General features: G+C 38.5%; 3 protein-coding genes across 4 annotated transcripts; 1 reads left to right on the top strand and 2 right to left on the bottom strand.

Moving 5' to 3' along the window:
• Positions 1 to 27,891: 27,891 nt before the first annotated feature.
• LOC130048574 (uncharacterized) lies at positions 27,892 to 28,683 on the top strand. The gene has a single exon (XM_056145488.1). It carries the CDS (start codon positions 27,892 to 27,894, stop codon positions 28,681 to 28,683), a length of 792 nt encoding a protein of 263 aa, XP_056001463.1.
• A 2,244-nt stretch (positions 28,684 to 30,927) lies between these two features.
• On the bottom strand, positions 30,928 to 32,331 carry LOC130048572 (uncharacterized protein F54H12.2-like). Its single transcript, XM_056145486.1, has 2 exons — positions 31,297 to 32,331; positions 30,928 to 31,167 (listed from the first exon to the last, which is right to left on the bottom strand). The coding sequence occupies exons 1-2, from the start codon at positions 32,329 to 32,331 to the stop codon at positions 30,928 to 30,930; spliced, it is 1,275 nt and encodes a 424-aa protein (XP_056001461.1).
• Positions 32,332 to 45,615: 13,284 nt separating this feature from the next.
• LOC125668003 (dopamine receptor 2-like) lies at positions 45,616 to 63,540 on the bottom strand. 2 transcript variants are annotated; one of them, XM_048901731.2, is made up of 3 exons: positions 63,391 to 63,540; positions 59,018 to 59,090; positions 45,616 to 47,223 (listed from the first exon to the last, which is right to left on the bottom strand). In XM_048901731.2, the coding sequence occupies exon 3, from the start codon at positions 47,146 to 47,148 to the stop codon at positions 46,024 to 46,026; it is 1,125 nt and encodes a 374-aa protein (XP_048757688.1). In that variant the 5' UTR covers positions 47,149 to 47,223; positions 59,018 to 59,090; positions 63,391 to 63,540; the 3' UTR covers positions 45,616 to 46,023. The 2 variants fall into 2 exon arrangements, with proteins under 2 accessions (XP_048757688.1, XP_048757695.1); XM_048901738.2 differs by lacking the exon at positions 59,018 to 59,090.
• Between the last annotated feature and the right edge of the window lie 8,549 nt (positions 63,541 to 72,089).

Below are 72,089 nucleotides of genomic sequence, written 5' to 3'. Positions count from 1 at the left end.
TGAATGATTGCCAAGGAAACTGGTTTTTACTGACATTAAGAACACATGTATTGTCAAAAAATGGACAGAAAGAAGAAGACATCGATGACGCGGAAAGGTCTTGTTAACGTTCTTCGAATGTAATACCCAAAAGACAGGCGTGAGCTAGCCAAAGCTAATCATTCAAAGTAAATAACTTGTAAGGACACACACAAATTGTCTGTTGAAAGCCTCTTATTTTCTTCGTGTAGTTATAAACCTCTGAGAAGAGAAAAAGACCTGAGATTCATCGTGCACACGGACGATTTTTACGTGAGATTGGGGAGGTAAAATAAGTTATTGAATGTTTTTAAAGTTGGTCGTTTCGTTTACGTCCCGTCGAGAATTTTTCACTCATACTGAGACGTCACCAGTCGTAGGTGAAACAACACAAATTTATTCCTATGATTAGCGCTCATACAGTAGCAGTGAGGGTTCTTTAACTTACCAACACCTACCGTGACACGGGACCTCCGTCTTTAAAGTCGTATCAGAAAGACCGTGATTATCACTTCTAAATGTTGAGCGTTCAGAAAGACCGTGATTATCACTTCTAAATGTCGAGCGTTCAGAAAGACCGTGATTATCACTTCTAAATGTCGAGCGTTTGGCAAGGAGCCGTCATGACTTATACCCCCATCACACTAGGCCACGTTCGCACTACGACCATGTAAAAATTGATGATCGTAGTGCGATCGGGTACGTCGTAGTAAGGTCGTAGTAAGAACGTAGTAAGGTCTTTATGGTCGTGATGGTCATGGAGCAACTTTGAACATGCTCAAAACAAAGTGCGGTCGTGGTCAAATTTGATCGTAGTGGAAGCGTAGTAAGGTCGTACTAAGGTCGTATTTAGATCGGCATGGTCGTAGTAGCATCGTAATGGGATCGTGATGCAGAAGAAAACGACTGCACTGCGATTCCACCACGGTCTCTATACGACCAACCCGTTTTCACTACGTTCTCATTACGACCATCCCGTTTTCACTACGTTCTCATTACGATCATCCCGTTTGCACTACGTTTTCTTCACGCTTCCGCTACGATCACGGCACGTCCATACTATGTTGTTGAAGACTGTAGCTGTAGTAAGTTTCTACCAAGCTCATCCCGTCCTTAATACGTCCTCACTACGATTTCACTGCGCGCAAGCCACGACCGAATCACGTTCTGTTCTCCCCCACACACTGGTATAAAAACTGAACAAAGGTTGCATATGACCATTGCTTCTTTGGAATCATGGAAAGGCCAGACCAAGAAATATTGATGGAGATGTTGATGCATATTCAGTATATGGCACTTAACGACCAAGCTGCTATATTGTTACTTAGGCGAAGGAGGAGGAGAATCGTAAGGCAGCGTAGATCTTGCTGGATGACAAGAAGGTTCTGAGCTGTATTTATACTGAATCTGGATCTGATTCAGTTGCTGCAAAGCGTGGCGACATCGGCGCGGAAACATGGTAGAACCATAGTAAGATCGTGGTAGAATCGTTGTAAGATCGTGGTACAATCGTGGCAGAAGCGTAGGAAACTCGTGTTGCAGTCGTGGGAGTCGTGTTGAGAGCGTAGTTAGAACGTGATGGAATGTGGTGAAGTCGTAACAAGGCCGTAGTTTAATTGTAGTGGGGTCGTGATAAGAGCGCATTGAGGACGCAGTAACATCGTGAAGACAGACAAAATTACAAATTCATGCCGTTCGCACTACGATCTCACCACGATTTAAAAAAAAATGATATAACGTAGTGAGGTCGTGATGTAGTGTGACAGGGCCATAATTTATATTTGACATGATACGAGCGGGGCTCGAACTCATTACCTACTTGTTACGAATTAAACGCTAGAACCACTGAGCTAACGCAAGTAATGAATGTTTTAAGAGGGCGACTGACAAATGAAAGCAAGAAGGCTATTACTAATTACGAGGAAGAATGACCATTCTTTCCACTTACTTTAAGCATCACGGATATTACGCTCCATTTCATATAAATGTTCAAAGTTTAAACGATTGAATTACGTCAGGAGTGGAGCCTGGAAACTTTACAAAATGAAAGTTATTGTTGGATGAAAACATGGAACGTTTTCAACATCGAGAGAAATCGAAAGATTCTGTTGAATTTTTATGTTCGAAATACATATGAGCAACAAATTTTGGTTTTTCCTGATCCATCCGTAAAACCCCAAAGTCTTCGATACCCTTTAGCATTTTACATAACACCTGGCAGAAATTGAGTCAGACATGTGATACTGCAAATATTGGAAGTATCATATGGATACAAAGGTGCTGTGGCAGAAAGGGATACCATTCCAGACTCAAAAGAGCTATCTTAGATAGTGTCTTTATCATGTACAATGCTGTACTAAATTCTTGTGATTTTACGTCAGGAGTGTGAGAATTACGAGTGATAGTGGAGTTCTCGTGGTTGAGAATTACGAGTGATAACATTCAAAATGATAACCAGTAAACGTGTGTCTCTGTGCATGACACAGAAGTGTGGCCGGCTAGCGCACAGGATATAGGCACTAAACTTTAATTGTCAAATGCGAGAGAACAGAAATCACACTGTGGAAAACAATTCAACCAAACTCAGATGATCAAGTAAACTTAATTCGTTTTCATACAACATAAAACAATATGGTCAGCAATGTCACTGATAGATACCTTGTACTTGTACAACAATGTTGGTAAATCCCACTTGCATATTGCTACATTAGAGGAGGCGTTACTGTGACTCAGTAGTGACTCTGTAGGTGTAGAACGTGGGGGGTGGGTAAACTCAGGTGTTACTGTGACTCAGTAGTGACTCTGTAGGTGTAGAACGTGGGGGATGGGTAAACTCAGGTGACCTATTGCAATATTGGTTTGCGTCCGGCGACGTCTGTTGTCCGTTAACAATTGAACATTTTTAACTTCTTGATATCTTCTCAAGTTTGGTATGAAACATCTTTGGGACGAAGAGGACATTAATTGTAATTGTCAGGACTCGAGCACCCGTGGGTCCATACGGTTTTTTTTTGGTAATGTTTAATCAATGAAAGAACTTTTTACAAATATTGATAATCATTAGATTACACAATATTTACAGGAATGCGATTTTTACAGAAAACTTTGATACTTTTATAATACAACTGTTCATATACACGAAATGATCTTATTTTAAAAATCTGTTTATGTATTTTTAACTCATATGTCCGTCGAATGGGACGTTAAAGGGTGTCCCGTGTCAAGGATCACAACCCCTTGACACACAAAAGACTGTTTCCCTGATTTTCGAAAGAGTAGGATCCCTGGGAGCCCTCAGGGAAACTCAAACACTCACAACCAAACAAATTTCAATTAGCCAACCGCCGTAAAATGGCTGAAATATTGCCAAAAACAGCGTAAAACCGCAACCAATCAATCAATCTTTGAAACAAGGGTGAAACAAATTGTAAATTTGAGGACTCTAGCACCCCCGGAGCTTTAGGAGCTGAGCAAAAATTGACCAATTTTCAAAAATTTTCTTCTCTAAAACAGCATATATTTAAGAAAACCTAAATGCATAGTGATATAGTGCAAGAAGACCTCTACCAAAATTGTAAATTTCATGATCCCGGGGTAGAGGCTTGGACTCAGGGCGGGCCCAAACTTTATATATATATAGTGTGTATTTAAGGTGTTTCCACCCTCCTGTGACGTCATAAGACTTTTTGAAAAGTCAATGATAGAACAAGATTTACGCATGACAGGAACGTAAATTTTGTTGGAATCTGTTTCAATGGTTATTGTAAAAAATCTTGTTAACCATAAAATATTTCAAAAGTCTAAAGTTACATATAAATAATCAATAATATGTTTCAAAATATTGAATCCAAGAGCAATAACTCTGTTTTCATTAACTTATCTATCAAGTCCATTATGCGATAGATTTCCTTAATTTTTCACCAAAAAATTGTATAATTCTTAAAGAAACAGTTTCATGAAATTGTTATGAATACTATCACATCGTTACAACAAGTTTTTGTGAGATTTTAATAATGCTGTTTAATGAAAACTGCAATTTTCTGACGCTGATAACAGGTATATTATGCTAATTGATAATTTTTTTTATTAAAACCGCAACATACTTATTTTATCACTTTTATATGTTACTAAGATATATTATTTGAAGAATCAACAATCAAATATAAGATTGTACCTGCAATTCTAAAAGGGTGGAATTACCTTAAACTAAATGGATATTTAGAAGGAATGGATAGTCCTTTACCGAAATTGTAAATCATGATCCTAAGGGGTAAGGGTTTGGTTCCAGGATGAAGCCAAAATAATGATAGTGATATCATTTGAAAGACTCTTTTAAGGTTACTGATGAAAAGCAGAAAAAGATGTACTAAAATTGTGAATTTCGCAGCCCCAGGCTTTCGACTCTGGGACAGGTCCAAATTAGTCATATTGTGTTAATTTTACATGTAATATATTATGTAAAGCCTTTCATCAGTATAGGCATGTTCAAGGGCATTTAAGTTTTAAGAACACTTTTGCTGAATACCGATGTAAGAATTTAACTTAGATAGTCAAAACAGGAAACATTTTCTCGATTTTGAAGCCCTTTGGACTAGTGATACTTTTAATTAATACTCAGGTCACCGATAAGGCCTGTGGGCCTTTTATTACAAAAAAATATTTCTATTTATAATACTTTCATGTAAAATACTCGTATCTGATTGGTCGAGAAGCATTTGAAAAAACATTGTTACCCTCTGAGAACAGAAAGCACACACTCCTGGGTGATAGTATCTAGCAACGGGTAACAGTACTTGACAACGGGTGATATTATAAAAAAAAATATCACTTGCGTCAAATTTATGCGCTTACGGTTCGCCGTAGATTGTTAGACGACGTCGTTTGAGCGTTTGTAATAACCACGAATACCTGCATCGATATACCAAATATCACATGACAGTGATTGATCAAATGTCAACAGACGTACGTCTTTCTGCTTTGTTGTTTATATAACATTCAGTATAATCAAACAAATATTGCATACGCCGAGGTTGACAATGGTTTCTCGAAGGGTGAAAATGTTCAATGTTACCCTCAACTACATGCAATATTTATATAACATCGCCACAATACGTAACATTATTCTAATTATCACATATCGAGCATTTAAAAATTCTAAACTGCAGATTTAGGATTCATGACACCTGTTCAACAAATTCCATAAACCAAATGAGTCCCCCCAATGGTTTGGAGGACTTAACAAAAAAAGGCAACGGCCACACCTCCACTCTTCTCTAGGATGGGGTAAATCTAGAAGCATGTTTACAAGTATGTCCCTCCCAAAAATATCATCAATAAGAGAAAAGGTGAAGATGACAAACAGTGGTCAATCTGAAAACTAAAAAAAATAAGAGTAAGGCAATCATGGACCCCTGGACATACCAGAGTATCTAGGAGGAGTAAGCATTCCCTGTCGACCGGTCACACCTACCGTAAGCCCTATATCCTAATCAGGTAAACGGATTAATCGTAGTTAAATCAGTGTGTAAAGAACGGCCTCGTGCCAGACAGAGGTTTACCCAATGGCGACAGGTACCCGCCTAATCACCTCCCCACTATCTCATGTTGACGACAGGTACCCGCCTATATTAGCTTTCCGTTATCTCATGTTGGCGACAGGTACACTGTACCCGCCTAATTATCTCCCCACTATCTCGTGTTGACGACAGGTACCCGCCTTATTACCTCCCCACTATTTCGTACTGACGATAGGTACATGTACCCGCCTGTATGTATAAATCCAAAATTACATCAATCACCTCCCCGCTTATCTTCCCGTGGGGATCCGGGTAAGAATAGGTCCTCAGTCTTCCTTGTTTGTCGTAAGAGGCGACTAAATGGGGCGGTCCTTCGGATGAGACAGCAAAAACCAAGGCCCCGTGTCACGATAAAGAACCCTCCCTGCTCAAAGACCGTGTGTGCCGAGCATAGGCCTAAATTTTATAGCCCTTCACCGGCAGTGGTGACGTCTCTATATGAGTGAAAAATTCTGAAGAGGGACGTTAAACAATATACAATCAATCAATCAACCTTCCCGCTACCTCGTGTTGACCACAGGTACCTGTCTAGTCAGCTTCCCGCTATCTCGTGTGGACGACAGTTATCCGCCTTCGTGTATAATTCTACAATTACATAAATCCCCCACCCCCACCTCGTGCTGATGACCGGTGCCCGCCTTCGCGTATAATTCTACAATTACATAAATCCCCCACCCCACCTCGTGCTGATGACCGGTGCCCGCCTTCGCGTGTAATTCTACAATTACATAAATCCCCCACCCCCATCTCGTGCTGATGACCGGTGCCCGCCTTCGTGTATAATTCCACAATTACATAAATCCCCCACCCCCATCTCGTGCTGATGACAGGTGCCCGCCTTCGTGTATATAACAAAAATCACACTTTGATTTCATATTTTAAAAGATAAAATACCTTTGTTTTTTGAGGCTTTTGGTTGTTGCTTTTTTCAACATTTAAAATGTTAGAATGCACTGTAATATATGATTTTATACTACGTATCACACCTTTAGACATCTTATCAATATTTTCTAATCTACGATACATTTTATATTGATAGATTTTCAGAGCATTGTCATAATCTTTTTTATGGAATTCCAAAACCATCACATCACATCATATTGATTTCGTCTTGAAAGTTAGAACTAGTTTATGTGGCCAGTCATTGTGTAGGAAGAGCTAGGTTCACTGTTTTAATTTGTTGACCCGGCATTAATTATACATGTATATATAAAACTCTCGTGTGATTAATTAACTAAATATCTCGTTGATCAATACCAATCAAACCATATGACCAGTCGCTTATGAAGTACTCAGCTGGTCATCCAATCAGGGCTAAACAGTTCCCTTGAGGATATTACGATATAACGATAACATTGCACCTAGCAGCCGGTGAACGGTGCAGTATGGAAATGCTGTAGATTGTATGGCCAGTATTACGAATTTCTGTTAGATTAAGGTAAGCTATTATAGAATTAAGAATGCGTAATATCACAATTAAGGTCATGCGACTTGTTTTTAGATTTTCATCATTAAGCTCTTGTTTTATTCAGATGTTGAAAACTTTACTACATTACAGGTGTTACAAATGTATTTGGAAGAAATTGAATGACAGAATGTTATGCGTATTCCAAAGGAAAATTAGTGTTATTTCTAAAACTCCTTTATTCTGAAAGATGTTTTGTAACTATAGATAACAGCGGGAGATTGATTAATTGTTTATTGAAAAGAAATATCGACGGCAAACTAACAACTCAACTTTATGACAAATGGGATGATTTCAGTTTCTCCATCGCCAACTTCCCATATCTATGTTGCAATATTTCATTATCTCCTGCATAAGGTGTTTATATCTCTCAACTGATTCGATACACAAGAGCTTGTTCTGCATATGATCAATTTTTAAATTGAGGCAGATTACTGACAAACAAGTTGATGTTACAGGGATTCAACAGTCTCGTTTAAAGTCATTATTTCGCAAATTCTATGTTTGTTATAATGTTCTAGTTTGCCAATACAACTAATTATTGGGTCAAATGCTGACTGACGTGTTTCATACCGATTGTTAGGTCATTCTTGGCACATTGATTTTGACTACGAATTACTCCGTTTACCTGATGAAGATACAGGGTTCACTTCGGATGTAACCGGTCGACATAGGATGCTTACTCCTTCTAGGCACCTGATTCCACCTCTGGTATGTCCAGGGGTCCGTCTTTGCCCAACTCTCTATTTTGTATTCTTTATAGAGTTTATGAGATTGATCTCTGTTCATTAGCTTCACCTTTCATCTGCCTATGATTGGTTGGTTTATTCTAGTGACCTCGATTCTAACTTTTATGAAGGAGCATTTATTGGTAAGATAATGGAGAGACCTCACAGGAAATTTTATTCCGACATTTGATTATTGACATGATCAAGATGATACACAATTAGTAACTGTAGGGTACATGTTCACGAACAGATTGAAACTGATATATTAACCTATGTTGTACTGTGATTTCACAAACATGCATGTACTTTAGAAAAGGTAAAATGTTTGCAATGCACATATAAGAAACTCCGGGTCTCAATTCACAAAAAATGTTTGTACAAGAGCTCTTTATCTGAAGAGACAGGTCCAGAATTGCATTGCTTATGTCGCACCTCGTGTCAAAGAGGCAGTGCCCATTCTCTGAAATACCTCAGCCACCCCGATTACATGATCTTTTGTTTGCAAACGAAATACAATAATTCTGACTACAGTTTCTTTATCCAATCCCCGAAAAGTGGTATTTAGAAAACAGAACAAATTTCACTTTTCATACTAAAACTAAATTGATACTACTGTTTTTCTCTCTTAAATTGCTTTTGCTAAGTTCTGTGGTTCTGGTAAATGTAAAATATCGAATTATATCTTACAGCGAAAGAGTTTACGATGGAAGAGAGAAGTAGCAATTCGACTTTTAATTTAACCCAAGTTTCCACAACACCGCTTCTAAATGAATCGGTATATAACGAGGAAGAACAGGTGCGTGGTGGACGTCTTTTTGTCATCTGGATATCAAGCCTCATTGTGATTGTGGCTATTTTAATCATAATCCTAAACCTTCTCGTCACATTTACATTCTGGCGACAAAAATCCCACATGGAAAGTAAAAATGTTTGCTATGTTTCCATGGCGATTTCCGACTTCTTATCGGGAGTGTACTTGTTAAGCAATACTTTGGCCTATCTGAGGACACCTATGGCGTTTTCCTTTCCGCTGTGTTTATCCTTGCACACTTTTGGAATCATTCTGTTTTACGTTTCACCTTATCAGATATTGATGTTGACGATGTTTCAACTGATAGAAATCCAGTTTCCTTTTCGTCCTAAAAGCATGCGTGGAAAATCGTTTTACGTAAAGCTGTGCTGTGCATTATGGGTAACTGTTACCCTTGTATTTGTCATTCCGCTCATCTGGCAAGCAAAAGAAAAGGACCTTACTGAATGTTCGCTACTCAGTGTTTTTGGTGACTATCATAAACGTCTGAACTTGAAAACATTTGTATGTTACATTGTTTTCCTAGCATTGCAGACATTTTTCAGCATACTCCTGCTGCGAAAAATTCGGTTGGTTCTTTCTAAAGCATCCAAATCAGTATCCAGAGACGACATACAAACCGAGAGCCATGCAACTGACAGCAATGCTGTCGATTACATTCAAAATCACGGCCATTCTTCTGCAATGACAGAAGACATGAACAGACGTTCTCGTGATCGTTATGTCAGTTCAGCAAAAACACTTTTCATTTATCTGTTTGCTTATGTCACGTGTACGTTACCAATAATGTGTACGATCTTCATAGATATGCTACTTCGGTATAATGTTTTCCACAATAGGGAAATAATCATTTCTCTGGGAGCCATCGCCCAGATTAATTCAATTGTTAACCCAATGCTGTATTTTCGTAGATTTCATATATGCTTTGGGCGCTTCAAGTCTAAGTAGAATTCCAAGATCAGGGGCGGATCCAGGAATTGTGGTTACGGGGGGCGCCACTTTATGAGGTAGGGGGTCTGGGGACCGCCTTGAAGTGGGGGCTCAGGGGGCGAAGCTCCTGAGTTTTACAGATTTTATAGGGCTTGAAATATGTCTCCTATTTAGTCATTTGTACTATTTTCCATCATTTTTTATAAGGTGAAATTAATAAATGGTGCAAATTTTAAGGGTTTTTCGAAAAAAATAAGTTCTTCCAATAAAGTAATTCAAGAAATCAAATGATTTTGTCGTTTATTTCTCAGGGAGTGCAAGACATTATTGCTTCTTTTATCGTTTAGTACATTTTTCTAAACAAGATACCACGATTTACCTTAAATTTGAAAATTTAAGGGGGGGGATGCGCCGGCTGCGCCCCCCTTAAATCCGCCACTGAAGATCTTGTGGTTAAACACAAGTTTGTTTTAATGTTATGCAGATCTAAAGAACTTTGGTGTCTTCCACCAAATAAGAAAATAGTTTCAAGGAATTTGCATACAAATGGAGAAGCTAATGTAACAGGATTGTTTTATGCAAAACATTGTTCCTTACATTATCTTATTCTGACCTACATACATGTATATATATTTTTTGAATATGATTAGCTGTTTGTTGAACAATCAAACAACTCGAATTTCGTTTTTATCCTTCGACGAGCATTCTGTCAGAGATATTTTATTTGTAAAAAATACAAAAAATTAATTAGTCTGTATTCAAATGAAATAAAGTGTGCCTCTGAATCCTTCAACATTCATAATAAGGGGTTAGAATAATAAAAGTTTCTTCAATTGATAATTAAATCATATAACGTTTGAATCAATGATAAAAGAACAAGGTCGATTTTTATAATTAAAAGTAGTTGACTTATGGAGACCTGGCTAAGCTTATTGAGAGGAAGATTGAAAGAAAACTTAAAACTATCACAACATTTGTATGCAATATACTTTGACGACATTGATCTGGACGATGTAAGATTTCTACTAATACTAGAGATCAAAATTCATTTTATAATATCAGTACGGGTATATTTACTTATATTTACGTACCTTGACCGATAAATACAAAGGAATATATAATTTTTTCTTGTGAGCATGCTCAGTGATCCTCTGTTACTTAAAGGCTATCAGTGTCCATAAGGAAATGTTATATTACAAGAATAAGATTGTCGGGACCAGAAAAAGCATTGGACAGAAACACTCTGTGTGGTTTCAGACAGGTGGTGGTCTAGGTAGCTCAATGGGCAGGGCATTCACTTCCAGTAGGGGGTGGTTTCAGACAGGTGGTGGTCTAGGTAGCTCAATGGGCAGAGCATTCACTTCCAGTATGGGGTTCAATTCAAGACCGCATTAGACTTGAATCATTAAACTTGCATGATGTCGCATAATTCAATTTTAGGTTTAGCGTTTCGACCGGAACGCTAAATATATAATTTTTGTTCTTCCTGTCCAAGGCCCTGAATTCTTTCAGAGAGGATGCTGCTGTAACGGACTCTGGTAGACAATTCCAGTCCTTAAACCGACGGAGGGAATGAGTACGTGGGTGTCTATAGCAGCGCCCCCTAGTCCTGGATCTCTAGGCGTGTGGTTTTGGGCTGGACTGATGTCTACTAACGAGCTCCTGATCTTGTAGGAGAGAACAAGTCGATGTTTGATCCGCCGATGCTGTTAAAAATTCCAGCCTAGTTGATCCAGTAAAGAAGAAACACAGCTAGAGTGTCTTTATATATGAAGACAAACCTGGCGACTCTACGCTCTAGGTCTTTGATCAATGTAGCTTGGTGTATATGATGGTGCATATTCGATGACGGTATAATCAATGTCATTATGCTGTTGCCTTCGCTGATGGCTTACACCGACCCAGGTTCCTTAGTAGAAATCCAAGTGAGTGCGTTGACTTCCCGATCGTGGTGTTAATGTAGCTCGCCCACATTAGCTCCTGGTTGATGGTGACGCCTAGGTAAATAACAAAAATGTTGAATAAAAGAGAGAAGATTAAAGGGGAATTCAAAAAAAAAAACCCGAAGACCATAACCTACATGCCTTGTTAAGTTGCAATTAATGTAAAACTTCGAGGTCTTTGTTGTTTTGATCTGGATTGAGATTGTGCAGAAATCAATGAGCGGCGAAGAAGAGCGATTTTCTCCAATGAATTGTTATAATACATGCAAATGGATGGAAATTCGTTAGTGTGGTCAATATTTGTACTCTCATCAATAATCAATGCAGTCGAACAGTCTACACGTGTAATAATTAAAAATCCCTAGTGTTCATTAGTTGTACGGATCTGATATTATTTATATATTTGAACAACTACATTTTTTATTCAGACAGTTTAGTTTTATTGTTATTCATTATTTCAGATTCTTTATATGGTATGCCACTATGAATGAGGACATGGGTGATGTAATTAGATATCAATTATACATTTATCTTAGAAAGCCAATGAATGAGTGATTATTCTTACTGGGGAAAAATTAATGCTTTACGAGGAAAGTAATATAATTCATGCAATCATGTTAAATAAAACCAAGTCCAATATGAATGAGTTACCACACTTGAAGTACATGTTGTTTGCATGAATGGGTTTTTATTTGTGGAATGTTGTTACAATATAGGTACAAAGAAACTACTTGTATGTTGTTTAACAATTAAAAAAAATTACAGTTATGAAGTTAAAGGATTACATATCCAGCAAATGAATTATTGATTATTCACTCGGATTTTTGTAAAAGAGGAAAGAAATGCTAGGTGTTAATTTAAACAATTTATATGCAAGGTGAAACAGGGATTGAATAATATATTCATACAAGAAACTCGTAACAATTTTGAAGCTTCTTCCAAATGTATCTTGTATTAAGTAAAAGGCGAAGAGAACGAACATTGATCAATCTCATACTTGTTCTACTATAAGCAATACAAAATAGAGAGTTGGGCAAACACGGACCCCTGGATATACCAGAGGTGATAGTAGGTGCCTAGTAGGAATAAGCATCCCCTGTCGACCGGTCACACCCACCGTGAGTCCTATATCTTGATCAGGTAAGCGAAGTTATCCGTAGTTAAAATCAGTAGAATCTTTAAAAAAAATCATTTTACCGGTATGTTTAGTTTAAACAATATTTATTCGTAAATGATTCAATAATAATGTTTACAAACAATGTCTTATACATGAAATAGATTGAGAAACAAACCAAAAGGCTTATATTAATCTCGTTCTAAGACCGGTATGTTTTATTCATGTATCGTATTGATAAACAGGAAAACAAACTAGAGGATATAGAACCGGCGAGATCAAATTATTATCAAATACAGGGGTTCCAACAGTCTCGTTTAAAATCAGCATTTCGCAAATTCTATGGTCGTTAAAACGATCTAGTTTGCCATTACAACCTACCAGTGGGTCAAATGCTGTCTGACGTGTTTCGTGCCGATTGTTAGGCCGTTCTTGGCACACTTAAAGCAGTATTTATCAAATTAAAGTATAAGCAATATACTAATGTTATATTGATTAATTAATCAAATTATATTACTAATGTTAATGTTTGTTAATAAGCAGGTTTCGAGTTCATCCGGAACACCCGGGAATTGTCGCATTTAGCCACGCCGATCACGTGATCTGAACAAAATGGTCGGCAGGGGTACTTCTGGTTGATATTGTTTACACTGGTAACAAAATTGAGATTTTACGGCACGAACGGTTGCAATTCAAATAAAGGATAGAGAGGGATGATGTCAAAGTTCACCCTTTCCCAACCAGAGTCCGTTACACGCAGAGGAAACGATGACGTCATTTATATAGAAAACCACAAGCAGCAGAAAATTAGGTTTGGATAAGGCCGCATCGCGGACCTCAAAACACATTTTTTTTTTAGATTAGCTTTTAATTTGTGATTTTTTCATACTTAGTGCCCTTACATTACAGCTCTTACAGTGCTGTTACTTTTTTTTTTACCAAAAAAAAAACCCCCCAACCTTCAGTTGCTATTTGAACTGTTGTTTGTTAATCAATATTATGGAACATAATAGCATTTATGTTCAAAGCGTATACATGTATATGTGTCATTTACCCTATTGGGGACCTCGTATAACTTTACCCCGTTGGGGGCCTCAAGTTTGGTAGCCAATCAATGGCTTGGATAGGCACGCGATAGCTTGTGTTTTGCACACGTTAGTCTTTTCATATACATGGGATTCAGTGAATACAAATTGTAAAGCGGATCAAAGTTTTTTCATTTTGTTCAACCCTCCACCACCCCAACTTTCCGTCCTCAATGTGGAGGTTTACTCCGGTGCTATGCAATCTTTTTATATAGGCTTTTTCGTCATTTGGGTTGGCCTTATTTGTTCGCCATCTTTTTGCTCTGGGTTTGTTTTGATGAATTTTTATTTGTCATCTTATAGCGTAGTATTATTTAAGTTATTTTGTCTTCTTTGGGGGAAATCAGACTTTGAGTAATTTAGCTTTGCAGGTACTTTGATGTAGAATGTATTATCTGATTTCCCCCAAAATCTTATGTTGACGATTTCTTTCGTCATTTGGTATTGTCATAAATGACAAATTTTCAATCTCAATCATTCTTTTGTTCAGATTTTTATGACAGCAAAAACGAGCTACGGTGAGCAGAGTTTTTGGGTAATAGCTGATAAACATGAATTATACTTATGTCCTTTCTATGTATTTAATTATTCCTAAGGGTTGTTTCACCGGCAGTGGTGACGTTTCCATGTGAGTGAAATATTCTCGAGAGGGACGTAATACAATATTCAATCAATCCTTAGTGTTGTTTTAAATTGTTTTATATGTTATTAGGATAATTATTTCTCTCATATCTACGTATGTAAGATACAGATATTCTATGAAAGAAAGGTATGTAAGATATTTCTATCTTTCATATCACGTGACGTTTATCTTACATATCCCGTGACGTCATAATCAATACACAACTAGCTTGCAACTTGCCTCGCCTCGATTGACGAACACTAGCGTCTGCAAAGCTCTTGTACAAAAAATGACAGATTGTAATGTCCCTGATTATCTCCAGGTGTATGTGACCGGACACAAAATTACACATTCCTTGAACAACTACCGCACACTCAACAACAGTCACAAATTCCTCATACACCTATGTCATTTGGTGCATTATGCCAGTTCACAGAAACCCAGCACACACGGTCTATTAGTTCTAGGCCTACCTCCACATTCACTCTGCAAACGTCTACTGTCCGTGTCTCAGGTGAAATAAGTGCCTCCAATGTCTATGAGACTCGAGTCCTTGCACGCGTGGAAAACGAAAGTCTAGCCATGCCCATATTCACCAACAAAAACCACTTGGAATCTCTCTTCACACACTCGTCATTAAATAACTGCTCAATTAATATCAATATTAATGCTCCTCTAAGAAAAAAAAATGTGCAGTTGTGGATTCATATTCTGATTAGGTCTGTCAAAATGTTTCGCGCTGATGGACTGTCGAGTTAGTCACGTATCACCCTGATTATTGATTTATTCAAAGAGGAATAACTCTAATATCATTCACTTATACACTCGTCGCCGAGTTTTTGTCAGCAACGTAGTTGCCAAAATTAAGGTCGTAGAATTCAATTCTGGTGTTATTTTTTATGTACAGCGAAAAATTAATTAATTGGAAAATTCTCAAAATGGCGTCGCTTGGCACAAGGAAAACGGAAAACTCTAGAAATATGAGAGAAAAATACTCTCTTATGAGTTGCCATGAAATATTAAGGTGATTCCACCCTCGGGGTTGCAAAAAAGCGGTAAAACCCTAGGCAAAGCCTCGGGTTTCACAGCTTTTTTGCAACCCTCGGGTGGAATCACCTTATATTTCATGGCTACTCATAAGAGAGTCTTATAATCATTGCATTAAGCGGTATATATTAATAACAATACATGTAATTATGCATTTTAATTCTGACACTGTGAATATTTCATTCACATGTATGTGCACATCGATTTTATTTTATCTTTTTTCTCACATTTGTAAAGCGCTTTAGAGAACTAATGTTGATAGGGCGCTATATGAATCTTTTAATTACAATTGCAATTCTAAATAGGCCTACTTGATATCCTCATCCACATTTGAGCAGTGTATGTATTTTACAACGGTGTTCATTTCACATTAAATTGCTAATAGATCATCATATATCAGCTGATTTAAACTATGAACTCGTGGTTCAGACTGATAAGAATTATGAAGCAATTTCAAGGGGGAGGGTTGAAAGGGGGCATATGTAATATCTGCTAATTTTAAAAATCCGAGGACACAAGGTAATCTATCAGTACGGATCTAGACTAAGATTTGCAATAATAATTTATTCAAGCTCCATACAGCTGATTCATTCGCTTTCAAATTTCAAATCATATCGAAGAACAAATACATCAGGGTCTGCTTTTTCTGGTTAATTTTAACACGGTGTACATTTCCAATCAAATCACTTGTATACTAGAATGGTACCGGCTGAACAAGAGCCAAGTTATATATTATTTATGTGCTCTTCTACCCTTTTAATTCAGTTCTGTGTAAGGAAATAGACTAGATAGAGAGAGAGAGAGAGAATGACTCAGATTTTCTGTCTTCATACATGTTTTATTTAACATATATACACAGGTTAATAACAACGGTCGATCTGCTTGTGGTGACTGGTTATTGTCATACTTAACAGAAAAGGAGTTATCGTTCTTTTTACATGAAGCTGATGCAATATACACCTATTACATTGACGATTTAGCGGACAAAATTAGCAGAGACAAGGAAAAGACCATTTAGATTGATCAGTATTATGTAAGTTGTTTTCGGGCGGACTAAATATCATAAATATACAGATAATGAAGATCTTTTTTGGCGCTGTCTGCAAAATAACAATTTGACACAATGACATAATATATAAAACCGTATACCAGATATTAGTGTTGTTGTCTGTAATTACTTGTTGGTAGTAAAGAGAGAAATGAATTCGGTTCAATTGAAATACAATCTACGTTGATGTACTTAAGGAAATAGGAATAAAATTAATTACGTTTCGATATTTTTTCATTTTTGACATATTGTTGTTTTGTTGTTGTTGTTTTTATATATATATATATATATATATATATATATATATATATATATATATATTTACATTTCCAATGTTTATACCTTCGGCATCTTTACCAATTTAAAGGATAGCTATTTCCTCATGAATGCATACAATGTGCGTATGATTGAAAGGAAACACATATCGAACGGTGATCAATCTCATAACTTCTATAAGCAATAGAGTTGGGCAAACACGGACCCCTGGATATACCAGCACAGGCACCTGAAGTGTGGATAGCCTGTATAGATCTTATGTACATAACCCCCCTTCTAGAAAGAAATTATTTTTATACGGAAGCAACAATTTTTCCAAAATATGTTATTTCCCCACTGTTATTTCTGAATAGTCAGTTTCAACCTTCTGTAAGCTTTAGAGATGACCACTTGTGAGATACTAATAAATGTAAAGGTGTGCAACAAACCAGGTAAACAAACGGGGCTACCTGCTTCGAGACGGATTCACGGGGTATAAACCAACTTTATCGAAGGAATTTCTGCGAATATCTCGTCAGACTAATGTCGATCTATTATGTCTTTCATCTAAATCCCATGCCTTTGGTGCCTAGGAGGAGTAAGCATCCCCTGTTGACCGGCCACACCCACCGTGAGCCCTATTTAAACGGAGTTATCCGCAGTCAAAATCAGTGTGCCAAGAACGGCCTAACAATCTGTATGAAAGAGGTCAGACAGCATTTGACCCAATAATAGGTTGCATTGGCAAAATAGATTGTTATAACGACCATAGAACTTGCGAAATGCTGACTTTAAATGAGACTGTTGAAACCCTTGCATATAGTATGAGACTATACTAACCGCTTGGAATATTTTGAAAGAAGTGCACGTACATGTAAAATGTAAGTATGAAAATTTTCAGTTTTGAAAATACATGACGCATGAACAACAATGATGCACGTAAACCAGCATCATTTTCTTGAAGCGTGTTATTGAAAAGTATCCTGGCGTAAGTGCCGCAGTTTATGCCCTCATGTATTTTAAAAAATGAATTTATTTCTTAGATATCTGTCGAATACTCTAATAAACTGTCATAAGAAATTGGAACATCTATCAACCAGTTGATCACTGAAACAGATGGAAATTATCAATCGTGTTCTTTCCAAAAACAAGATTGACTGCGATTCCAGTAGTAGCATAGTTATACAAAGAGAATAGTCAAGCTATGTTTGGACAATTACAATATATAGTACAGTCTACGAAGCAATCATCCCCATTATCATAATAATATCATCATTATTTTACTGGTCTGTACGAAAAATCTCTCTACTATGTGTTAGAATTTAAACAATAAAATGCTTTTTTTTTTTTGTTTCATCGGGTGATGAAGGTAGCTAGTATTGCAGAAAAAATTACGCGGGTTATGTAATTTTTTTCTGCAATGATTGCTACCTTCATCGCCCAATGAAACAACAAAGAAAGACATTTCATTGTTTATATTTTTTATGTATTATTTTAAAATAAAATAAAATAGATTTTGGTATTAAAATATCATACGGTTGACCCACTCGTTACGTTAAACGGAACAGCCAATGCACCCTTTGACCCTGATGACACACCATATTTGGTCATGATTACGAAGACAGGTAGTACTAAAACCGGATCGAACTAGTTTGCAACAAACATGCATTCGTTGTCGCAAATGAAAGCAATGTCAATTTCAAAAGAAATATAAGAGAAAAGATCCAGTAAATGTAAATATTTGTCAATGAAAAACAACTACATGTCCCTACATTATCATCAATGATTGATTGATGTTTTCCGCCACACTCAAGAGTTTTTCAGTTATCTGGTGGCGCCCGGTTTTTATTGGTGGAAGAGAGAACCCAGATACAATGTCCCTGGGAAGAGACCACCGATCTTCCGAATGTAAACTGGGAAACTGTCTCGCTTACCGGCGCGAGCGGGATTCAAACCTGCGCCGACCAGAGGTGAGAGGCCGTGTGATTATGAGCGTGATGCTCTAACCACTCGGCCACTGAGGCGAAGTAACTTCTTCATCTATATTGCGTATCTCAGCATCACAGACAATGTTGAAATGTTTAAACCTGTGCAAAGTTATACAGTGTAGACCAACATATTTTGAATGATATATGATTTGTGTGTGCTTGTCTTTTATCTGCTGAACCCGTGCCCCTCTAATGAAAAAGTGAAATTAACGAACAGGAATCAATAAACGATACAGGGAGAGAAAGCATTCCCTGTTGACCGACAAGACAGGTCACACCCGCCGTGATCCCTATATCTTGATCAGGTAAACGGAGGAATCCGTAGTCAAAATCAGTGTTTAAAGAACGCCTACCAATATCTGTTTCTTCAAGCTGCCCACAGCACATTTTCTGTTTCCTTACCCCTCATGCTGTTTGTTTTAATTTTTTTTTTTGGTGATGAGTAGATAGCCCTCTCTCCCTTTACAAAAAAATATAAAATGGTCATACATTACGAGTTATCTACAACGGATGCAAATGAATACAATACATGGACATGGATATTGTTTGTGTTTACAGACTGTACACGTAGTATCATTATTAAATTATAGTCAGAAATGTTTATAATTATTTTTTCTCAAAAGAAGGTCACAATCGTTTAGAATAGATTGAATAGCCTTGAAAATTCTACATTTTGTACATCAGAAAGAGATTCATTTCCCCATAGCATTTAATGCACATTTATAATGTATAATGCTTACTCCTCCTAGGCACCTGATCCCACCTCTGGTGTGTCCAGGGGTCCGTGTTTGCCCAACTATCTATTTTGTATTGCTTGTAGGAGTTATGAGATTGATCACTGTTCGTTATTTTCACCTTTCATCATTGAATGAAAGCAGTTTGTTCATTAAACAATGTCGTGCTGTAGTATATTTTTTACACACAAAAATAGATGGTAAGCATCTTCTAACAGTCCACATGAACAGTTTGGATTGTCTATTAGCTTACAACGAAATAAATCAGAGTTTGAAATTCAATTATGTCTCAACTTTGTGTGAATTATATTCATAAATCTTTTCCCATATGAAAAGTATTTTGGAGGTTTTACTACATTGTTTAGCAGATACGTCAGAATATGCGAGAAAGATTCTCTACCTACCTACCTAGTCCTTGTTGTGCCCGTGGGGACATAGGGCAAGGACTAGTTTCTTCCACTCCTCTCTGTCTTTAGCAGTCTTTTCAATTTTGCCCCAGGTCATGCTAACCTCTCTCATTTCTGTTTCAACGGTCCTCCTCCAGGTGGTCTTTGGACGGCCTTGCTTTCTTTTTCCTTCTGGAGTCCATCGAAGTGAGACCCTAGTTATGTCATTGATGGGTTTCCCTAAGACATGCCCAATCCATCTCCAGCGGTATTTCATAAGTATGGTGCGCATGTCTGGGGATTTTGTTCTTGCATGTAAATTCTCATTTGAGATTTTTTTAGGCCAAAATATCTTGCAGATCTTTCGGAGACATCCATTGTGGAAGCTTGATATTTTATTAATGTCTTTCTCCGTCATCCTCCAACATTCCGCTCCGTACAACAGAACTGACAGGACACAGCTGTTGTATAACCTCATCTTGGTGTTCTTGCTTATGCTGTTTGACTTCCAGATGTTCCTAAGACTGATAAAGGCACCTTTTACTTTTAATATTGCCTTGATGTCTTCTTCCGCACCACCAAAGATTCTCTAGCGGGACGTTAAACAATATTCAATCAATTGATAGAAGTTGCTTCCCTTGTGTGAACAATGACAGTTTTCTAATTTCTGACCGTATCAGGAATGAAAGATTTGCTGAATAATTCCAACCTGCATATTGGTACTGAATGATTTAGACAATTTCGAGTGGAATATCCAGAAACTGCTTCTAATATCAGGTGCAGTATTCTGTAGACATATGGGAACTAAATTATTGTATATCTTATACATTGTTACAAACCTAGCTCTATCCCTTCTAATTTTCAAAGGTTCCCAGCCTGTTTCTAGGTATAACGAGTCTCTCGAAGCAATTAATGTAAGACCAGGAACTATTCTTGCTGCAAATAATTGAACTTTTTCTAATTTTTCTATGTCTGCATTTGTGCTCTTAGACCATACTCTAACAACATATTGAAGTTGTGGTCTGAAAAATGAAACATATACATCTGAGGTAGGATGTCCCTTAATACAGAAATATAGTATACTGGACGTAAAACGATTTTCATTATAAAAAGTATATATTGATTGCCAGCGAATACTTACTTCACATTAATACTTTAATGAACGATAACCAGGTTAAAGTATCAATTCTTTAACAATCTCTAATGTTGGAATGAAAACAGGTCCTAAGATCGCAATTGCAAAGTAGTTTTAAACCTAGAGTCGTAAAAGTTTGTTTCAATCTTTAAAATCGGAATTTGTGCAAATGAAAATTGTATTGTTATAATATATAACCGTCAATTGTATAAAATTATGTATCGTATAAACCTTAAAAATATGCTATGGTGAATTAATAACCAATCTCAGTTGTATGCATGTGGCTAACAACATCGACATGTCTCCGAGTTTTCTGTAATAGTTTTTTTCATCTACTGGTCAATCAATTTAAAAGAATCTCCCCTCTTAAAAAAAGCAATAGGCGCACCGAAACGTAACATGCGTGCATTAATCTTTTAAAACAATTGTTTCCAAAATTACATGATTATCACTGACCTCTTTTCTGTGTCCACTTCGTACCCACCATTTTATTTGTTACAAAGGAAAAACTCGCGTTTGTAGAGGGAATCAGGTTGGAGCCCTTGTATACCCTACATCTCACCTTTTTCATCAGAAAGAAAACATGTAGGCCTAGCTATAGTCCATTTCTGAAACTGCTATGACACCACGGTGACCTAATTAGTAGCTGGACAGATAAACGTTTCTGAGCCGTAGTAGAATAGAAATAAAGTTCTTGTTTTCATGGATGATGCAGGATAACCCCCTCGGTCTGGACATGTTATTTAAAATACAAAGGTCTCGGCTAACGCCTTGGCTTTATATTTCAAACCAACATTTCTCGACCTCGGAGATTATCCTGCAACGTCACGAAAGCGCGACCTATATTTCTTAATTATCATATTCATACATATGTATATACTTTAATCATATCTATTTACTGTGATTTTATGGGTTTCAATGAAATATTAGTTTCGATTTGACCCCTCCGATAATATCTGAATTCATTCATCTGTATGGACATGGATCTACGTGAATGAAGTAAGAAAGTTATTAAGGGACATATCTGCTAAGAATAATCGGTTCCCTCAAATGGTAATCCGTGCACGTGGATTACCGATCAGTGCCCTTGATTTAGTACATCTGTAATACGTTGCTGTAAGATTAATAATCATTGATGGATTATTAATCTATTTGTTCTGATTGCTAATTTCAAGAGAACAGATTGGTAATAAACGGATGCCCAAATCGATAGTATGATAAGCAGTTATCAAAATCCTGTGAACAACCATTACATGTTTTTGATCTTGATGAATATTTTCTGTTCGAAAAGTATGAATTGTTGTTATATATGTACAAAAAGAAAATGCATTGTAAATAATTTTCATTACATACTTTGTTATGATATCATTATTACGTATAATGGAAAATAGAAATTAAATATTTCATCCTTATGAATACCGATGAAGGAACATTTTCTCGTACAGATTTGAATTATTAACGCAAAAGCTGCAATTTGATATTTACATTTACATTTGATATTTACATTTCAAATGTTTTTACCTTCGATATTTTTACCAGTTGAATTGATAGCCATTTCCTCATGAATGTGAACAATGTGCGTATGAATCGTTATAAACATAGTACGACTATTTTAACGCCTGGAAAATGACGTCAGAAATTAAAGTAAAATGTAAATGCAAAAAATAAATTTTATTTTTGAAACTGCATGAGGGCAGGAACAGTAACGCTTCACGCCAGCATAGTTTTCATGAAGCGCTAACGCGAAATTTTCGCTCAGTATTAAAAATCGATTTCGATTAACTCCTGACACTGGTAACTTCTCTTTACTTAGAGTAATGAGTAGATTTAAATGCGCTTTTTTAAGAAATGGGCAAATATAAAACAGTGCGATCATGTTTTGTACTTAGTTTTCGAGAGGTAGAGAAGTGAGAACTCTCCGGGAAGTATACGACCCGTTTTTATTATATTAGTTTTCGCACAAAAAAGAATCAATATGCGTATAACAAATAAACCTGTACGCTTTATGAGTTTGGATAATACACTAACATAACCATCTACTATAAAATACATGTATATCCGATACATGATTTCAAACCTTTTCACGTCAAATACAACATCGTTCATGTGGTAATTTGTTAAAAAAAAAACCTTACATATATGATGTAAAACTTATACGGTACCAATTTTGATCCACCAGATGTGCATTTCGACAAATACTGTCTCTTCAGTGATGCTCAACCGAAATTTTTGAAATCCGAAATAATAAACTTGTAAGAGCTATTTTAGGGGAAAACAGAGTGTCAAAAACTGGAGTCAAATTCGTCTAAAGATAAGAGCTATACACGAGGGAGATAACATATTGGTAATTAATATTCTTCAACTTTACTCAGATAAAAGAGAAATTTTAGTACTATGAATTTCACAATTTTATTTGGAGGCGATTATCACACAATGAACGTCCTCCGTGAACTGTAGAAGTGAGTTACGACATACTTCACCCTGCATCCAAGTATATATATTAACGTTTTGCGGGCAGGCACTATTTTTATGCTAGTCTTTTTACATATGAGTAGTATAAGCCCTCCCGATAGGGGGTTCAACTGAGTGCACTTTTTATGCAAATGAGGTCAAGCAAGGGCGTCTTTTGATTGGTCAAGCGGTGTTGGGGTTAACGGAGTGCACTAGGACGGGGTCAACCCCAGCAGGGGTTGTAGGCCGGTGAATAGGTTGGTCTATGGCCACTGGTCTAATTTTAGCATGCGGTACTTTCGCTTTGAGTTCCTGGAAAAGGAACCTGGAGCTATTTTTCTGAAAATCGGTATAAAATCCAGTGAAATCCTGTGAAATCCTATGTATTCCTGTGTATTAAATCTAAAGAATAACACAAGGTTTTAAGTTGACATGTTTATTAAAGAACAATGGTACAAGCATAGAACAATGCAAAACAGTTCAATAAGCATAAAAAACAGTTCAATAAGCATAACAGTTCAAGCACAGTCCATTACTTTCTGCTGAGTTTCTTCTTCTTTTTTGGCCGTTCTTCAGTAGGTGCGGGCGGATTCCACATCTCTAACGGTGTGTATTCTCTCTTCACAGGGGGTTTTGAGCCAGGTACGGGTCCAATCATCGCATCTATCTCCGCTTGTTCTTCTGGACACTCACTAATCCAGTGTCCTATTTTTCCGCATTTGAAGCAAGGATCCTTTTGTTTGGTTTTCTTGCTGGTCTGTTGAGAATCTGCTGACCTCGATTTCTTACTGGTCTGCGGATAATCTGTTTTCTGTGGGCAATCCGGCGACCAATGTCCTGTTTCTCCACACGTGTAGCACGGGTTAGCAGTGTAATCTGGAGTGTATTCCTTCCTAGGTTTTTTAGAAGTCAGCTCTTCCAGCTTCTTCAGTAGGATTGTGGTATGATTTCCAATCTCATTACTCAGCACATTAATGCGGTTAACGATCCCGTCTAGTGTCGTGGTAATGATGGCGAAATCGGTCCTGCTCATGGGGGAATCTTCTCCACCGAAGGGGAGTTTATCGTATAAGCCCATCTCCAGTCCCGTAGCATCCTGTGAATCGGGAAAATAGAAGCCTAATCCGGGGTCTGTCGGATTCTGGCTAGGGAGGTAATCCGAGGTCTGGGCCATCTTCTCTTGTCGAGCAACGTGGTCTGAAGGCGTGAGATTGAAGCTCGTGGTCTGGTTCGAGGTCTGGGCCATCTTCTTCTCTTCTCTTCTTCTTTGAGCAACGTAGTCTGGAGACGTGAGCAAGAAGTTCGAGGTCTTCCCCAGTTCAGTCTTCTGATCGTCACTCTTAGCTTTCTTCAGTTCAATGTAGTCTTTCTGTGGCCCCATCTCCTTCTGTACCAGCTGATCTATTTTCTTCTGAGCTTTGTCCACAAATTCTAGTTGTTTCTGAGCCATGTCTTCTGGAAGGTGATTGAAGATCGAATGAGGACTGACACTGGGGCTCCGCTTTTATAGCCAGCAAAATGTCTAGACTATTCTGTCTCGTGAGGGGCACGTGGGGAGCACGTGGTTGCATCATCTTTTTCTGGAAAAACCGGTTTCAGCTAGAACATCGCGCGACCAGCGCGTGCTAGTGCACTAATTGAACTTGAAAAGCCGGTTTCTCGCGACCAGCGCGTGCTAGTGCACATTGGTACACATTGACTTTAGTGGAATGGAACTTATATTGGTGTTTAAAGTACCCCTAAAAAGGGCTGTGCATGAAGTTTTTATTTTTAAAAATGGCCGGCTTCATACGCAGGTTCTTCTATATACACGTGTAAGTCATGATCTTCGGATATAATGTGTTGTACTAATTGTCGAGCTCTTCTCCCGGGGAAACGTATCTCTTCGACGGTTTCCCACATCCAGTGTGCATCCCAAAACAATACCCATACACTTCTCCGGTAACGTGGTTTCTCCAGTCGAATAAATCCCGATACTTTTTGAGTGCCGTTCAATAACGTGTAAAACTGGTAAATCATGTACTGTATGAGGGGGGAATTTTTCAGGTACATGTCACTTAAACGCAGGTAAATATCCTCCACTGTTTCATGTGACGGCAATACATAGTCAAAACACCAATTTTTAGATCGGCCCCAGCGTAATCGATGGCGACATCTCTGTACTAAATTGTCCCAGATCTCCATCTCGTCTACATAATCTTCTACTATGGTTAAATTCTCCACTTGTTGTATTCCCTGGCGGCGGCGTCTCGCTCTTAAAATTCTCCGTGTATCCATGACTGAAGGTCAGACAAGAATGACTGTAGAAAAACCAGCTGACGTACAGGTGTTTGATCACGTGGTGCAGGTGTTTGATCACGTGATGCATAACCTTTACCTATAAATACAGGTGTTTTCTGAACGTTTGTTATTTACTATGGGCGGCAGTGCTACTACGAGAATAAATGGATATAGTTATGTACTACAATGTATGAACGTGGCCTTACATAACCCTCACATTCAAAATGCTCGTCAATTTGTACAACAGATGTCACCGGAGGTCAGAAATGTACATAGTTTTCAACGGATTGCTGATTCATTAGCGGAGAATACCAATACGGGACGTTTACTCATGATTTATTTGTATGCTGAGGAATTGAAACAGAATCTTCCAGACCAGATGAGTGACATTGATCGGATCTTACGCGATTGTCTACAAAAAGGATTCGTGGAACTGATTCGTATGAAAGGAATGGCGGCCCTGTTATAAAACAAGAACGTTTTGGATTTTTTTTTCATTTTGATCATCATGGCTGAATTAACCAACAACGTTCTTACCGCTGTATTACAGTATTTCAAGGACTACAAAGAATCGGTGAACAACGCTCGTAGCGCTGCATTACAGTGTATCAAGGACTGGAAAGAAAAACAGCCGTTGAGATATAAATTCGCCATGAAGTTGTTGATCTTTTGGGAATTTCCTATGACCTTATATGAATATTCCGGCGTTTGCAAGCATATAGCCGACAACCTGAACAGAGAGTCTGGATTGATCATGATTTATACCATGGAGCAAGAATTTAGACGACGGGAACCTGAGAAGACTGGGGCGATTGTAGCGATTACCGATCACTGGTTGGAAAAGGTGTATAAAAAAACCTAACCGTTTTCTTTTCCTTTATTCGTGGAGGATGGCCAGCAGTGACAACATCGCAGAAAAAGCGCATAACCATGCATTAGAATGGGTCGAGAAAATGCAAGACGATACGGTGTTTCAATTCGCTAAAAATTTTCTGATAGCGGGAGTGTTTCCAATGACTCTGGACGAATATACAGATCTACGGAACCGGATATACATCAATCTCTATAACGATGCGGGATTGATGTTAATTTATGTCGTGGGGGAGGAATTCAAGAAACGCATGCCTGAAAAAACCGCCGAGATTGAAAGTATCACCAAGGACTGGCTTCGAGAAGTATACATAAAGTGTGAAGAACTTAATTCATTTCATTTATTCCCGGAGGATGGCCAGCAGTGACCACATCACAGAGAAAGCGATAGTTTATGTATTGGATTATCTCACAGACATTCATTCTGAGCAGATTGAATTTGTGTTACACTATATGCGAGAAGAATTATTTCCCATCAGCTTAAAGGACTATCCATGTCTCTGTCAGTATTTGATCGAGAACCGGATCACCCCGCAAGCCTTAGTATTGATTCATTTAATGGGCCAGGAATTGAAACGAATTCGACCCACAGACAGAGCAGAAATCGAGAAAATCAGACTACGATGTCTTCGAGAGATGTACGTCAAGTTAAACGTGTGACTTTTAATCTGGATCATAATGAAGTGTATCTGTTACCCGAAGAAGACCGGACAAGTATCTGGATGACTGTAGCCGCTGATCGATATCGATTTCAACGCAGGATTCGAGAAATGGAAAAAATGTTGGACCCTATTTTAAAAAGACATGTGCATTGGTGTTGTGTGTGGGAGTTATGTATTTGAAATATGTGACATGAATAAAATTGTTTACACGAAAGCTGTGTTTGGTTGAGTCTCTCAGAGAAGGGTTTATTTGTTGAGGAATCCAGAAAATCCTAAAGGTAGAGTGAAAATCGAATCAAATAAGGTGTTTTCTATCGAATAGACCTTATGAGATGTTTTTAGGGATGTACATGGTCGAGAAATAAATTTTTAAAGAGGGGGTGAAGAAACATTGAACCTCGACTCGACCTCTTTAACCGCTGTTTCTTTGAAAACTATGTGACGTAGCAAAATAAAAATAAGTTTAACGCATTCGCCGTCTCAGAATCTATCAGATTAAATCTACCTTGCACAGATATCGAATGTCTAGAAAAAGACAATGAGAAAAAACTCTCTACTCGAAAGCACAAATCCGCCATTTTGACGGCCGCCATCTTGCCTTCGTCTCCGAAGCGAGGGATGTTTTCGAGGAGGTCCGCGCTTTCCTGATATATACCGGCGCACTCCCCAGTTCGCTTCACTGGTGATCCAGCACAGTTGTAGAAGATTTTTGAAGGATTTTAAAGAAGAAAGAAGAAAGAAGAATGGCTACAAGAAGAGACCCGCTCTACAATTTCCAGACCTTGCCTGGATTCCGGTACCGGGTGGTAGTGGTGGCTGAGGAACGGGTAGGGGAGAATTGGGTCGTGCGTTCTGAGAACGACCTGAGCACCTTCTCCCCTTTCGACCAGAGTGGGGTCCGTGAGATCATCTGCCGGGTGCGGGCAGAGTATGAAGGGAGTGGACGCCGCCGCCGCACCGCTCGAATCTCCACGGGTACGAGACCGCGCCAACGGGCCCCACAGCCACCCTCACCACCACCACCTTACTCCCCGGCGACGCCTACAACACCACCACCAGCGATCCCATCGGCACCAGTGGAATACAGCCCGGTGCCGATGAGCGACTCACCAGCGTCACCGGTGGAGTATTCACCGAGGTCACCGTCCCCCGCGCCACCTCCCAGTCCAGCCCAGAGTCCGTCGCTGTTGGTGGCAGACACAGCATCACCACCGAGACCAGCAGCCCCTGCAAGACCCCCACCACCTACCATCCGGTTTGCAGGGAGGACTCCGCCACCACCGAGACCAACCCACGCACCGGTGGCAACTCATCCCCCGACGAACCACCCTATGACTGTCCCTGGCTGGGCAGATAGGGCGGTTCCCATCTGGTTTAAGTGCCCTGTCTGCTGGCAAGACAGGGTACACTCCGGTATCACGTGCAGGGGATGTGGGCAGCGCCCAGCTTGCTGCTCGTGCGTGGAAGAGTTACAGGAGCGGCGACACACCCGGGGACGGTGCCCGTTATGCCGGTTTACCGGAGCCAGGGAATGAAAGTCGGTCCTTAGGACCAAACGGCCCTTTTCAGGGCCACCAACTTTTTTGAAAAGACACTTTTTATGGCAAAAAATCAAGAAACACACAAGTTTGTTTTAAAAAAGTTTTATTAACACAAGTAATAGCTAGAATAAAGCTATAATAAAGTTACATTTTCTTGACAATGTAAACATGTTTATGATACTGATAAGCAAAGTCACAAATCCATTGTCTATAATGAGTCCAATTGCCTCCGGCTAATCCACATCCAATACGATAAGGAAACGCTAAAGTCTGGTAAGACAAAGTGCCTAATTCCTGTAAACATTGTTGAAACCAAAGTTCACGTTGTTCGGTGGTATCGGCATACAGGGGTAAGCGTTGAGTGCCTCTCCCGTAATCCCATTGCGCTAACAAACAGATCACATCAGGATGAGTAGAATGAGGCATAATACACACAGTACCCGGTATTCCTCGATCCGCTGCTATAGCTAAATTTCTCCGTCCTAAAGGTTGTCGGGTCGCATACAGATTAGCCCAAGGAAATCGGTCGGCAATACGTTGACTTAATCCATGAGGTTTCACCGTTAAACAGTTACATTGTTGTACAATAGCATCCACCCAAGGTAGAGATAATACATTTCCTCGTAGATCCGTCACCGACATGCTGGTTGACAGGTCTCACAGGTACACGTTAACCGGGGTTCTTGACTGTAAGGACAATGTTGAAACAGGTGGGGTTTAAACTTTCTCTGAGTCCAGCGCTCTCTAAACTCCTGACAGATCTCACAGGTACAGTCCTTATGTGGTATTTCTTCTTCAGGGGTGATGGTACAATGCTGCGGACACTTACACGGTAGCCAGGGTTCTCTAGTGTGACCACAACATTTATAGACAAAGGGACAATAATTCAGCTCTGTCATATACTCTATCCACTTCTGTTTGGCCAGGATGTTTTCTTTTTTATAATGAAAACACCCACAAGTTCTCCAAGGTCCTCGGCAATACCCACACACTAGTACATCTTTCTCATCTTGCACGTACCGTTCAAACGACATGATTGAGAAAAATGGTAACAAGTAACCTATGTATATAGTGTTGTTTTTTTTTTTTTGATGAGTCATCAACATGACGTCAGCCATCTGAGGTAGGGGATGTTTTCGAGGACGTCCGCGCTCTCGCCTTTTTAAACCGAGCGCAACGTCAAAATCGAGCATTCCGATTTTTTAAAGGAACCAGAACCATGAGCCGTAGAGTAGGACCAGACCCTACAGTGAATGATTATTGTATCAAATGGGAGGAGGATTGGGAGCAAGAGATTGCCCCGCCGGCCTCACGGGAGGCTCTTCCCCCACCGCCCATGAGCCAGGATCTGCCCCCGCCTGAGGAAAACTGGGACGCAGAGTTGGAAGTGGTGCAACGGCCTCCGGGGAGATTGTTTTTTAAACACGGGTGGTTGCCTGTGTTTGTGTTTGACCACGAGCAACCCCCGGAGGAGCAGAAAAAGAAGAGAAGAAAGAAGAAGAAGAACAGACAGTGAGGGGGACCGAGAAGAAAAGAAGAGAAGGAGAAGAGAAGGAGAAGAAGGAGAAGAGAGAAGAAGAAGAGAAAAGACCAAGAACAGAGAGAGAAAGAAAACAGCCCTTTTCAGGGCTACCCATTCTTTTTGAAAAGACATGGTTGATTACAATGACAAGAAAAAAAAAATTTCCAACGTTTTATTAAACTCCAACTATGAACAATAACAATAACATAGTTTACAATACATTCAGTCTTTGACATTGACAAGTTTGTCCTTGATGGGTTCTCGGTTTTCGGAAGGTCTCTTTAAACCAATCAGCCACAAAACGATCGCGTTGTAAGGCCGTGCCTTTCCAGGGAAGTAACCATTCTCGTACGGTGCTTCTATGGCGATGGCGTTGATGTAAAAAATACACACAGTATTGTCCACAGACATCCGTATTCAAATCTTGATAACAATGGGTGTTATGAATCCAAGTCTCTCCGTGGCGTTGAATAAAGTCTTGGATGTCTTTATGGCTGGGAGGTAATCCGTAAGAATCAAAATATTCGACGGTAGGGCTACTCAAATACAAACAGACCCAATGCGCTCCAGGGCGATCGTGAGGGTCTGTATTCACCACGATGGCTTTGTGATGAGGTAACAGCTCAGGTATGACATCTCGAGGATACACACCGGCAAACGCCGGTCCTAAATCTCGTTGTAAAACATCTCTCAATTGCTGAGTATCCATCTCTCTCTTAGTAATCGATGCTGACTTCTCTTTGTTTGTTGATTTCTAGCAGATTGTCGAACACGGCATACACCACACAGTTTAAGGTCCTGGCTACGTTGGCGGCAAATTGCACTTCCACTCTCAAGTTCCCCGTCTGTATGAGATGAAATTTATCCGTCTGGGCTTCTTGATCTTTCGTGAAATCCACACACCAGAGGGTGTAACCGTTTTTATACTCTTCCAGGGTAATGTCCGGAGCCCAGTCCTGGCCTAATTTTCCCAAACCTTTGTACAGACTCAAATACGATCTCAGGTACTGATCGTCGGTGAAATTAGGTTCCAAAGGTCGGGTTTCCATCATTTCTCCATTGATACTGATTTCTAATTTCTTGACTCTCTCATTTTGGAAATGAAAGGGGTTTCTGGTATTATCCCCATTAAAAGCCGCATTATCCACAAAGCCCAACACGATCAGTTTAGGCATCTGTCCTTGAAACAGATGATCGGTGATTTTAGATTGGGTGCCACTAGGAATGGTGAAGGTTTTCACTTCCACTCGTCTCAATGGATATTTCGCCGTTTGAGTACTCAGTTGTTGATTGATGAGATTAATGATACTCGGCACAGGTTTGACTTTCCTCACCCACAAGATCATACTTTGAATGACCACTTTCCCACTACTCCCGGCATCGGTCATCATGTAGAACTGGGGTCGAGCGCGATTGAATCTGAGACGGACATCCAAACCATTAGGGAGACATTTTTCTTGCTCAAACAAATCCAGATGTAATCGATCCATCAACACGATCTCCTTACTGTCTGTAATCTTCTCGTGACGTTTTCTCAACCCTACATTCTTGGAATCATCCGGATACTCGGGAGTCGGGATGACGGCCGCGATGTTGACTTTGTTATTCACTACTGCAAATTCCACAGGAGTTTGAGCCAGAGCTTCTAATTTGACCTCATCCATATGTCCTGCCGTATCTTTTTCCCACAAGCTACAGGCTCTCATCTGGGTTTCCAGAGTCTTGGGTGCATAAGACAACAATTTCTCCAGATACGCTTTGTAGGGATAAGTATCCGTCCCCGGGGTAATGACTTTTCCATTGAGACTGACATCGATTTCACTGAACAAGGAATGGAGAATGTTATTCACGGGGGTGGAGGTCGAATGGCCTCCTGTGAGATTCGTTCCATTGGCTTTCGTGAATTTACAGCCCATCTGGAGATAAGTTTGGGATAAATCCAGATATTCATCTCCTTGTCCTTTGATTTCAAATTCAATCGGAGCCGTATCCGAGTTGAGGGTACTGGAAATGGGATAATATTCCATCCATTTCGAATCTTCTAAAGTGACGTTGGTCGGGGGCACTTTAAACAGTTCTAAACTGCTGGTGCCACAAGCGCAAGATTCTCGGTGCATCATATTGGAACGATGTGTTACTCAGCGTGAACTGGGATCAAATGTGTTCTGGTCTCCTTCTCACCCCCTTTTTATAGGGTTCTCAGTCGAAAATATCCAGAGAGCGTTTTGGCTTACCCCTTTTCACTAGCTTCCTACCTCCCTTCCTAGATCGCTTCCTAGGTTGCTTCCTAGGTCTCTTATGAGGCCCTCCCCGAGCTAAGATACGTTGTTTTCTTTTAACAGATCCTTTTCCTTCCTGTATTCCCACCTGTTTTCCCACCTGTTTTCTTTTGAGGGTCGTGGTTCCAGGCTTCCTGAGTATTCCTGTGCGCGCTTTTCTTCCTCGTTTGGATGGGGCTTTTCGAGACCTTCGCCTACGAGCATACCCTGCTGTCTCTTTCAGGGCTTGGGCACCGTGTGTCTTGAGAGCGTCTTTGAGGGATCGTTTATTATCTAACACATCCATCCCTGTTTTAGCAGCAGCCTTTAAGGCACTTTTAGCCCCCGATTTGAGTAAATCGGTGAAAAATCCTTTTCCCTTCTGCTTTTTAGATTCTGGATCATATTCTTCTGTTGGATGGATTCTACGTCGTCTCCTCTGATAAGAGCGATAAGGGCGGTCGTAATCATAATATCTCTCTTGATAGACAGGACGCTGTTGTTGTTGTTGCTGTTGTGCGGGGGCTCCACCTAATAATCCGCTGATCAGGGGACCCGCCACTTTGCTAGCTATTCCCAACAGGGCTCCAAGCCCGTGACCCTGCTGCCGTATTAAACCTTTATGGTAGTGCATCTTGATGTAAATGAACTTCGTTAGGGGTTACACCCGCTTTTTATACTTTTTACGCCGTCTCTTTCTCTTCTTTCCTTGGCCCGCTTGACCCACAATGGCATTGGCAATCCACGGAATGAGAAACCAGATTCCGTGTCCTTTCTGGCGTCTGACTCCTCGATGGTACTTCATCTTTCAATACACTTTGCGGAAATGAAGTTTGACTAAGGAGCGCCCATTTAAAAACCCCATAGGACGCCCTAAAGAATTCATGATGTGTACCTCAATGGTATCGAAATATTTCTTACTCAGTTTCAAATATTCGGCTCGAATCGGTTCCCAACGGGCTTGTTGTCGATCGTCGTATTGAGCCGTACAGGGGACGACTCTCAATAATTTCAATTTGTTGGTGCCCACCACTTGAGGATCCACAATGTCACAATACACATACATGGCTTTCAGATTGTCGTAGACATCCATGGTCGTGTTCCCCAAGTAATTCACGTTGATCCATTTCGTCATGGTTTCTTGGCCCAGGATCATTTTGTCACTATCCAGACCTAGCTTGTACGCTAAGGGCGTAGGGAAACGAATGCACATGGGGGTGGATCTCAGTGCTTTCCCATTAAACTGATACTCGACACGATCGTACTCGGGGTGATACACTAAGATCTGGTTGTTCCCCTCGTCGTTAGGATTCCCTAACTCGGTCCATACTTTCCACAGGGTTCTCCTTAAGGCTGCGTTGATTTCATTGATTAACGCCAAAGGTTGTGTATAAGCTCCGGGTCGGAAGTGAATGCGAATGATATCGAAGGGAAATAAACTATCCCCTCCCGCAAAGAGATGGGACCATGGCGTCAGATCCCAGGGGACCACCACCTCACACCTGGCCATCGTGACTTTGCCCATATTCTCTGTCTTAAATCTTTCCCATTTATAAGTGTTGGGATCTTGGACATGTTGCGTATACGGATCTGGAATGAGAACGTCCACATAAGCCTCGCTATCCGATACGTTTTGTAAGTTGGCCGAGTACATCATTTCGGTCAATCCGACTTCCCATTCTCCATCCGTTAAGTCCATGGTGTGTGGCAATAACGTTTTAAATTGAGCAGTCGTATTCGTCGGAAACGATTCCATCGACCCATCACTCAACAGAGTCATGTAAAACCCTTCTCCTCCTCCTCCAGCCATGATGTCTTAAATGAGCCCCTGTCTCTGTTTCCTTCTCTATTTATACACAACACCGTTTTGTTTTTTTCACAATTTTTTATTTGAAACAACATACAACATGACAATACATTCAATTCATTCTTCTTGATCGCGGCCACCACCACCCCACATCAACGCATCCGAGTCTTCCAACTCTAGTGTTCGTCTCGGGACTAAGCGTCGTCGCATCACCAGATAGTGTCGGGTTCCCCAGCAATCGGCTACATCATAACCTTCATTGATCATGTCTTTAAAATGTCTGAGACAGTCCTCGGAATGGTCAAACCAAGGACTCTCAATTAAGGTCCAATCGGATTCGTCTTGTCGTCCCATCAATCCCCAGAAGGCTTTGACTTTCCAGCGAAACTCTTGATACTTGGTCTTCATGATAAAGGCTGACCATCCGTGAGGTATCAGTATACGTTTGTACAAGTACACAGGATGCGTGGACGTTTTGTGTTGTTTACAATGCATCAAACACATCTGCTTATCCGCAAACCATGCCGTTTTCTTTCCCTCTTGTTTCCAGGCGTACTGTGTGTTAGCCATGGTGAACTGGTGAATCTGAAGAAGATCGTTCCTGTTTTATACTCGGGCTCGCTAACGTCATTTGTGGACTAGGCATGACGTAGCCCACCAGAGAACTTAAGGTGACCATCCAAAAATCGCGATTGGGATCGCCTAAGGCTAACATGACGACCGAGGTGATAATGATGGTTAAACACAGGAATAATTGTGCAAAATACACAATTTCTGCTCGAGGGACTTTTTCACCCAAGAAAGTCCACTGGGCGGTCATGGCCGAATGAGATCCGCTTGCGGAATCCATGAATCAAAACTGGGAGGATATCCTTTCCAACGCACTTTGACTTCTGAAATGACTTTTTTTCCCACACGCCGCTTTTTATACCCTAAGATTTCCTCCACTTCATAGACATCATCGTCTTTAATCACTTGTTGTAATTCCTTCTCGTAAAAGGTTCCTTCTAATTCTTCCCCGTGATCATCTTGAATGCGATAGACGTTTCGTCCTGGCACTTTTCTAGAGATGGTAAACAGTTCTTTGGTCCAATTCGGTAAATATCCTTTTTCAAACGTACGTTTGGCTTTACTAATGCGTACACGATCCCCCACTTGCAACCGACTCGTGGTATCGGCACTCTGTTTTCCATACAAGGTTTTCCATACGGTCAAGACATTCTTGGCATTGACTTGAGCAGGAGCTCGCCGGATACTGCGATGATAGGTATGATTGTAACCATACACCAGATCCCCCAAGACATCGACATACCGTCGTGTTTTATGACGTGTAAAATACCGCCACATGCGTGCTTTCAGCGTGCGTTGAAAACGTTCCACAATACTGGCTTTGGTTTCGGCATTACGGGTCGTAAAGAAATGAATGGATTTGAAGGCTTGACGAAATTCTTTATTGGTAAATTCTTTTCCTTGATCGGACTGAATGCGCACGGGGCGACGTCCCTCTCGAAAAATCCGTCGTAAGCCTCGTATCATTTCTTTCCCCGTTTTCTGTTTTAAAGGCACGACCCAGGCATATTTAGACAGCACGTCAATGGCACATAATAAAAACGTATACCCATTATTGTCTTGTTTCAAGCTGGAGACATCGGCTAAATCTAATTGCCATTGTTCATCCATATCCGTCACTCGTGTTTGTCGTCGCTTGAATTTCCTCCGTATCGGTTTATGCAAGGTATAGGTATCTTGAGCTTTCACCCATTCTCGAATTTGAGACAGGGAAATCTTGTGTCCTAATTGACGCACTTGACGATACAACGCCTGGACTCCCCCATACCCTGTCTTGGGATCGTAATACAGTCGCTGTAAGATCTGTTCTGGTTTCATGGTAGATTTAACCATTTTCCGATCTCACGTGATGTCTTTTTACTAGCCTCCCAGATATTTTTAGGGGTCATCATTCGTCTGGGAGTTTCATAGAACGATTGGTCAAATCCCGAGATTTCTTGAAATCCGCTCTCCTCTTCCTCTAGAGGTCTAGGCGTACTGATTTTCCCTGGTTTGTCCATGGCTTTTATAACATCCCGATTGTTCACATATCCTTTCGGAGCATGAGTCTCTTTTAACGCTTGAGCAAATTCCTCTAATCCCGTGGGGGGATCACGATGTCTTAAGGGTCTTTGTCGTTGGGCTTCGGTCATTAAATCCACAATATTGGAATCGGGAACCCTGCGTCCTCTATAACTGATTTCTCCTTCTTTATTCCAAGTCACCACTTTGGATTTCTTGAGATGATCGAGTAATAAACCTGCTTTCTTTCGACCCGGTTTATTGACGCTTTTGATAATCTGTTCCTCCAAGTCATCGGATGCTGAGGCGGCTGTGGGTGGTGAGGCGGCACTGGCTGCAGTGGTTGGGGAGGGTAGAGTCGCTGGGGTGGGATGTCGAGCTTGTTGTAAATATTGACGATAGCGATGAAGTTGATGACCGTACAACCCCACTTTTTCTTTCTCGGTTAAATCATCTCGATGTTCAATCTCGTCCAAATCACTGCGTAAACCAATAGTCGAGGTAAATTCGGGAGGTTTAGGTAATTTGCCTTTTAATTCGTTGAGCATCGCTTCCGGTACCAACACCATTTTTCGACTCATGATTTCTTACAAATCTTGCCACACACAAACGAACCCAATCCTTTTTGGTGGATGAGTATACCTCGTCGTTTTTTCACGGGTTGAGTCCGGACTAAGCGTCTTAAGATGTGTTTCTTTCGACCCAGTTGTCGCTTCTGAGTAGGATTGAGAGGAATCACCCCTTTTAATAGATTGTACACAATCTCACAAATCTTTAAAATGCAGTCATTGGAACAATGTTTCAACACCTCTGTCTTTAATTTGCTGGAATAGTGAGGAGCCGCTAACGTCTGCAAGAGCGGTAAATGAGGTCGTAATCGACATTCACACTTCTTCGTATGAGCCATGGTAATGAAGGGTGGGGCACCTTCCCCCTCCTTTTTATACCTAGTCCAGGACAACGGCACTCGGATGTTTAGGATCAAAACGCTTGTGATGGACGGTCTCTTCGTGACGATTGCGGTTCTCTCTCGCATTGAAGACCAGAGGGCAAAATTTACATTTATATTTCTTTTTCACCTGAACCGGTGTTGAGGTGGTTAAGGGTTGAAATTTCATGCTTCCAAAGGTATGAGCAAAACTCGGTAGAGCAGTATCACTGGTTCTGGAACTTCCTATAGGCCCATGCATGGGTCGTTCCATTTTCTTTTGAGCTAATCCGGCTTTCAGATTGGCTAACGTTTTAGTGACCTTGGGGGGAGTGGCCTTGGGAAACGGCATCTTCACAATGAGAGGGGTTTTCTTTGGAGCCCAATTGGAAAACGGATTCTTCATCCTGAGAGGTGTCTTCTTAGGGGATTTCTTAGGGGACTTCTTAGGTGTCTTCTTAGGTAAGCGAATAATGAGTTTAGGAATTCTCTGAGGTGATTTTTTAGCTTTCTTAGCCCGTGGTTTCTTGGTTTTCTTGGGTTGTCCCCCACGGGGCTTACGGCCTGTTTCCCATTTGAATAAATGACGGATAATGGTCCCTCCTAAGAATCCAGCGCCTCCTCGTTTCAAAATGGCTTTTTTACGCTCTTCTTCATTGGACTTCTTATCGGCAATGACACTCAAGTCTTGGCGATGGGATTGAATGAACCGCTGAGTGATTTTATTGCCTGGTAAGACGCCTCGCAATAAATTTCGAGCGCCCATCGCAAACCAGTTGAGTAAGGCTCTACGTCCTAATTCAATGAGATGGCTCCGTTGAACGGGATCCCGTTCCCGTTGTAAACGGCGTAACGTTTTGACTAATTTACTCTTCGCGGAAGGTCTACCCATGGTGAAGACTGTCTTTTGAATGATACACCTGCCCATGATGTGACATTATTTATACTTTCGGGGGCATGTGCACAGCCAAGTTGGTAAAGAGTTGACTTCTTAATCTTAAATCGTCCGACGTCTGAGGACTCAAGTCCACTAGTAAATACCCGTGAGGTACACGGGTGGCGTCCTCATAGGCTGGAAGTAAATGCGGCATTTGTAATTGCCGACTTAACACCCCAATCTGAGATTTATCTCGAGGATTTTTAAACAGCACAAGATAGTGAGCATTCAGACTGATGGTACGATGTTGTACTGCTCGATCAAACAGATTTTGTGTGATATAAATGACACTGGTATTGCGATGATGCGCTTTGCGCGTAAACCAGTCGACAATCGATTCGATGGCTTTACCTCCCATCATATCATCAAAAATGTGTAGATGACGCGTACTGAGATCCGCCACTATCTGCTCATCGTCTTGAGGTATATTGCGGATAAAAGTGACCTTGTCCTGTAAGGATTCGTACGCGGACTGCCATTCTCGATAACACCATACTATCTTTTCGGGAGGCGGTGCAATCCACTGCGTATTTTGTACCAGTTGCTTCACAAATTCTGTTTTACCCGATTTAGAGGGTCCAGCCACCACCATGGTAAATTCATGTTTCAACTGAAAAGGCTCAAGTGTCTCGTAGGTATACATCTTGATAAATGACACAAGTTCATGGGATCATACATATTTATTAACAAATAAAAATACGTACAGCTTGCTCAACACTATGTCTACAAATAGGACATTGTTTCAGTCCTGTAGCACATATAGCACAAGTACATAAATGACCACAAGGTAAAAAAGCTATTCTCAAGTCTCTTTCTAAACACAGATGACATTTCTCCGTCGTCGTAGCCGGATTCTCCACACTGTCTACAGACAAGTCTCCCCAATCCTTCCCCGTGTCTCGCATTCGGCTAACGGCGTCGAACATTTGGCGTACCCATTGTTTGCCCTTATTACACTTCAGGTAAGGACAGTGAGGATACCAATAAGCATGTTGTATCCAAGGATTGTCGACAGCTCCCCAATGGTGAAGTCCAAAGTTGCAATAAAAACAGCACGTGCTATCCCCGTACCCTTTGTAAAAGTATCCCGCTTCTGCAATGGTAGGTAATAGCTTCTGCAAGTGTTCGGGAGCATTTTCAAACGACGCTACTCGATCTGACAGTAGAGCATAACGTGGTGTACCCGGGTTATGTAGTGATTCGTAGTCCGTCATTTTTGCCGACTGCAGGTTTTCTCTAGCATGTCCTTTTTAATACCCGTAAGGCAGCGTGTCATAGTTATGAATACGTTGACGTTTATCATACACCATGCGGTATTTCTTCACCAGAGGAATGGTTCGCACATCATGTTGGCGGGTTCGTTGAATAAAGTGCGGATAGCGGACATGGACTTCTTCTTCTTCTCCTTTTAACATTTTTTCCAACGTATCGAGAGACACGACTCTAGAGGCACGATAATTGAGTGTCAATCCTTTGACTTTGCAGACAGATTTTCCCCCCTGGGTCTCGTATGCATAATTTTTGGGCCCGCCCGACATGTACTTGATGATACGATCTCCACCCAATTCATCGGTCCAGCCGCCTAAACTGTTGATAATGGTCGGATTGAACTGGCTCTCGTCGTGCTGATAGATGATACTATCCGTGTCAAAGTATAAGACACGCTCTCCCAAAGGCTGTAACGTCTCGTACAAATGTAAACGAGCATGAGCTGTTGTAAAACACGCCAGCACCACGTTTCCAAAGGGGCAGTCTTCTAAAAATTCTTCTTTCTCCTGATAATTGATCAGCATCATATCGCATTCGGGGCGTTCACGATTTTCTAAGAGTTCGATGCCTTTGACTTCTAAAGTGGCATCTTGTAATTTCTGTTGTAATTCTTCTTCTTCCGTGAGATACAGGGATTTGGGTAATTGTAATCGTTGAGCAAATTTTCCCCACAAACAATTTAAAAAGAGTTTGGCAATGGTTCTTCGGACCGGATTTTTCTGGATGTCTGCCGGGTTCATGGCAATGCCTTCTCGTTGCTGAATTTCCTCAATGTAATGTTGCTGCTGTTGGGCTGTTTGACAATCCTCGGGGAATCCGGAAGCTTCTTGTTTAATTTTCAAAAAGGTGTTGATATACGCTCGAAATAAGTGGTCACTGGTTTTCTCAAAATGCCAAACTTCGTAAATGCGGTCGAGACGATAGCCTAGATCTAATGCTTTGTGAAGTTCGGTGGTCACCCAGGTGCCAGTGAGACTGCGTTCAGAATCGGTGTGCTGGCACCGCTCGTCGGGTTCTAAGTTGCGCTGTTCCGCACAGGTGCGGCATAAGGGAAAGAGTAATTTGCCCCCGGTCTTGTAAGGTAATACGGGGTGATACAGCTCTCGGGGTGGAAGGACACGACAACGAATGAGCCCGAAATAGTCTCTGACATCGGTGAAATGGCTGGTGATGACTTGGGGATGTTGGACGGGAAATGGCTTGTATTTCAACACGTACGGGTACAGGGAACAGACATCCACGTATCGCATGTCACCCTCCTCACAATACAGTCGTGTAGCATTGGTCCGGCCTCCGTACAAAGCGTCACGGGGATTCAAAGGATCTTGTATATCGACTCCTTGTAAAAATTCCTGTAAGTCGGGATTGGTCTGGGTCTGACGATCAAACTCGTGTTCCCATATGCTCACGACTGTATAGCCTTGGTCTTCTAAAGCACTGGCTCGTTTTAAGGTGTCCAGGTAGAGGTCTTGATACGTATGCTGAACACGATGAGGATGCATGTCAGTCAACAGATTCGGGAAACAGGTGGGACAGCCGTGCCAGTAACAGCCATAGAATTCGTACACGATACGAGATTCCTCATCATACCCATCTACTGTATAGGGTCCAAGCGTGACTTCGCCCCCATTTCTAGCATGTCGTATGCAGTGATGTTGATGTTCTAGCCAGGCGAGCCATCGACAAGCTTTAGCTGAATATCGTCGTGCTGGCCGGTAGCCCATATTAGGAATGATGGCGATGGTATTTTCAACCATGAATCCTCGTCGGTAGGCTAAATTAGCCGTGCTGGCAAACGTGATGGATTCTTGAAAGGGGTCTACTTCCACCAGATCAAACAGGGTGGACTTGAAATGGGCACAACACCGGCGTAAAATATCCACATCCGAGATGCAGTAAGCTAAGAATTCTTTCTGGAAATCAAAGACTTTGCCCTCTTGTTGATGGTACCAAGTATAGAAGGCTTCACGATTGGCGGTGGACATATCGTCAGGATTGTAGAAATGAGCGGCCGGGTAAGGACCCACATACTGTTGGTTCTCTGTCGTGTTGAAAAAGTGCGGGAAATATCCTTTTTTCAATTCCGTTAATCCGAAAGCAGAGGGCATCTTGGCAAGAGCAAAGGGTAGAAAGTTGTAAGAATCGATGAATCTCAACCCCAAGACTTGCATGGATAAGATTTTACTACCGTTCAGGATGACGGTGGGTTTGATACACGCCGTGTGCACCAGGTAATTCAAAATAAACTGCCCATCGTATCCTTTGAAATTGTGGGCAATGATGGTGGCTTCATCGTGTTTGAGTTCCACATAACCTTGCTCATCGGTCTCGCTCTGTAAGAGCCATTCCATAAACTGTTTTAACGTGTCGGGTCCTTGAAATAGGAAGCGGCGTTGTGATCCGAATCCTTCACAATGAGAACAGGGCTTGTCGATATCCACACTGTCGCAATGTTGACACACACGTTCTGCCACGCATAAATTGGGGATGTGAATACCGTTTTCCTGACTGCATTCGAAATCGTAATAAATGTATATTTTCAACTCCTCTTCTTCTTCTTTTTCTTTCTTAGGTTTGGGTTTCGTCTGTACAAAGCAGTGATGAGGCATGGTGACGACTTTGTGACAGATGCGGCATTCGGTTTGACCCCCACACGCGTGGCGTTTTAATAATTTCTTGGACATCCATTTCTGACACTGGTTACAGCGCCCCATTAAACTGCAGACCGTGGTCGTTGTATTACTGCTGTAAGGTTTCAAGTGGGTCTGGTAACAAGCTGCATTTCTGAAAAATCCCTTACAATGAGGGCAATTCGTCTGAGTCCCGTCCGGGATACAGGGGGTATCGGCTAAACAAAATGAGCATCGATGAGGACAGACGGTCCGATGTTCTTCAATGTGACTGTAGCCAACATCGCAATAATCGCAATAGTATTTGTTTTCCGTCACTCCAGGCATAGACACAATGGCATCGTAATGCTCGTTATCCAGCAGGATATTCAAACAAGTCCCGTTTCCCGGTCCTTTGTAAATAGGTTCCAGTCGTAAACGAGCTGTATTCGTTTTGAATTGAAATATTTTCAATCGATACTGCGGGGCGAGCGCGTGTTGTAATTGCTCCCATTCACGCGGCCCACACGGCTGGTTCATAGCACACCCAGCTTGTTCCATCAAGGCTATCGCTTCTCGTTTCTGATCGAGAGAATCTTTATCCCCTTTTCTCATGCGTAACCATCTCGTTTCCCATGCCGGGTCGTTTGATTTCTGGCCGTGTAGACGTGCTACCACAATAGCCCGGGACAAGCAGAGAGAATCCTCAGGATTTTGAATGCGAACGATCGCTCTCTTAGAGGTTTTGAATTTCTCCTTATCCACGTGTAGATGTTTTTTCTTAGTGCACCCGCTGCCTTGTGGATATTTGACATGGAAAAAATCCATCTGCACTGCCCCGTCGGTGATTAGGAATTCCTTTTTAGATTGCTGCACGGATTCTATTTTGTTCAGAATTTTGTCCTCGTTGAGCTGATTGGACTGCGTAAATTCGTACCAAATAGCTGAATCCAGAGACGGGTGCCGAATATTTAAACGTAGATAATCATTGGGATTGCACTGCATTTCCTGTTTCACATTTTTTAACATATCCCGGAAGAGGCGACGAATGAAGGCTGTATTTTCTTTCTCTGGAATAGGCTTGAAGGCAACATTGTAGACATTTTCCTTGACTTTAAATTTCCGTGATTGACGTCCTCGTTCCAGTTGAATTTTGTAATAATCCGAAATGAGTTTCTTTTTCCCTCCTCCCCGCTGTAAATACTGTAATCGCCGTTGATTCTCTCTGCGGAGTTGTAATTCACACTGCCGTTGTCTGTTCAGCTGATCATTCAAAAATCTCAAGCGCTGTTCAATATAACTCCGTGGAAGTCCACTAGGTAACTTGTCTGACATGATGTCGAAAGTGACACCCAATGCACCGCGCGCCGCTTTATATATTACCTATAGACAGCGCTGGGTAAAACTAGGTACCGTGCCAGCTCTGGGGATTGTACCATTGTTCTTTAATAAACATGTCAACTTAAAACCTTGTGTTATTCTTTAGATTTAATACACAGGAATACATAGGATTTCACAGGATTTCACTGGATTTTATACCGATTTTCAGAAAAATAGCTCCAGGTTCCTTTTCCAGGAACTCAAAGCGAAAGTACCGCATGCTAAAATTAGACCAGCGGCCATAGACCAACCTATTCACCGGCCTACAACCCCTGCTGGGGTTGACCCCGTCCTAGTGCACTCCGTTAACCCCAACACCGCTTGACCAATCAAAAGACGCCCTTGCTTGACCTCATTTGCATAAAAAGTGCACTCAGTTGAACCCCCTATCGGGAGGGCTTATACTACTCATATGTGTATGCAATAGGGGGTCATCTTGTTAGACCCCCTATCGGATGTTTTTATTTTGTGTATATATATTCTCTTTCTCAATGTTAATTTTATAGATGTATGTAACAGGGGGTCATCTAGTCATTTGCAGCATATGGTCATAAGTTTTACTTGGTTTTAATGACCCCCTGTACTGTATATACTTTTCGTCATTTACTAAATAAATGACATTTTCTATTCTCAAACTTGTTTTGATTTGCCTGTTTTGAGCAAAAAAAACGAGTGTAGTCCACTTGGCTATTGCTTTTGAGCCCAGGATCATAAATACATTAACGATACAGCTACATTAGTTTTAAAGAGTTATTTCGCCTAACTTTTTATATGATTTTACCCGGTCAGGCTGGTGAGTCAGACCAATGCATTTCCCACATCAGGTTTTAGAAAGTGGTAGCCTTCCATTGGATGGGTGATTATGTATACCTAATGTCTCTCTCCTCTGGTCTAGATCCAATTACAAGTAATAGATACTACTCGTACTATGAGATATACAGTCATGAATATTGCCATTACTGTTTAGAAAAATGTCCTATTGCCCCTTTCCTCTTCCTCCCTCCCCCTTTTCTCTTCCTTCTCTCCCTATCAAAATACACTTAAATGCAATAGTATTGATGTTATATATTATATATATATATATATATATATATATATATATATATATACATATATATATATATGTGTGTGTGTGTGTGTTAAACTTATACGGTACCAATTTTGATGCACCAGATACGCATTTCGACAAATGTCTCTTCAGTGATGCTCAATGCTCAAGCCGAAATTTTGGAAAATCGAAATAACAATAAACTTGTAGGAGCTATATACTGTATATATATATATATATATATATATAAAAATGTGAATTTGTATAACTGTTTATGTTATATGTTATGGAAATCAAATTTAAAAAAATATATACAAGACCCCAAAAAATTATGTATACCTTATTTGAGATTCGCTCAAACGTACTAGATTGAACAAAAGTTGAAAAAAAACACTTTTGACACCCCCCCCCCCCTTGATCGCAATCTGAATTTTTAAATGCTCGTCGTAGTATACATAATACCTATCAGATAGTAATTCATATTATGACGGCATGATTGAATGCCATTTAGTGCAGTATCAAAGTCACAAAATGGAGATGAATCAGACAAACTATTTTTCATAAACGATCACCCATGTAAATAGCTGAAGCCTCTAGACACATGGGAAACATTATCATTTTCTTTTTTGAATGAAAATCGCCAGACAATCAAGAAATCCCATTAGTATTATCGGAGGTTGCGGGAACAAAACGAACTGATTTCAAAACATCTATATACTGAGGATTTTTGTATACACTATTTTTGTTGATGCTGTTTACTGTTTGATCAGTAGTCAGATGAAAACGCATATTTTAAGGTCGTTGCCCCGTACATCAAACCTACGCCATCTTAATTGCATTGTGAAAAACTACCCAAAGGAAATAAAAAAGAAATGACTTCAAATTGCCCCTATTTGTAGATATATAATTGACTATTTTTGAACAAAGAAGTCAATCCATGTTCAAGGATGTTGTATTTAGAAGCGAATAGTCGTGATTGACGGTTTTGATCGGGTCAAAGAGAGGAATTGCTCTGTGAATGGAAACATTTACTTGACTCTCTAACTCACAAAGAACATTGATTGTAAAAGTTAGTCACGAAAATGGAAAATACGTGCAGAATTTTTAAAATTTATTAGAACTCTGAAAAACAAAAATATTCAACAACAGTAAAACAGGATACATGTTTTTAACAACATATCACTTCATTAGTGATATAGAGCTAGATAATATTTACTGAATCTGATGTCGTGATATAGAGCTAGATAATATTTACTGAATCTGATGTTGTATTCCGTGATATAGAGCTAGATAATATTTACTGAATCTGATGTTGTGATACAGAGCTAGATAATATTTACTGAATCTGATGTTGTGATATAGAGCTAGATAATATTTACTGAATCTGATGTTGTATTCCGTGATATAGAGCTAGATAATATTTACTGAATCTGATGTTGTGATATAGAGCTAGATAATATTTACTGAATCTGATGTTGTATTCCGTGATATAGAGCTAGATAATATTTACTGAATCTGATGTTGTATTCCTTTGTATAATGTTTGTTCTATTCGAAAGTTCTTTATTTTATGTAAGAACGGACAGCATTTGGACAGAGCCAAAACATAGACCTTTCTGAAATCTCTCATGAATAAAGGATAAATAATTGGGTTAATTAAGCTGTTACAGTAACCAAGCCATACAAATGACGTAAACAATTTTCCTGGAATGCACTGACAAAATCCTTCCACGATATTAGCACACAGAAACGGAGACCATGTTGTGACGTAAGCACCTACGATTGTCCCCAACGTCACCGTGGCTTTCCGGGTGAAAGGCTCCCTTAAATGTTTTGTAGGAACATGTTGTCTAAGAAGAACATGGCCTGGAGCGAGAAGGGTACTTGCAAAAAAAGCTTGTCTTTTTGCTTCCTTTGAAACGCGATAATAGAGAACAATAGCTATGATAATTGGACATAAAATTGTTACTGTTGTGGCGATCACACCATACGTACCGCTTATAATGAACAAACACAGCGGGGTTTTAGAAAATAAAGTTAAATTCTTCAAAGAGGGAACATCGGGATTGTGAAATCCAGCCATAATTGGAACAAAAGAGGACAGAATTGCTATGGTCCACGCAACTCCCAGCATTAAGAAAGCTTTTTGGAAGGTCATCACTGTTTTGTATCTTAAAGGCGTGATAATGGAGATGTAGCGGTCTATGCTGATAAGGCATACATTTAAAACAGAAGCACTAGATAGCATCACGTCGAATGATACCCATACTGCACAATACTCTTGAACAAAAATCCATTCTTCAAATATTTCCTGGAGAGCAGACGGTATCATTACGATAGATCCCAACAGAAAATCGGTCAAACTTAAGGACACAATAAACATATTGGACACCGTTCGTAGTTTCCTTCTCATAACCACCGCCATCAGAACAAGTGAATTGCCCAAAATGGTTAAAAATATCAAAAGAAATAAAAATGCTCCTAGGACAATTGTTCCTGCATTTGCATGAAAACCTTCCCCGTTCTTTCCGGGTCCCGACCAGTTGGATGCACTTTCCAGTACGACTTTTGAGTCGTTGACAACCATGTAGAATTTACTTTGGCATCCACAAGAAAACACAACTGCTTCCATCCAAATATTTCTGTAGCAATCCAGTGGCACACCTAGGCATCATAACTTCTGATTTCATGACAAGTGTCCATTTCTCTACGAATATGAAAAAAAGAAAAATCGTCAAATTAATGTTAAAATCGATAAAGGGATTCAGATAATTATGTATTGGGGGAAATATTGGATAAGCAAGAAGAATGTATTAAAATGATGGCAAAATTATTAGTCTTAAATTTTCCAAAATTAATACTTCTCTTTACGTGTGGAGGATAGACATCTTAAATGCACAATACATTTGGAAAAGTATTGTATTTCCACGCTATAATGCAAGTATTAAGTCTGTGTTGTTTTATGGCGGCTTCCTGAAACTAATAGGCACTTTGAATTGTTTTCTTCTGTACAAGATTCTCATGAAGATTTGTTCTGTTGTGCCCATAGTTGTAGCTTCTTTAATTGCCATCTTATTTAATCGAGATGGCATAAGATAAAGTGTAGGAAAAGCGGGATTGTTGATTTCATTTCAAACTGGTGTTTCAGTGTCATCAATAAATGTCAAGAAGTGGATGCAGACGTCGCAGTGAATAAGCATACACATATAATTCTAACTTTGTCACGATCCGTGTGGTTCGTGCATTTCAAACTGTGTATGCATGTCTGAAATTCATTTTCTATTCTTCTGGCAAAAAGTTGATATCTAATTGCTTTCTCTACAATCTGATCATTTTTTTTTTTTTATATGTGGTAATTGGTAGAAATGAGGGAGTTTGTGTTTTGGCTTACCTGAAACACTGCAATAGTATTTATTTTTGTATAAGATAAATTTATTCAGTCTCGTTTAAAGTCAGCAATTCGCAAATTTATCAATACAACCTGTGATTGGGTAAAATGCTGTCTGACATGTTTCATATCAATTTAGGCCGTTTTTACACATTGATTTTTGACTACAAGATTACTCCATTTACCCGATCGAGATATAGGGCTCACGGCGGGTGTGACCGGTCAATAGGGGATGCTTACTCCTCCTAGGCACCTGATCCCACCTCTGGTGTGTCCAGGGTCCGTGTTTGCCCTACTTTTAATTTGGTATTATTTATAGGAGTTATGAGATTGATCACTGTTCGCTATCTTCACCTTTTCGTGTGACAGTACATGTTAAGGCTAAAAATTCATAGCTACAGCGACTATTTTTCTGCGGAGGAGTGTTTTGCAGTATACCTCATCGGTGTATTGCAATATAAGCAGATTCCACAGTTTAACTACACCATAAAGTGAAGATAACGAACAGTGATCAATCTCACAAGTCCTATAAAGGTGAAGATAGCGAACAGGGATCAGTCTCATAACTCCTATAAAGGTGAAGATAACGGACAGTGATCAATCTCATAACTCCTATAGAGGTGAAGATAACGAACAGTGATCAATATCATAACTCCTATAAAGGTGAAAATAACGAACAGTGATCAATCTCATAACTCCTATAAAGGTGAAGATAGCGAACAGTGATCAGTCTCATAACTCCTATAAAGGTGAAGATAACGAACAGTGATCAATCTCATAAGTCCTATAAAGGTGAAGATAACGAACAGTGATCAGCCTCATAACTCCTATAAAGGTGATGATAACGAACAGTGATCAATCTCATAAGTCCTATAAAGGTGATGATAGCGAACAGTGATCAATCTCATAAGTCCTATAAAGAATACCAAATTAAGAGTAGGGCACATAAACAGGCATTTCTCTGAACACAAGTTGATAGAGGGATCTCGTGGATTGTATATCATATCACCTTGCTCGTCTCTCTGTTTTTGCCCAAGCCCTTTCAGCTATTCCTAATCGACAATGTCATTTGGAAGCGCTTGGAAATCACATGGATATGAATTACTATAACGACTGTTAATATTTTCCCCAGAAATCAAACAGAAAATTTCACAAAACAATCATGCTGTGGTAATGATATATGCTGGGGGAAAACCTGCAATATATATTGCAGCTGTCAACTGTATACTTTGACTCACATTTCACCAATAATTATTTGAGTGCATGTTACCTATAAGGGCGTTTGAAATTAACACTTTTCATGTTTTCACAGAAGGTACAGTAAGATCAATTTGCTTAGGAAGCCAGCAGAAATTAACCCAGTCGATAGGTATCGATTTCTGAACAATTAGTGGGCCAAGATCTTTATACCCCTAGCATTGTTTTATGAAGGTTTTGTTTTCATTTCCGCGAACATGTGATTTAGTAACTCATAAATCCCATAAAAACTGACTGCATGCAATGTCCTTAAGATGAGTTCTGCTGTGTGCTTCAAGTAAAGTCAGTCATGTATGCCAACATTGAATAAAATTTTACACTACATACATACTGTAAATATTTTTTTCTTCACTTTTTCATAGAGCAATTGACTTTAAAAATATATCATTATACACTGTATATGCCTTCGACAAAAGAGATAGATGGCATGATTCGTCCGAATCAAAACCTCTCATTTGATCAGGGTTTCGGACCTCTCTGTTGACATCATGAGGTAAAACTGCCTTCTGTACAGATCACAATTGTCTAGCTTTTTCATTTGATCCGTTATTCTGCCAGGACTGATTGTATCGCGGCAATTCATAGATCAATGATGACCAGGAGAATACACGGGAACGCACAGCTGTGTGGGTTTTTTGTTTTTGTTTTTTGGTATTACATCACAAAAGATTAAAGATGATAAACCATATTAAGTAAAAATTCAAACAAAAGAATTTCGCTTTTATCAAGGTCCAGCGTAAACATAGACGCTGGAAAAATATCAAGAGGTGACCTATTCTGGGTTGTAAGAACACACGTGCATAGAGGACTTGTGGCCATCTGTGCACAGAATTTAAAATTTCCTGTAAAAAGTGCCTGTCTATACAAATAAATTAAGAAGACCTTTTCGGCTCTTAGAATAATACATGGTTTAAAGTTTTATATGTATAAAGAAGCTATCCATAGTACAATATTATATATATATATATATATATATATATATATATATATATATATATATATATATCTTCTGTAAGAATTCATTCTCACATTAGTGTCCCTCTGGATTTTTTTCTACCAAAAATTACCACAACTTAAAAATAAACATCCCAATTCTAATGCCTTTCAAATTTGGTGATTTTTTTGTCAGTAAAGCACAAGGATCTCTTGGTCAGCTTATAAGAAATGTATCCCTACAGAGCATAACTCTACAATACCTACAATGTATAAGTCTAGTGTGAGATAGTGAAGATAACGAGCAGTGATCGATCTCATAATTCCTATAAAGAATACAAGAATAAGACAAACACGGATCTATATGTTATATATATACCGTAGTATACATACACGAAGTCTTCAGTGTGCAGCATTGTGCAAGGGTTCTTTAAAGGGACTGATTCACGATTTCCCCCAAAATTTTGTTTTTCACTGTTAATGATCAAAATCTACTGTCTAATATGTTTAAAAGATTTCACATAAAAATTAAGGTTATACATTATCACAGAAGCTCAGTTTAGGAAGTTTATTATTTGTTTTGTAAACAAAGATTGTGGTACGTTATTGTTTACGAAATTTTCAAAAGAAATGGATATTGATCGAAGTTTATCATATCTTTCACATTTCAACCATTCTTTTGGTAAAATATGTCATCTAAAAGTTAAAATTTGTGACTCTGCAGAATTAAGATGCTTTATATTACAAAATTATTGTTTCACCGGTTTGTTTGTATACATTAAAAGACTCGAGTCTCTGTTTACATCACACAGATTTAAGGTTAAAATATTGCTTTTATTCTTGCATTCAGAAAGTCAAAATTTTGGCTGTCAACATTAGATGAATGATATTTTTAATGTTTAACATAAAAAATGAGAAACATTTTTCTCAAAAATCGTGAACCAGTTCCTTTTTACCTTTTTAACTAAAGTTAGTTTGTTAATGTTTTCACTCAAACGATACGATATTCAAATTGAGAATTACATGTCTGTATCAACATCTATTTATTTTTTCATTTTACATAAATGCGATTTTCTGATAATGGGAGGCTCGCGACAAAATGAAGTCCATTCCTTATCTAAGTACACTACACACCCTTAATCCTGAAAATGGCTCCACCTACAATGGACACTGGCCATGTACTGTACATTCACTTGTTATCACGAATTCCATGACCACACCGTACCGCAGCATGCATACTGAATCATGTATACACAGAAAAACCTATTATGGCAATAAGTCACTCCATACCAAATCCGACCATCGACCCCAGGGATGAATTATCTCAAGTCCGGAAAGATCATTATTACATGCATGTTGTTTTGTGAAAGAATTTCAGGGATGAAATAGACACTAATTAGCTGATGAATGTGTTTTTGATGTATTGTCGTGTTCACTTATCTGCATCACCGGTGTTTTGCTGAGAAGGTTCATCTCTTTCGATTTATATTGGGAAGAAAATAAATAACTACCGAAAATGCCTGAAATGATGATGATTGCTTGCATAGGAGAAATTTATGAGTATAAACGCAGCCGGAATAACCTATCACTGTATGATTTTCTATATACACAGTAATCTGCCACTCCTCACAGGAGATGCTGCAATTTATAAAGATCATATTTTGCAATAAATTGCGATCAGTAATAAACTTAAGATGAAGGACACTTTATATAACGATATTGGATGCATGGGTTCATATACATGTATATGTGGGGAGGGGGGGGGGGGGCGTAATTAGATTGCAATAGATACAATATAAAATTCCTAGAAAAAAAGCGACTGTAAATTCTGTATGATAATCAAAAGTTGAAATATATTGCCCCTTCTTATATAATTCTGTGCAAATTTTACCCACTGTTTTATACCTCATTGAGAATGTCGTTCAGGATTAACAATACCACGTGGCTCTGAATCCAGGTGTGACATGTTTGATTTAATAATAATGGTCCATATTATATATGAAGGCAGCTCAATATTCGCCGGGTTTTAATCTTGGTCCATTGGGCACGAATTGTGCTCCTTTGTTAGTTGACCTGTTTCTATATTCATATGAACTATATGACAAACGGGGTGATTTCAGCTTCTCCATTGTCAACTGACCATATTTATGTAGCAATATTCCATTATCACCTGCATATGGTGTTTAGATCTCTCAACTGATTCGATACGCAAGAGCTTGTTCTGCGTATGGTCAGTTTTTAAATCGAGGCAAGCTACTGACAAACAAGTTTATGGTACAGGGGTTTCAACAGTCTCGAATGAAGTCAGCAATTTGCAAATTCTATGGTCGTTATAACGATCTAGTTCATCAATACAACCTATCATTGGGTCAAATGCTGTCTGACATGTTTCATACCGATTGTTAGGCCGTGCTTGGCACACTGATTTTAACTACGGGGAACTCCGTTTACCTGATCAGGATATAGGGCTCACGGCGGGTGTGACCGTTCGACAGAGGATGCTTACTCCTCCTAGGCACTTGATCCCACCTCTGGTGTGTCCAGGGGTCTGTGTTTGCCCAACTATCTATTTTGTATTGCTTATAGGAGTTATGAGATTGATCACTGTTCGTTACCTTCACCTCTCTATATATATTAGTTTACATTTCCAATGTTTTTGCCTTTGGTATCTTTACATACAAATTGTTCCGATAGTCATTTATTTATAAGCGTGTTTCAGAAACAATGTGTTTTAACGGATGTGAATTATCACAGAAATGAAAGTAAAAAAAGTAAATATCATAAATAAAATTCATTTTTTAAAATACCCGAGGATATGAACTGCAACGCTTCACGCCGGCAAATTTTCCATGAAAGTGCTTCAGCACATATCCCGGCGTAAAGTGGCGCAGTTCATACCCTCATAAAGGACCTCCCAACTTTAGCTGTAGCTTCTGATCCCCCTTTACCATCCCTCTTTTCAAATAAACATTTATTTATCTTTTATACTTTTTATGGTAAATATTAAACACTGATGTATCTCCAGTACGTGTACAGCCCCTTTCCCCTGGGATGTTGGATTGATTGATTGATGTTTTCCGCCACACTCAACAATTTTTCAGTTATCTGGTGGCGTCCAGTTTTTATTGGTGGAAGAGAGAACCCAGATACAATGTACCTGGGAAGAGACCACCGATCTTCCGAAAGTAAACTGGGAAACTTTCTCGCTTACCGTCGCGAGCTGTTGGAATATAATGGTAGAAAATTAAGATTTAAATGGTCACCCTTAGCCTGAAAGCAACAGAATTACTACCCGAGGCCAATACAGGTAAATGAGGTAGAAAAAACCCCGTATATTTTTGCAGATTTGTATTGTATTTATTTTTATGAATTTCATCACCAGCACAAGATTGTCCAGTCTTGCTCTTTGAATATATTTTTTTAATTAGAAAAACGACTTATGATAGAATTTACAAATCTGGACAACCTTGTGCTCGATATAAACAAAGACTTTAAAAACCGGTCATTCGATGAATATCAATAGAGATTTAAAGGGCCATGGGCACGATTTGAGCTGAAAATTTTAAAATTATATTTTCCCATTTGTAATGTTTAGAATGCTTAGGTATTTCTAATGGTCGGCAAAAATTTGAATGTTAATTGAGAGGTACATGAGAGATACAGAGCTCACAATTCTTTGTTATGTAAACAAGGCTCGTTCCATGTTTTTGTTTACATAGGTTAGATATACTAGTAAAAGTTTCACTTAAAGCAGAATTTTTTTCCAGTTTACAAGTTGATTCTTAACACAATTAGATAGTTTCTAGTGTTTGTCACATCTCATTTTGTTTAAAACATGGCTATTTTCTATTAAGTAATCTAGATGTAAACAAAAACATGGCACGAACCTTGTTTACATAACATAGAATTGTGAGTGCTGTATTTCACTTGTAACCCAACGACTGATATTCAAATTTTGTTGGCCATTAGAAATACATTAGTTAAGCATTGAAAACAACAAAAATGGAGAAATAAAATTTTCAGTTGAAATTGTGTCCATTCCCCTTTAACAGAAAAAAAACACCCCAAAAAACAAACAAACAAAACAAAACAAAACCAAAAACAAACAAAAAACCCCAGATAAACCCATTTCAAAAGACGGCATCGCTCTTGACGAATTTTTTCAGTAAAATAAAATGCCAAACCTCTAAGTTAATAAGGCATTAATTAACATCCTGGGGCATTGTAAATTGCATAATTCAAACTGATGTTTTATCAAATCATCGGGGGTCGCATGTCACAGCTAAAGTCGGGAGGTCTTTTTTCAAAACTGAAATTCATTTTAAATATTACCATGAAATATTTTTTGCTTGTAGCAAGAACTATTACACTTTACGAAGAAAAAAACCCTGAAGTTAGAATAGAGGGGAGCACAGAAGAATTCCCGTTATTTGGATACCCATTTCCGCCCTACCTGGGGTTGAAATCGCGACCCGAGGAACCAAATTTCAAATCGACCAATGCGCTGGTCCGCTCGATCATCTACGTGAGTTATAAAACTTGCTTTCGATGACGATGGAATTCTCTCCACGCTTTCACACGCTACATGGTTATTGGGAATGGAAATGGGATAGTTACTGAACGTAAATGTAAGAGGACCATACAAGATACACATTACATTTGAAATATTTTTATATAAAGCACCGAAATAGTAATGAACTCTTTAAATGTATTTAAATTTGAATTTATTAAGTTTATTTAAGAGGGAAAGTCAACCCCGTTTAACAATTTTGAACAGTTTCAAGAAGCAAAATCATTGGATGCATCTCCGACTATTTTTACATTTTCGTAAATATTTCGACCACAGCTGAGTTTCTAAGTAAACTATTCCGACAATTACACAAGAACAGTCTCTATGATTTTGTAGACGCCTGCTGGTGTGTTATTGTATATGGCAAGGTGTTTTGTTAAAATGAATTACAAGAAAACGATAAGTCATCATCCATCTGTAATAACTAGGATTAACCTGTCAAATATTGCATTAAATAAGTAATCAAGTGAAAAGTAGGACGGACCAAAACGCTTCCCTGCACGGCAAAAATGTCGAACCGATCAATGCTTTCAAATCAGCCATTGATCAAGTAATCAAGAAGCTTATCTGCCTCTGTTGTAGATGATCCAAATGAATGGTCTCATCAACGGATCCTCGAGCTCATTAATAAAACAATAGAGGCGACCTAATTTCACTTTCGAATACACTAAGTCTAGCGACTTGGTTACCTTATAAAGATGTGAAATAATTCAGTAACGGAGGGTTGTTGAGTGATGCACAGAGTATATGTATTAATAAAACATCGAGGCGCAGGGCCGGACATAGTTTGCCGGTAGCTGAATAATACAATAGCTCTCACAATTTCTAAGAACAAGCTTCTAAGAAAATCTTATTCTAAAAAAAAAAATATCAACAGGTCATTGTCTCGTCCAGAAGTTTACAAACAACATGCAGTATATAAAAAATGATCATCTTTCGATGCGATGTAATTATAAAACGGTTTGCATGTCTTATCAGATGACTACTGATTATCTTAAATTCCTTAGAAGCTGTGCATCAAACTTTGCTTTATTTTACGTGAATATTTTCTATTTCCTGTTTAGCTAAGACACAGACATTGACAAACTCCGGTGTAGCTGTTGCCTATATATACAATATATACGAGTACACACACACACACACACACACACACACACATATATATATATATACGCAGAATTCACAATCTCAGCAATGATAATTATCTAAACCTCAGACGTTCTTCTCATCCAAAATAACTAGACCTCCTGTCCTAACGGGACTAATACCTCTTATGGATCTCATCCATCCATATTGAGACATATTTGAAATGTTTTATAGCTGAAGACCAAAATGACGTGAACTTTATCATTTTTTATGTTTCACTTGAATAAAAGTTACAGGATAGAATAAATTCCTTTGACCTCAAAATTTATCAACAACCATGGTGTAGTAAAGAGTGTACAATTTAAAAACATTTGTGCGCTAGTCTCTTAGAAAATGTCCTAACAAAATCACAGACAGACAGACAATTGGACACGATTATTGCATTATACCCTCTCCTAAACTAATGCTGTAGTCTCTGAGAGATCATGTCGTTACAAAATCTAAATCAAAATGACCAAGTCTGTAAAGTTAAAAAAAACACCTGTAAATTATAGAAAACCAGTCAATATGAAAATATCAGATGCAAATCTTCATATGGTGAAAGATTGTACAGTTTTTCAGATAAATTCATATGCTAGTCTCTCAGAACACGTCCGAACAGATTCTTGTCCTCAGACAGACGGACGGGCTGATTCCAATATATCCCTATACTTGGTTTGATGGGGTATAATGAATGCAAATACAAATTTCATGGATAGTCAACTTATTATTTCACATTTGGACAGGAGTTTTAAAGAAGCAGAGCTACTCGTCTCACAACCCTATCAACTTACAAATTTCTTCTATGTTTCCGCACACAAGAAAATAAAATATTCAGATTCTAGTATTCCTCGTCTGGAATCGGGAAGTAAAATTCCTCAGTCTAAGAGCTTGAATAACGATTTCCATAACAACATGTTCAAAAAGAAATATTACCTCATGCGAAAAGAAAACACGAATCCAATGAAGCACTATTTGAATTAAATATTCTCACCAAAGTCAGATTTCATCAAATTAGTAAGCTGTCCTTTATGAAATTTCATAACGTGTACCTGTGCATGCACTCTCCTGTATAGATGCCAGTGGAATAATTTGCTAACAAGTATTTAGCGAGAAATTAGAGACATCGATAAAAGTCAGCATTAGTCGTTCAGTGTTCCAATCGAACGGTGAGTTTTGCCTCATGAGCTTTGATACTATGCCGCGAAAAAGGCCGAGAGACTATGAGTTTACGTTAACCCCTCTGACTTGAGAAAGTGATTATTATAATCGACAGCTGAATGGGAAAAATAGATGCCCACGCTGATTATACAAAAATTGGTTTCTGTCACAAAAAACATTCAGAAATAGAGCATATTTGTGTTCTTGAAAACTACTATTTAGCTATTTTGAGACAATGAATTATTGCGTATGTTGACGAATTAAAGTGTTACTATTGCAATAGGAAGTAACGAGTGGGAGAAGGAATTGAATTAAAACATGAGAGAGAGGTGGTTGGGCGGGACAAATCCTGGAGTATTTGTTTAATTGAAATGTGAAAATTGTTATTGTCGGCGTACAATTTTGCTTGCAGAGATAATATGAAGAGCCACGGGAACAACACAAAAGTATCCACCCAATACATTCGACTGATTTGAAATAGAACTATGAACAGTAATGGCTTTGTCGAAATACGCCCCTTCGATAAGTTTTGCAATGGATTAAACCTAGTCTAGTTTGGATAGATTTATATAGCGAGGCAAAAAATTTCAAGGCAAAGTGAATCTTTTTTATACGCCCGTCGAAGACGGGACGTATCATGGTATGGCGTCGTCCGTCCGTCTGTCTGTCCGGACTTTGTGGGCAGGATACAGACCGAACCGTAAGATCCGAGATTCTACAACTTAATACATTTGATTACCATGATGAGAGGAAGATGACCATTATTTTTCAAGATCAGAGGTCAAACGTCAAGGTCATAGTATCACTTAGTAGGAAAACCTAGTAGGAAACCCTTGTAGACAGTATACAAACCGAACTGTCGGGGCTTGGACCGTCAAATTTTGTACACATACACTTTATGCCAAGTGGAGGATGCCTATAGTTTCTTAAGGTCAAAGGTCAAGGTCGTAGTAGCTGCAGACCGATTCGTTGGGGGCAAGGACTATTAAACTTCGTACACATACATCTTATGCCAAATGAAAATATTACATAGAGAGTACATGATTTGTCATGTTTTTACGATGCCAAGAAAGTATGTCACATTTTGATGATTGCTGATACTACTTGAAGGCAAGTTCTACAAATCATGGTGTAAGAAAAACACCCTATATTAGCTTTTTACGGGCGTATTATGTACCGTTGGCGGTACTCCTGTTAAATAATTGTTTAATGTTATGTAGATAACTATTTAGTCTAATTAACCTTTATAGATATATGGAAAAGTTCTACTTTTGTTCAAATGATTGTTATTCTCAGATATACACCTAATGAAACCAGAAAAAACACTAAATGAAAAGCACATACAAAGAGTGTTTCCTCCAGCTACGCAGAACTTCGGGGAAACAGAGTATGAAAATATTGACGCTGTTTAGGTACTTTTAAATTAGCATACGAGGATTAACACATGCAATTAATACATAATTAATGCAAGGCGTCAGACCTTAATAAAATTTGCTTCGTCGGGCAGGTCGATATGACGTTATCGATCGCTTTCTCTTTTTGTTGTCGTTCCCGAGGGGCAGTTGAAATTAATATCTTTGTAATTAGATATTCAGAGTAAATATTATAGTACATGTACAAATAAGATATTAAACATTCTTTCAGCCACAAAAAGTATCAATTGAACCTTGCTACAGTCAAGTAACTGAGACGAAAAGGCCTGTATTTTTTATGAAGAAAAAGTCAGCATACACCATTTTCTTGCAAAGTAACCCTCAGTCTCTATTCTTAGCTTGCGTTATGGTGCGTATCAAAATTTACAATAGACCTACATGAAAATTTAAATGGCTACAAACTATTTATAATATGTAAAGTATAAGACTATCTAAAAAGTTTTTTGTACCTCTCTCTCTCCTCCATTTTATATGAAATGCCAAATAAGATGCTTTTGAAAAGAAGATAATCACACTATAGGGCTATATACAACATAGAGCACGCGTACTAGCAGAGGGACGCTCTGTAAGAAGATCAAATAACATGTCAAGAATAGAATGTGTTAAAAATCGATATTTGCATTAAACAACTGACCTTGAAATAGTCTGCTGTACATGCCAAGAACCAGATCTGAATTCTGCAAGATTAGTCTCATATATGTGGTATTCTGTAACAAAAATTTACATAGATAGATTTGTATCACACAGAGATAGTATCTGTATTCTATCATTTGCGATTTCAATTTTACATGTACATACGTTTTGATTGGCACTGTACAATAAACCATTTGTATAGTATATGATACTGTATTTGTACCCTGCCTAAGTTGTACTGGTATTCCATGGTATTTTGTTTTTACACACAGTGTGTAGTATAATGTCGCATTACCAGGTAACAACGTCTTGTCGAAAACTAATTTTAAGCAATGTTAAATGTTTGAATAATTTAAGGTTTGACTTTGTTACGATTTCACTTTGCATGCTTTGTGCTACAGTCTAAGAAATACTTTTTAGATGCTTAAACATGGAGCTAGACCTGCCTATGACGTAGGTCTGCTGTTTTGCGACCCACTTAAGTGTCATATACATTAAGAATTTCGGAATTTCATATTCAAATGACCTTTACTTTTCGCATCAAAGTTTGATGTGGTTTGAATACATTTTATTGATAAAATGAAGAGGATCAGAAACATATTCTACAACTTTCAAGTTCTCCAACATACATGTATATGCAAGACTCCAACGTGCGATGGTCACGCCAAAGTGCGATGGTCACGCCAAAATCCGATGGTGTGGGGTTCAGCAAAGTTTGTGACGTCATTCTTAACGTCTTTCAAAATGAACCCGATGAAATGCAACGTCAGTTTGCCCCAACGACGGTTCTTTCTGCTGCAGTGCTGACACTAACTTCTTCGGGTTATATTGGAGGAAGGCACGGGTGATTGACAGCAACGGCAAAGTTTACACTGTTGAGGATTGTGAGAATGGCAAAGTACATTTGTTGTCGAACTATCTACTTTGCCCAAACATTCTTTAATTCATGATCATTTATTACTTGTGATATAAATGTAATATTTTTGGGGGGTATGCTATAATGTGAAACATTCTAAACGATTTCGCGTTGGAAAGTTTTGTTTTTAATAATACGACAACTAAATAGTATTGAAATAAGTTCTTATTCAATAAGTTCTTATTCTTATGTTTGTGCATGAACTTTGAACTGATATTTTGGTGAAATAACACACGGTTGGTACATTCTGTACCAAAACACAGTCGTTTACAAACCAACGGACTTCGGCGTGTCACTCCATCGCACTTTGGCGCATTAGTATGTACCATCGGATTTCGTCGTGTCGACACCACCGCACTATGGCGCATTCGTCTGACACCATCGCACTTTGGCGTGTCAGACCATCGCACTTTGGCGTGCCACACCATCGGGGTTTGGCGCAGACCATCGCACTTTGGCGTGACCGTCGCACTTTGGAGTCCTACATATATATACCACACACATAAATTATTTTCTTATAATTCATGAATAAATTATTTCAAAATCATGACTATGTTTCACTACCCCAAAGCAAAAAGTGGGTTCAATTATTTAGGACAATAAATCTAGTTTGACAATAAGTCGAAAAGATATTTTTTTTTCTTGTTTTCGAATACTTTTCACGTCTGTCGCACATCTTCATGTTTTCCACATGAGTGATACGGTGTATTCATATTTTGTCTGTATATATCATAATTCAATAAACAGATACGTCTTGATTTAGTATGAATACTATTTACACAACGTTTAGCACATAAAAAAAAGACTTGGGTGGTTTTAAAACATTTTTGTAATTCACTAAGAGGCCATCGTTGCTTCTCTTGGTTGAGCTTAAAGTCATTAAAAAAAGAAGAACAAAGCCGAAACTCTCCCGTACATCATCGGTCGGATGATCAATGCAACAAAATCCAGTATTATGTTGACAGCTATGGACGAGATTAGGGATTAGGCTTATTTCCAAGGCAGTGCGCTAGAGACGAGTCAATAAGCGTGATGAGTAAACCGTCGATGGTAATATACATATACTTAATGGCTATGAAATATATGCATTGATGACTACGAAAGATCACCCCACGTGCACGTACAAACCATAAGGCGGGGCAATAATTATACATGCATATATGGTTATCCCCACCCCCACTTTATTGTTAGGGAATAAATATAATTGAAATGGGCATCGCTTTCTTTGCTCCATTTTCCCCCGATTCGTGATAAAATGCGTTACAACGTACTTTCCACTTCTGATTTTGATAAGGGGAATGGAATAAACAAGAGTCCTTTTACGCGTTGAATGTTTTCAAGGTTTAACTAGTGTATACGTTTAAAATGTCACGTTTATACAGCATACAATCGAGCTCAAAATAATCATCTGATCAATACCCAATTTAGGGCAACAGTAATTAACTTCCTCTTCTTAGATTAATTTAGCATTCACGTGCTTTCAAACTCATAAGTTGCAGCGTACTTAAAGCTTTAAGGAAAACGCCTAAGAAAATGCATAGCAAAAACTTGCATTCAACTTTATTATGCTTTTAATTTTAATACTTACAAGAGCTTTTGATGGAGAAACTTTGTAACCATGGATTTCAAACCGGAAACTTCAGAAAATAATGCGAAATTATCGTGTCATGGACCCAGTTTTTTTTTTTTTGTTGTTGTGAATTTTGATAAAATATACCGAAGAGTCCCTATTCTGCTGATCTTCGTATAGCCGATCTACTGTATTTGTGATAGACGACTGTAAGCAAAGTAACTGCTCAACTCTTGAAGGCGATGGATTTAGGGCCTACCCTAACTAAAAATTACAATCAGAGTGAACTAAATGTTTGCTAAATTGAACTATAGTTTATTACAGTATATAGTTTGATTGAATATAATTAAAACTTTTATGCTATAGGCCTGGTTACTGATAGTAAAAAAGCAAATAATTATACTTTGATTTAGTGTGAAAAAAAATCTTTGATATTTTTTGAGAAGTTTAGTGCTATTCTTAATAATTTGCCTTTGTAAATATGCCAACAAAATAAACATTAAAGACAATAGTTACTATATCAAAACATTGGTACTTTGATTTGCTCTAGTAAACACTTTGATACACAATGGTTAACTAGAGTAATTTACAGTTTACAATCGTATTTCATAGTAAAGGTAAGCATAAGGCAAACATGTCGACTCTAGAGCAGGCATCAAAAGATCTAAACTATCACACGCACTTTCTAGATACACCAACATATTTTCAGAGGTCGACAGTACACACAATTCGTCTGTTTTGATGAAAGAATATACTTATGAGAAATACCAGTTGTGAGCACCAAGTACAGAAGCTTCAGTAAAAGTGAAATATTTGTGAAAAATTACAATTTCAATATACCCGACCCACCTTTTTCTTTATCCTGTTTAACCTTACATCATTACTCCCAAAAGACATCAGATCCAAACATGTACAGGGTATGCCTAGTTACTCTTGAAAGTTTCATCTACCTTTCGAGTGGTTTCGGATATTCTGCGAACCAAAATGTTCGGAGATATAAGAGACAGAATAAAAGTATGTTCCCAATCTACATACGAGACATAAAAAAAGTGGAATTTTATCTCCGAGAAGAACTTGTATCATTAAAGTGGTGATGTGACTTCCCAACATGTAGTCTTGTTTGCGACAATCTACAGTGAGACGTCCGTGGACTACATTGAGACGTCCGTGGAGTGTAAAATCACAAAACCTGTGTTCATCACCCACCCACACCCCCACACCCCAAATAAAAATAGGTGCATTTCCAACAGTTTATCTTTCGTGAATATTCTATCATTATTAGTTGTTGTAGTTGTTGCAAAGGATGATTTGATAAAAATTAAACATTTTTAAAACTATGATTAATGTTGAAATAGGTATACGTGTTTTATACTAAGAGCGGAAAACGGGATGTTCTTACTCTCACTTAGCTGACGACCTGCAGTTTAGGATACCGATCAGGTTATAATTCTCGGCAGAATTTTAAAAAAGAAATTGGAATTGGTGAACTTTAAGGTGAATTATCTTGAGTTTATGGCCATAATAACAAGGTGTTCTAAGAACTGAATCAACATTACCAATTGGTATCCTTAAAAATCATCGATTGCAAACCATGGTAACCACCAGAGTTCGGGTAATAAACTATCTTTTCTCTTTGTTAGAAGCATTCTAATGCAATGTTTTAAAAAATAATGAGATACTTATATCTATAGCAAAGGAGTTTTACTTCGACATGAAAATTCCCTAATTAATAGTGTGATTGCATTAATTTCCTAAAGTTAACTAAATGGCGATATGCGCCTCATGGCGCGGAGAGAACTAGCTGTCAAATAGCAAATAGTTATCATCTGAGAGAGAGAGAGAGAGAGAGAGAGAGAGAGAGAGAGAGAGATGTACACCAATGTCCTACCTGCTTTATTCATCCTAATAGGTCATTCATTAGTTGTCAAAGCTCTCCTCCATGATTACAAATCTAGTCCTATTTCACTATGTGAGAGAGACCAATATGGCTGAATTCAGCAAATTAAATCAATTATTTCTTAAAGTAGAGGTCTGAGGATTCTCACAGTCCTCTTCCTATGTACGCTGACGTGAATAAGTTGTTTTCATTTGTGCTTTAAACAGCGTAAAGTTTGTTTTTTAAAAATAGAATTAAATCTTTTGCTTTTGAAATGTATAGCTTTTGTTTAAGTTTTCAAACATTTTTGAAATGTCTAATATGTATTATTTGAATACAGCCTTTATCTGATTTCAGATCTTTTGTAGATATACTTCTCTACAGTTCACTACGAAACCTCAATTTCTTTCAAAACTTGGCTATTTTTGTACTAAAAATAGCCATCGTAATGACTTATAGTGACTTGCAAAAATATGGGATTTTAACAACTACTCAACGATTCCATATTGCAATGTTCAACATAGGTAGTAATTGCTTCTTCGCCAAACACCCGGCATAGGAGATGAAAGTCTGGGTCGTTCAGTTGTGACCTTAAAAACGGAGGTCCTGTGTTACGGAAGGTGTTCGCACGATAAAGAAACCGTACTGCTACGGCCTTGTGCACCATGCATAGGTCAAAATTTGTGGCACTTGTCAGTGAAAAATTCTTGAATTGGACGTAAAGCAAAGCAAGAACACCCCCCCCCCCCAAAGAAAAAAAAACCAAACAAACAAAACATTGAATAAAGCGTGGTGTAAATGTTTATACTTAAAACCTGTAAAGTTATATATTCCATCCCTCTGCAATTGATTATTCCAAAGTTCTTATTGTTCCGCTGGTGTATTTGTCGGAAGTGTCATGTTGTATTACATATGTTTAAAATTTACAACATGGCAGTAGGTCCACAATAAGCGTTACGGATGTTAGATCATTTTATTGTCCACCATAAGCGTTTATATGAATGTTCGATCACTTTACCATTTTATTGTCCATCATAAGCGCTTATATGAATGTTCGATCACTTTACCATTTTATTGTCCACCATAAGCGTTTATATCAATGTTCGATCACTTTACCATTTTATTGTCCATCATAAGCGCTTATATGAATGTTCGATCACTTTACCATTTTACTGCTACTTGTTTATACAGTGTTTTATCACTTTAGAATTTTAATGATCTATCTTATACTTTTCAGAGTTTTAATGATCTATCTTATACTTTTCAGAGTTTTAATGATCTATCTTATACTTTTCAGAGTTTTAATGATCTATCTTATACTTTTCAGAATGTTCGGTCATGCCGTTGTTAATACTGTTTGGAGTGTTTTAAAATCCCTTTAGAAATTCCTTGGTAATTCTTATATTATTAGGCCTAGGGCTCACGGTGGGTGTGACCGGTCAACAGGAGATGCTTACTCCTCCTTGACACCTACATGTGTGTTCACAAAGCTGTATCAGTATTTAGATGTGTCCCTTGAGTGTCGTAAACACATCTTAGTTCTATGTCATTTTCTCGAAACTTAAATCTAAGGTCTCGCCATAAGTTCGTTCCAACTTTAGGACAGCATAAACCTTGTTCTAAGATTATACTAAGTGTGTAAACATGGCCCTAGCCATGGTATTGATGCGGAGAACTTGCAAAATATCTATGAAAGGATATTTAGAGACATTGACAACCCGTTAGATTACTTAGATAATATCATGAGTAAGTACAGACTTTCACAACGTTGGAAAACTTGACTACAGATGATATATTTACTTTTTTTTTTTTTTTTTTTTTTTTACTTTTCCCCAGTAAAACCTGAATTTCTCCATTTGAAAAATCCGGGTTCCTCTTCTTACTAATGATGATACGATAGCGAGACTACTCACAAAACAGCGAGACTAGTCACAAAACAGCGAGACTACTCACAAAACAAATTCAGATCGGTGTGACTTATGTGGGGCCAAATTATTCACTTACTTTTACCTATGGCCTTGACAGGAGTAAGTCAATGTATATTGTTTAAATTCTGAACCAACTGTACCATTGGAAGCTGTGTGGTTTAGCAATGTGTTCAGGGTGAAAATAAAATATAATTGCATACATAACATGCATGTGTTCGAACCCTATGATACAGTCAATTCATTACTTATGTTTCATTTGAATTAACAGTCCATTCATTACTTTTGTATTAACAGTCCATTCATTACTTTTGTATTAACAGTCAATTCATTACTTTTGTATTAACAGTCCATTCATTACTTTTGTATTAACAGTCCATTCATTACTTTTGTATTAACAGTCCATTCATTACTTTTGTATTAACAGTCAATTCATTACTTTTGTATTAACAGTCCATTCATTACTTTTGTATTAACAGTCCATTCATTACTTTTGTATTAACAGTCAATTCATTACTTTTGTTTCATTTGAATTATAGATGTAGATAAACTGATAATCTTTAAGTGTAATATGTGTAGATTTTAAGTGTTTAGCTGTAAATATATCACAAACATTACATGCATAGATAAATGTAATAAAATAAAACTGTAATGTCCTGACCTCACATGTTCCTAAGATACCGCCGAGTTACATCTATCTTTAAAAATGTCACAAGTTGATCCATCGTCGGAACCCACGGGTTTTCTCTCTGTTAAATATGCTGAATGCAGTTTAACGGAGAGAAAACCCGTGAGTTCCGACGATGGAGTTGATCTTAGGATGTTCCCAACCTTTTTCCTATTTTTGTATTCTTTATAGGAGTTATGAGATTGATAATGTTCATTATCTTCACCTTTCATTGTTTAGAATGTCCAATCACTTGAGATTTTTACAGGTCTGTGTTGTATTGTATAGAATGTTCAATCACTTAGGCATTTCATAGGGATGTGTTGTATTGTATAGAATGCTTGATTACTTAGGAATTTCACAGGGATGTGTTGTATTGTATAGAATGTTTGATCACTTAGGAATTTCACAGGGATGTGTTGTATTGTATAGAATGTTCAATCACTTAAGAAATTTCACAGGTCTGTGTTGTATTGTATAGAATGCTTGATCACTTAGGAATTTCACAGGGATGTGTTGTATAGAATGCTTGATCACTTAGGAATTTCACAGGGATGTGTTGTATTGTATAGAATGCTTGATCACTTAGGAATTTCACAGGATGTGTTGTATTGTATAGAATGCTTGATCACTTAGGAATTTCACAGGGATGTGTTGTATAGAATGCTTCATCTCTTAGGAATTTCACAGGGATGTGTTGTATTGTATAGAATGCTTGATCACTTAGGAATTTCACAGGGATGTGTTGTATAGAATGCTTGATCACTTAGAAATTTCACAGGGATGTGTTGTATTGTATAGAATGCTTGATCACTTAGGAATTTCACAGGGATGTGTTGTATTGTATAGAATGCTTGATCACTTAGGAATTTCACAGGGATGTGTTGTATTGTATAGAATGTTTGATCACTTAGGAATTTCACAGAGATGTGTTGTATTGTATTAAATGCTTGATCACTTAGGAATTTCAAAGGGATGTGTTGTATTGTATAGAATGCTTGATCACTTAGGAATTTCACAGGGATGTGTTGTATTGTATAGAATGCTTGATCACTTAGGAATTTCACAGGGATGTGTTGTATAATATAGAATGTTTGATCACTTAGGAATTTCACAGGTCTGTGTTGTATTGTATAGAATGCTTGATCACTTAGGAATTTCACAGGTCTGTGTTGTATAATATAGAATGTTTGATCACTTAGGAATTTCACAGGGATGTGTTGTATAGAATGCTTGATCACTTAGGAATTTCACAGGGATGTGTTGTATAGAATGCTTGATTACTTAGGAATTTCACAGGGATGTGCTGTATTGTATAGAATGCTTGATCACTTAGGAATTTCACAGGGATGTGTTGTATTGTATAGAATGCTTGATCACTTAGGAATTTCACAGGGATGTGTTGTATAGAATGCTTGATCACTTAGGAATTTCACAGGGATGTGTTGTATTGTATAGAATTGTGTGATATTGTGTATATAATGCTTATAGCAAAAAAGGTGAGGAAACACACAGACATAAATGTTGTTGAAGGATATATGAAAATGGTTTCAAAATACGATCGATGTTTATGACACGATTTTAACACACTATCTTTAGGAGTGCTGGTCAGGTGAAGTCTTATTAACACACCATGTGCTATTTCCCCGCCAATTTATTGATCTATACATATATGACTATCCTTTAGTGTTTTAAGCATGATCTAGCAAAATGACTTTTGTTTGATATGTCCTTATTCTTATAAACACGAAAAATGAACTATATGTCAAAACTTGGCGCAGCAACTAACATGCTTAAGCTTGTTTGTTGCTTTGTGGCCTTTTTTATGCACCACCTTTTTGATATTTAGTAGTATTCTTAACATATATCTATTGGCTGGACTACTTTTGTCATGCCATGTGATTAGTCATATTTGTGTCATGTGACTAGTCAGCATGTTTTTGGTTGTATGTATTACACTTTAACTAGTCAATTTGTAGTATTGCTATATTTTGTTTTTTAAGCCCAGCCAATTAATTGTCATGTAATTGTAGTTAGTTTTTTGTCATTTGTTAGATTTAATAAATGACATTGTTTCATGATTTGAGTCCTTTTCTTCATTGATATGAAATATGCAGTATATGAAAATTTGAGCAAAAACAAAGCTGCGAATAGACAGAATTATTTTCCTCTTATTGCAGAAAAGTTGTGGATGTAAATGAACTATATGTCAAAACTTACCGCGCGGAATGTACATGTACACATTATAGAATAAGGCTGACTGAAGATGTTTAAGTGTTAAATTATTCCTGAATGAACTTCAGTTTCGATCTATTCCGTTCATATGGAATAAAAACAGTTTATTTTGCATAAGTTATCCTAGAAGGCCATTCTATACATTAACCATGATACTTTGGAATAAATATCTTTAGAATTATTAGTTCGCATGCATTTCTAACGCTAGACTTTCAACTACATTTAAACAGAAAGAACTTTCTATTTTGAAAGGGTTATTGTATAATAGTTATTGACTGAACGTCAGTGATCAACTTAAAAGTATAGTTCCTGGTTGTATAAGTCAGGTCTTTTGTATTAAATTACTAAGTTATTATAGCAAAGAAGGAGAGAAAAAAAAAATCTTTAGATCAACCGGAAACTTGCAATACTTGATTTAACCACTGAGCTAGCCATGCCGATATACGAAGTATGGTAACATTACTACATTATGGAATTTAAACCTATTTCTGAAATCATACAAGAAGTCTTCATATATATATATATATATATATATATATATATAGAGAGAGAGAGAGAGAGAGAGAGAGAGAGAGAGAGAGAGAGAGAGAGAGATGAATAAATATAATTCTAGAAAAAATGCCAGAAACGTCAGGTATGAACTTTTATTTCCCCAGAATTTCTGTTTGGTTTCATGACCATCACAGTTTCAGTTAATGTATCAGCATAATAAGGTCAGTCCACAAGCTGAATACTTTAAAAATTCAAGAGTCCGTAAACTAGCACACCTCACTCTATTTCCGAAATGTTCATTGTCTCTACGACCTTGACGACGAAAGCCCCGTAGACATTTCTTTTAAAAGCTATTACACGTTGAGCGGGGTACAAAATCGACTGTTGACGTTCAGAGTTATGAAAATAACAAGCTTTACAAGAGTCCTAATCTAAGATTTCCTTCTATCTGACATGATTATAGTGTTGAAATGCACATCTGGAAGATGTTTAATTTACCTTCACGGTAAATGAATTTCCTTTGAGTACATGATCATATTTTCCATATAACAGAGTTGCGGTTAGTTACGTAACATTCGTCATGGCTTTATTGAGGAGTATTTATATTAGATCATCAATTTTCCGTTATCAATATGGAAAATGGTATCCACATTGAAAGTCAAGTCGCGGACACGTCTCGTATCACATTCATGACATCATTTCCAGTCGTTGATGCAATTACAAAATCAAAGAGATGACAAAGTCAGGCGGCACCAGTCATCGATTATGCTGTATGTGATAATCTTTTACAGAGATCCGTTCATCTGTCAGTCTTCCCACAGTGACCTGCTTCAAGACCTGATGTTATGAAGAAATCAAGCACTACTATACGTCACAAGCTGTTGAGCTGTATCAGTCGACGATAGATCTAACCGAAACAATTGCCCAGGGAATATACCAAAATGAACGTTGGAAAACTTCTTTATGAAACAAAACATCTATTTATGTACCATACGATCCTGGAACTTGTAGACAGAGAAATATCATATGAAACCAGTACGGTTTTAAAGCACATAAAACTACTCGTTACATCAAAGCCTGCCATGACCAGATGCCTGTTACATATGATCAAACATTCGCTGTTGAGTTTGATGCCTATATCCAGCTTTATACCTCTTTATTATTATTCCGTGGGGAGACTGGTTAGAAAAGGTCCTCAGTACCCCCCTTGCTTGTCGTAAAAGGCGACTAAATGGGGCGGTCCTTCGGATGAGACCGCAAAAACCGAGGTCCCGTGCACAGCAGGTGTGGAACGATAAAGATCCCCCTGCTCAAAGGCCATAAGCGCCGAGCATAGGCCTAAATTTTGCAGTCCTTCACTGGCAATGGTGACGTCTCCATATGAGTGAAATATTCTCGAGAGGAACGTTAAACAATATTAAATCAATCAGTCAACCTCTTCATTACGTAATCTACTATATAAATTGCTATTACGTATTTTAAAACTTTTTTTCAACTTTAATCAGGTACTCAAAATGAGCAGGGATGAACAGTTTATCACGTGACTTTCTATGACCCGATCACGTAACGAACCATTTTGCGGTCACGTGACGAACTGTTTTCCGGTCATTTGAGAAACTATTTCCCGATTAGCAGATTAGGTAATAAAGTAATTATTTCATGCCTACTTGAGAAACAGTCAAAACTATTGCCCTAGATAGTGGCGAAGACCTGGGAAACTGTTGTCCTCGGTCTATGTCCTCTGACAACATTTTTCCGGGTCATAGGCATTTCCTCGGGACAATAGTTTTGTCTGTTTCCCGAGTAGGTATGAAATAATTGTATATTGTTTTCCAACTTTAATCAGCAGAGAAAGGTACACAAAATATGCAGGGGGTAAAACAGTTCATCACGTGACTTACTATTACCCGATCACGTGACGAACTATTTCCCGGTCACGTGACGAGCTGTTTCCAGGTCACGCGAGAAACTATTGCCCGATTTTCATGCCTACTCGGAAAACAGTGAAACTATTGCCCCTTGGTAGTGACGAAGACCTGGGAAGCTGTTGTCCTCGGCCTACAACCTCTGACAACAGTTTTTCGGGTCACCGCTACTTCCCCAGGGCAATATATTATACAATTATTTCATGCCTACTCGGGAAACAGTCAAATCAATTGTCCCAAGGTTGTGGCGAAGACCCGGGAAACTTGTCAGAGGCCGTAGAGAACAGTTTCCCGGGTCTTAATTCGCCACTACGGAAGGGCAATAGTTTTGACTGTTTCCCTAGTATGCATGAAGCAATTATTTTAATGTCTAATATGATATTTTGATCTAAGTGAGCGGATCATAAGATCTGATTTTAATCCGATTGACTTTTTAATCCGATTGAGTTAAATTGCATAATTTGCATCAAATGTAAAACTTATATAACTTGATGTAAAACGCACGTTTTTTTATTCCTATGATAATATCCAAATATTACCGCATATATAGCTTTAAAGAAAAAGTTCTCAGCGCAAAATATATGTAAAGATTGCCTCGAAAGAAAGCATTTGATAAAGCTCAGAAGAGTTGGGGGCTTCGCCTCCAAATATATTGAGTCTTGTTTGACGTGCACGTTGTTTAGTCATTTGAGTCCCTACTTATTTTGATTTCACAGCTCAATTTTGAGAATACCATCAAGTTTCAGTTTTGGAGAAGGCTTATATAGGCTGCAAGCCTGCTGTCTAATCCATTTATGTTTCATACATAATAAAATATTGTTTAAATTAAGTTTCAGTACATGAAGAATGCTAGCCTGGACGCTATTTTATATAAGTACAACATACTCCACACGTACACTGTACATCGTTGAGAAAAAAGATGGTTCACAAAAAATATGAAAATGAAAAATTCTGAGGATAACGATGTCTCCTTTTTTCTGCCTTTGCGTACTTTAAAAATCAATATTGGAACGATTTACATTCTTGGATTAGGAGTCTTAATGAGCGTTCGACCGTCATTAGATAGTTAATGTCGTAGTAAGGTGTCTAGAGACTTCAAAATATCCGAACAACCATGACACTGATTTATAACTACTGGGATTTAACAATTTGTTATTGTTATGCTTTAATATTTTAGATAATGACGTTTGTTGTAAAATTTAAAAATTAAGAAAATCGAATGACAAATCAAACCACATGTTATACGTCGTACCTAATACGTTATCAATAAGATCCCAGTCTCTCAATTTCTTCATCGATTCCTTTATTGTATGTGGTTTTTTCGTCTCGTCGGCAATATTTCAGATATATTGCAGAGTAACCCTTTTTGGGAGCGTTTCTTATGGCCCATTGGGTCCACTACGAATGATGGCCTCACTCCGTTTTCTTAATTCCATAAAGAAATATTCGTGTGTCCTCGATATTCTG

The sequence above is a fragment of the Ostrea edulis genome, chromosome 1, assembly GCF_947568905.1.
Source record: "Ostrea edulis chromosome 1, xbOstEdul1.1, whole genome shotgun sequence".
NCBI classification, from domain to species: domain Eukaryota; kingdom Metazoa; phylum Mollusca; class Bivalvia; order Ostreida; family Ostreidae; genus Ostrea; species Ostrea edulis.
The sequence above is the reverse complement of the archived record's forward strand: the minus strand, read 5'-3'. Positions and strand labels throughout refer to the sequence as shown.

What these genes read in the sequence shown, in the direction of transcription:
- LOC130048572 (XM_056145486.1), bottom strand. Translation starts at nt 32,331, where the DNA reads ATGATGCACCGAGAATCTTGCGCTTGTGGCACCAGCAGTTTAGAACTG. An exon ending in TTCATTTCCAAAATGAGAGA is followed by an intron (nt 31,168 to 31,296) that starts GTCAAGAAATTA and finishes AAATTAGGCCAG; the next exon opens with GACTGGGCTCCGGACATTAC.
- LOC130048574 (XM_056145488.1), top strand. Translation starts at nt 27,892, where the DNA reads ATGGCTACAAGAAGAGACCCGCTCTACAATTTCCAGACCTTGCCTGGA.
- LOC125668003 (XM_048901731.2), bottom strand. Translation starts at nt 47,148, where the DNA reads ATGGAAGCAGTTGTGTTTTCTTGTGGATGCCAAAGTAAATTCTACATG.